The sequence below is a fragment of the Prunus mume genome, linkage group LG2 (assembly GCF_029339155.1).
Source record: "Prunus mume cultivar Tortuosa linkage group LG2, ASM2933915v1, whole genome shotgun sequence".
Lineage (NCBI taxonomy): Eukaryota > Viridiplantae > Streptophyta > Magnoliopsida > Rosales > Rosaceae > Prunus > Prunus mume.
Window position 1 is genome coordinate 32,878,594 of NC_142699.1, and position 72,089 is coordinate 32,950,682.

The 72,089-nt window shown below is 36.6% G+C and overlaps 4 protein-coding genes and 2 pseudogenes across 5 annotated transcripts; 4 read left to right on the top strand and 2 right to left on the bottom strand.

Annotated features, from left to right (window-relative positions):
* Positions 1-261: 261 nt before the first annotated feature.
* On the top strand, positions 262-3,768 carry LOC148920089 (glutamate receptor 2.8-like; annotated as a pseudogene). Its single transcript, XR_016124307.1, has 6 exons — positions 262-584; positions 705-1,957; positions 2,053-2,117; positions 2,265-2,503; positions 2,599-3,008; positions 3,139-3,768. The product of XR_016124307.1 is annotated as a glutamate receptor 2.8-like (transcript).
* A 19,523-nt stretch (positions 3,769-23,291) lies between these two features.
* LOC103323409 (glutamate receptor 2.8-like) lies at positions 23,292-26,677 on the top strand. Its single transcript, XM_089044700.1, has 5 exons — positions 23,292-23,612; positions 23,732-24,993; positions 25,088-25,400; positions 25,496-25,905; positions 26,037-26,677. Exons 1-5 carry the CDS (start codon positions 23,345-23,347, stop codon positions 26,592-26,594), a joined length of 2,811 nt encoding a protein of 936 aa, XP_088900826.1. The 5' UTR covers positions 23,292-23,344; the 3' UTR covers positions 26,595-26,677.
* A 7,155-nt stretch (positions 26,678-33,832) lies between these two features.
* Positions 33,833-37,450, top strand: LOC103323410 (glutamate receptor 2.8-like). Its single transcript, XM_008225406.2, has 5 exons — positions 33,833-34,326; positions 34,448-35,709; positions 35,835-36,147; positions 36,243-36,652; positions 36,784-37,450. Exons 1-5 carry the CDS (start codon positions 34,059-34,061, stop codon positions 37,339-37,341), a joined length of 2,811 nt encoding a protein of 936 aa, XP_008223628.2. The 5' UTR covers positions 33,833-34,058; the 3' UTR covers positions 37,342-37,450.
* Positions 37,451-40,923: 3,473 nt separating this feature from the next.
* Positions 40,924-43,893, top strand: LOC148920090 (glutamate receptor 2.2-like; annotated as a pseudogene).
* Positions 43,894-44,491: 598 nt separating this feature from the next.
* LOC103323326 (diacylglycerol kinase 4-like) lies at positions 44,492-52,874 on the bottom strand. Its single transcript, XM_008225314.3, has 12 exons — positions 52,377-52,874; positions 51,236-51,358; positions 50,977-51,114; positions 50,808-50,893; positions 49,918-50,005; positions 48,776-48,851; positions 48,497-48,579; positions 48,035-48,105; positions 47,525-47,602; positions 46,429-46,516; positions 45,923-46,039; positions 44,492-45,007 (listed from the first exon to the last, which is right to left on the bottom strand). Exons 1-12 carry the CDS (start codon positions 52,725-52,727, stop codon positions 44,843-44,845), a joined length of 1,464 nt encoding a protein of 487 aa, XP_008223536.2. The 5' UTR covers positions 52,728-52,874; the 3' UTR covers positions 44,492-44,842.
* Positions 52,875-62,381: 9,507 nt separating this feature from the next.
* LOC103323327 (tRNA-thr(GGU) m(6)t(6)A37 methyltransferase) lies at positions 62,382-68,838 on the bottom strand. The gene is made up of 9 exons (XM_008225315.3): positions 68,572-68,838; positions 68,372-68,493; positions 67,812-67,912; positions 66,669-66,864; positions 66,483-66,575; positions 64,969-65,028; positions 64,792-64,866; positions 64,192-64,272; positions 62,382-62,917 (listed from the first exon to the last, which is right to left on the bottom strand). The coding sequence occupies exons 1-9, from the start codon at positions 68,654-68,656 to the stop codon at positions 62,555-62,557; spliced, it is 1,176 nt and encodes a 391-aa protein (XP_008223537.2). The 5' UTR covers positions 68,657-68,838; the 3' UTR covers positions 62,382-62,554.
* Between the last annotated feature and the right edge of the window lie 3,251 nt (positions 68,839-72,089).

Sequence of the window (72,089 nt, forward strand, 5' to 3'; positions counted from 1 at the left end):
CATTAGTCAATTCATGTTCAGTTTGCTGGAAAGAAGGTATTCTGGTTCCTTTTTACTCCGTCAAAACAATCCTTGACTAGTACTCAGAAGGAGACTATTGACTTGTCTCGAGTTATCAATATGCGATGCAAATTGAATCGACATTTATGAGTGTTGACCAAATGCTTGCCCATTTTCTCAAACTCCTATTAAGGATGAGCTTGGAACACAAATCGTACATAAGGTTTAAAGCTAAAAAGAGTAGGCAAAACGAAAGAGAAAAACAGTAATTTAAATATACGTGAGAGTGCATGTGACAAACCCAGGTAGCTTAACAATGATGACAAACCAGAAGGACATTCTATCTTTCTTCTTCATTCTTTCGTTGGCCGGGCTTGGGAGTATCCAGCTTTCAATGGCGAAGGAGGTGATACGAATACCAGTCGGGGTAGTTCTTGACTTGAATTCGTCTGTTGGAGCGATTGCAGAGAGCTGTATGACCATGGCACTCTCAGATTTTTATGCTAAGCATGCTCATTATCGAACAAGGCTTGATCTTCGCACCCGCGATTCAGCGGATGATATTGTTACTGCAGCATCTGAAGGTGGATTATACACTACCTTCTTTCCAGCAAATTATTTTTCACCACACACACACACTCAGCCTTTTCGATCTTAGCTAATTAATTTTATTCATTCACCATTTGTCTGTTGAATACATGCAGCCTGGTATATGATGAAGAAAGAAAAAGTGCAGGCCATCATTGGACCTCAAAGGTCAGCAGAAGCGAAGTTTGTGATGGAGCTTGGCAGAAAGGCTAAGGTTCCCATCATTTCATTCTCTGCCACCAGTCCCTCTCTTTCTCCATCTCATGGCCCTTTGTCCGGACGGCCCGATGACACTGCTCAAGTAAAAGCCATATAGCTGCCGTCATTGAAGCTTATAGCTGGTTGGAAGTTGTTCTCGTCTATGAAGACACCGATTATGGCAATGATTTAATTCCATATCTGGTGGACGCTATACAGGAGGTTGGTGCTCGAGTACCTTACAGAAGTGTCATTCCTCCATCTTCTAATGACGCTGAAATTCTAAGGAAGCTTCGCAGGTTAAACTCAAATTCAACTAGAATATTTCTGGTGCATATGACTGCCTCCCTTGGGTCCAAATTCTTTATACTAGCAAATAAGGCAGGTATGATGAGTGAAGGGTATGCCTGGATTGTCACCGAAGGGTTATCAACTTTTTTAGATCCTGTGAATTCGACAACCATGGATTCAATGGAAGGTGTGTTGGGAGTAAGGCCATATATCCCAATGACAAAAGATCTTGAAGACTTTCAGTCAAGATGGAAACAACCAAACAAGATGACAGCAGGGCCTAAACCTCTTTGGATTATGGGCATATGATACAGTTTGGGCACTTGCAATGGCGTTGGAGAAAGTGGGAACAACAAGTTCTAGCTCTATGAAGCATAACACAAGTAGAGTCGTTAATCTTGCAAGCTTGGAAACCAGTAACATGGGTAAAAATCTTCTTGAAACAATCCAGTTCAAAATTTCAAAGCCTAAGTGAGAATTTCCAGTTGGTCAAGAGACAGTTAGAACTTTCAACCTTTGAGATATTCAATGTGATTGGCAATAAAGAAAGGATTATTGGATATTGGATTGACAAACAAAAAGGGCTGTCAAGGCAGCTCAAGTATGACAATAGTGAAGCAGAAAAATCTGATGTAAAGAAGACTCAAGCAACCAATTTGGCCAGGACACTACAGACCAACCTGCAACAAAGAAACTGACGATTGGAGTTCCAATTAAAGAAGGTTTTAATGAATTCCTAGAAATGGAAAACAAAAGTATATCGGGATTTGCTGCTGATGTCTTCTTTGCTGCACTGGCTAAACTACCATTTCCGCTTCCCCATGACTTCTTAAGCTTCAACGGGACATATGATGATCTTCTTTGCCAAATCAAAGAAGGGGTAAGTTTTATTTTACGGGGTAAATTAATGGTCGTCCTCTCTTTCTCCCTATCTCCTTCTCTAATGTACTTTTCAATTGGTGATTTAAAATGCAGAAGTATGATGCTGTGGTGGGAGACACAACAATTGTAGCTAACCGCTCATTGTATGTAGATTTTACATTGCCCTATTCAGAGTCAGGAGTGTCAATGGTAGTTTTGGTGGAAAATAATGAAAGAGACAATATTTGGATTTTCTTGAAGCCGTTAAGTTTGGATCTTTGGCTGACAACAATTGTAGCTAACCGCTCATTGTATGTAGATTTTACATTGCCCTATTCAGAGTCAGGAGTGTCAATGGTAGTTTTGGTGGAAAATAATGAAAGAGACAATATTTGGATTTTCTTGAAGCCGTTAAGTTTGGATCTTTGGCTGACAACTGGGGCAGCCTTCATATTTACAGGTTTTGTGATATGGGTTCTTGAACACCGGGTAAACTCCGAGTTTAGAGGTCCACCAACTGGCGTGATATTGTCGTTCTCCTTTTCAACTCTTGTCTTTGCTCATAGTAAATTCTCTTCTCCTTATACCAAAACATTTGTTTTCTTCAAAATTCTCAGTGAAGCTTGTGGTCTAATTAATAATTCTTTTGTAATGCTATAGGGGAGAAAGTAGTGAACAATTGGTCAAGATTAGTGCTCATCATTTGGGTTTTTGTGGTTCTTATCCTGACACAGAGTTACACTGCAAGTTTACCTTCAATGTTAACAGTGCAGAGATTGCAGCCTGTATTTACTGATATAAGAGAGATCAAAAGGATTGGTTATAATATAGGATATCAAAAGGATTCATTTATTAAAGGGTTTCTAATGGACAATTTAAGGTTTGAAGAGTCCAAGTTGAAAGCTTTGGTAACCATTGAGGACTATAAGCATGCACTATCCAAAGGAACCAAAAATGGTGGAGTTGCTGCAATTTTCGATGAAATCCCTTACCTTAAACTGTTCATTGCAAAGAATTGTTCCAAGTACACCATGGTTGGACCAACCTACAAAACTGACGGATTCGGCTTTGTGAGTTCTCTGTCTTAATTTTCTTTGATTGTATTGTTATCCATAAAAACCCGAGTGTACAATGCTGCAACAATTGTTCCATTTCCTATATCCATATGCTAAATTGTTTTTTTGCCTTCTAATACATCAGGCCTTCCCAAGAGGGTCTCCTCTAGTCTCCTACATGTCAAGGGCAATCTTGAATGTCACTCAAGATAAATCTAAGATGGATTCAATTGAGGAGAAGTCCTTTGGAAATAACCAAAGCATCTGTGATGATCAAAGTGCCAAAATTTTTTCAGACGGTCGAAGGTGTAGTCTCCATGTTTTCACTTTTGATGTACATGTACCGTTTCCTTTGCTCACAATGGCCTACTTTGAGGACCACGATTCATTCTGAGAACTCATTTCGGTGGAAAATGGTTGAATTGGCAAAGCATTTTGACAAGAAAGATCTCACTTCGCATCCTTTTACGCAAAGAACATCCAGAGTACATGCTATGGATACTCCTGATGAGACAGCTATAGGAGGTTTACATTATGCAAATGATATGCAACACAACTCAGCTGTGGAGAACAATATTGATGTGAATGAAAATCAATCAAATGGTGGAAATCTCTTATCAGGGCATACTGATTCATCTATCCATGTACCTAACTTGTCATCATAGGCTTCCTATATTTCCATTTTAAACCTCTAAGTTACAGTAAAACTATATGTGTAAACGTCATGATATATTGTTGTTCATTCATATATCTCACATCATTACTTTATTATTTATGTACAGAAATCTAAATACCCAAAATAATTAGAATTATCTCCAAATGAAATGCTGAAAGATCAACAATCACTGAGCCTCCATTGTTCGTCCCTCCTGAAGGTTTCTAGGTAATGTCCAAACAAAACAAAACAAAACAAACCCTTCTCAATCGGTACAACTATTAAGTCTAGCAGCACTAGATAAGGTTTCGAATCTAAATTCGTGGATGGGATTTTGTATATATTTGGAATATGTATAGAGCTTCATTTGTAAATTTCTTATCAATCCGAAGTCAAGTCAACTGAAAACTTGCAGCGAACTTGGTTGTGAGTTAATAGCCTAGCTAGAGCCCACTTGGTTGTAAGTTAATAGCCTAGAAGCTTCTTAATTCAATTCATAATACATCTTCATTTTGTTTCTAAGGAAGTCAGCAGAGGAAAAAGTTTCGTCGTTATTTGGAATCGCAGCACGATTTGTTTTGGTAATTTGATTTCAGGTTTGTGTTCGATGATTTGATTGAAGAATTTGATGTTGGTTTAGAGCAATGTTTTAAAAGGCGAGGCGTAGAGGCAACGCGTTTTTAGTCCGCTATGCGAGGCGTAGCCTTGAAGCATTGAGGCGTAAGCCTTTCGAACATTAATTTATTTTAATAAAAAAAATTATAAATAATAATACAAATTAATTTGATTGAAGAATTTGATGTTGGTTTAGAGACGACTTAAGATCGTCCACTCTACAGTAGTTGTGTGGTAACCATTTTCCTGAATGAGTCCAAAAAAGAATCGCCAAATTCCTTGGCAGGTCCAGAATTTCTTAATGAAGAAGATATCTTCATCTGTGTCGTCTTCCATGCAAACACAGATATCTTTGGTCGCCTTGTGTGCCGTGTGGAAAGTACGTACTCAAGATGTTGAAAATTCACACACACAACAAAAACGTGAGAAATATTACACCAAGGCATATGCATATTTGCATATTTGTTGGGAAAAAAAAAGCAGATTAGCCTAGTAATTTAAGGATGATTAACTATCTGTTACAAATAAATTAGGTTCAAAGTGAGGCCTTTTAAATAATTGGGACATAATTTGGTGAATAAAATACACTATACATGCTATACCAACATGGACATGATTCTTATAAACTAATTTACTTATGTGCAATTAAATACATACAACTTTGAGAATGCCAAACCAGAAAATTAAACTCCAATAATGTACGTACTGATAAAGTCTCTAATGAAAGTTGCAATTGATTATATTTATACTGATTTTGGTGAAGTCGTACACATCATGACGGTAATGTTGTTGATATTTATAGATGAACTCATTTCACTTTGTATTCTGTAAGGGTCCTTATGGTGTAATTAACCAGATGACTGCAAAATAAAACCAAGGAAAAATAGCTATATCTCAAACTAACCACACGATTGAATAATTGTGATTGATATTATATTTCTCTAAGAGGAGGAGATATATACAAGTACAAGTTAACTTTTCATACAAGGAAAAGTAATTAGCTAATTACAAGGAATCCTAACTAAGAAATTATTCTAATTAGGAAAGAATCATTCTTTGACTTGGACACACGTCAGCCAACTTGCATGCACGTTTTGGGGTCTTTTCACTTCCTAAAAACTTCTGGAAAACAAAAGAAGACAAATGTAGCTTGATCTCTAAGCTTTCCAAGCATATATCACCCACCACTAGAAAAAATCGGAAAAGTCTTCAAATCATCAATCTTCTACAACAGTGCAGTTCTGACGGGATTTCAAACTTAGGCTGTCTTGACTTGCAGGTCTGGAGCATTTGGCTTGGTAGAAAATTTTGAAACTTTGACACAATAATCTTCAATGTCTTAGCTTTCTTCTCCATTTGGCCTTGAACTAAAATTCATTTGAAAAGTCGATTTTCAGTCAGCCCTTCCAAGAGTGCAGAATAGCTGAAAATAAAGAAAGGTAATAATGCTATTTTTAATTAACTTTCCCTACAAAAAAACCAAGTATAAGAGATACACAAATATAGGAAATAATGCACTTATCAGTAAGAAACTAAAATCCTAACTGAATATGAACTCACCAACAGTTACTACTAGGTCAAGCTTAATAAATGGTCAAGCTCAATAAGAGGGATTCATTTTGGTGAGGTTGGAAAAGAATCGCATTGTTTGGAATTTCAAAAAGTGGTTCAATGATCTGAAATATCTAATTTGAGATCCGATTTATTATTTTACTTGTAATATAGAATTAATCAACAGACTCAAGACATTTTCTAATAAATAGTTCATTGTATAAAATAAAAAATTTGTTTATATATATGTAAGAATGACCTTCAATTGCAAGAGTCCTTAAACAAGTTTATTTGAGGGACAACCTTGTCAGGCTCACCTGCATTGTATTTCAATTATTCGAACTGTCTATTTTTTAAAATTCAAACATTCATTTCTTTGGTTGATTTTTCTTTTCTTGGGAAGTTTGTTTCTCGTGTAATTTTATATGAATGAATTTCTTACACATTGAGGCGACATTGAGGCAATCAAATTAAACTTCATGATGATTATGATGGTTTAATGTCGATAGTGATGCTTCTGGCTTTTTGATATATAAATAGATCGTGATCTTGTTTGTGTCTTGAAACCTCCAGTTTCAAGGGAAAGGGTGTTTTAAATCATCCTTGAAAAGTATGGTCCATATACAATTTTTTTAGATTTTAAATATGAAACTATTTTAAAAAAATAAATTTTTATTTAGATCCACATGTCATTATCTCATTGGATATGTAAGTACTGCGTACGTGCCATGTCATCATTTTAACATAAATTTTGACGGAACCTAACGGCAAGACCAAATTGATGTGCAATAGAGTAACATAAAGGACCAATAATGTCACAAAAAAAAATAAAGGACCAATAATGTCACAAAAAAATACAAGACCAAAGCTAATAATTTCACGAATCTCAAGAATCATTTGTGATAAAAAGCGACGATAATTTTATAGTACTTTGGAATGTCAAGATACAATTTTTGTTTGTTTTTGCTGCTTATTATATTATTTAGTCAACCATTACAAATTAATCAATTGATAAACTTATTAGTCATTTGCACTTATTTATAAAGAAGGGTAAATTATCAAATGGTCCTCAAATTTGTACCCGATTTACATTTTGGTCCATAAACTAAATTATTTGTTCAAATGGTCCACCAACTCCTTATTAATCGGTGCTTTGGTTCTACCGTTACATTTTCTATTAAATTTAGTCATGTGAGTAGCACATACTATTGGCGTGACTTATGGATATTGATTTACTTTCCGTATACACCAAAAATTCCTATTATAATTGTAATTGATTTACTTTAATTCATGATTTTCTACTGTAATTAGATTTAGGAATTTATTATTTGCTTGCCCATTCATGTTTCAATGTATTATAAATATGACCTCCTATAAGGAGAAGAATACACAAAATTCCCACAAACAAATATTCTCTCATAGTTTTCATATTTTAACATGGTATTAGAGCGGCGATCTTGGAATTGCTAACTCTAGTTTCAAACCCCAGCCGCCACTATGGAGGTTGATGATTTTTTCAACCCTCATGGAGATAGCACCACCGACTCCTTCTCTCCTTCTTAATCAACCATAGATGAGTTGAGTGCCCAAATGGCTCACTCCTACAGATGCAGACTTTGGCTCGAATTTGATCTGAATCGATCCTATTTTGATGACCCCAACCCGATCCGGAATCGATCCTATTTTGACGACCCCAACCCGACCCCGACTATGATGGCGGCAACCCCGACTCGAACTCCGAAGATGACCAGATCCCCACTCAATATGACCTCGACCCCGGGTGGTCTCTAATTCAAACCCGACCCGATTTCGACTCGACCGACCCCGACTCAGGGCTCAGATCCCGATCTGAAATTCCTACTCAATCTGTATCATATGCATCTTCTCGCTGCAGATTATGACTTCTCGACTAACGACCCCGACAAATGGACCAGATTGCGCATATTGTGGTGATCCGAGACACACTCGTGAGACTTGTTTTAAATTGCATGGCTACCCCGATTCGTGGGCTACTCTTAAAGATCAAAGACAATGCAATACGACCAGAATGCGGTTATGGATTCCATACTTCTGATGCGATTGATTCCAGGAGCTCGGATAATTGATTTGGTGCAACTGATCATATGACGTTTGATCCTAATGATTTTCTGAATACTACACAACCTCGACGAACCTGTATTGCAAATGCCAATGGCGTTACTTTATCTGTGACGGGCCGCAGCTGTTGCACTCTCATCCTCTCTCACACTTATCTAATACTTTACTTGTTCCATCTTTATCCACTAAATTGTTGTTAGTTAGTCAGCTTACTGAACAATTGAATTGTTGTGTACTCATTTACCCGAGTTTTTATTTGCTTTAAGATATTCACACTAAGGAGATTCTTGGTCGTGGTACTGAGAGAGGGGGGCTATATTATGTCGATGACTTCAGCCTCGGCGTAGCTAAAAGTGTGACGCATCCCTTTGATAGCAAACCAAAGCAAATATGGTTATGGCACAGTCGATTCGGACATCCGTCTTTTAGTTATATGAAGCATCTTATACCAGATTTATTCTCGGGTTTCAAGGACTCTAACTTCACATGTGATACTTGTATTTTGGCCAAGAGTTACCGTGTGCCCTTCTCGTTGAGTACGAACAAGTGTATTACTCCATTTACGTTAATTCACTCTGATGTCTGGGGACCTTCCCTATCACTTGCTCTTTCTGGAGTTCGATGGTTTGTCACATTCATAGATGATTGTACACGAATGACATGGCTTTATTTGCTAAAGAATAAAAACGAAGTGTTTTCCCGTTTTAGTCATTCCACAAACAGATGAAAACTTCAGTTTAATGCTCAAATCCAGATTCTTCGCTCAGACAATGGTGGAGAATTTGTCAATCATGACTTTCGACTTATTTCCAACAACATGGAATTATCCATGAGACGACTTGTCCTCGACACCTCAACAAAATGGTGTTGCTGAACGAAAGAATTGACATCTTCTTGAAACCGCCCGAGCACTTCTGATTGGCCCTCATGTTCGTCGCCATCACTGGGATGATGCTATTGTCACCGCAGAGTTCACTGATCAACAGCATGCCTTCTGGTGTATTGACCTTTAAAACTCCCTTACAGTGCTTGTGCAATACATGATCTTGTTTTGGTACTCACGCCCAAATCTTTGGATGTGTGGCTTGCGCTCATCTCCATAAAATCAACATAGCAAACTTGATCCCGTGACGCTGCTGTGTTTTTGTGGGTTATGCCACTCATCGTAAAGGCTACTGCTATCACCCTCCTACCCGACATACTTATATCACTTTGGATGTGACCTTTCTAGAATCTAAGTTGTTCTTCCATGACCCATTATCCAATTCCTCTACGTTTCATGGGGAGATACAAGTGAAGAGCAGAACTGGAGCAACTTGGAAAACGAAGAAATTCTCTCTGTACAGAAATGATCTATCGTCCCGAGTCCGGAGTATGAGATTACTCTCTGCCAAAAAGCGATCAATTGCCCATTCATAGCGATCAATTGCCTGACCCACTTGATCCATGTGAAGATATTTCTGATCTAAGTCTCACACCTACAGACAATACAGTAACAACAAGATGAAGACCCTTCTAACTCAACAGTACCATACAGACCAATCTCTTGAGAATATCCTTGAGGTAATTACTCCTACTAGACTTGTGCATTTAGAGGATAAAACTATTGGATATCAATTACCTTGCAGGAAAAATCGTGGGAAGCCACCAAACCGTTATTCACCTGATATTGGCAAGACATCCAAGTATCCAATTGCAAATCATGTATCTACTGAGAACCTATCAGAACCACTCAAGGCTTTTTTGCACCAGTTGTCTGCTATCCATATTCTAACCAAAGATCTCTAAAGCATTGAAATATCCTAAGTGGGTCCAAGCTATAAAAGAGGAGGTGAAAGCTCCTGAGAAAAATCAGACTTGGACATTGGAGACTATACCACGAGGAAAAAAGACTATCAGATGTAGATGAGTGTTTACTATAAAACACAATACAGATGGATCTATCGAGCGATACGAGGCAAGACTTGTGGCAAAAGGGTACACATGGACCTACAGTATAGACTATGAAGAAACATTTGCTCCAGTTGCAAAGTTAAACACCGTCAGAGTCTTATTGTCCCTTGCAGCTAATTTGGATTGGCCACTACACCAGTTTGATGTAAAGAATGCTTTTCTACATGGCGAACTCACAGAGGAGGTGTACATGGACATCCCTCCTGGATATAATACTACTCAGACTGGAACAGTTTGTAGGTTACGAAAAGCATTGTATGGATTGAAACAGTCACCACGTGCATAGTTTGGACAGTTCACAATGGCAATGAAGAACAATGGTTTCAAACAGTGCAACTCAGATCATACTCTATTCTTGAAACATCGGAAAGGGAAGGTAACAACATTAATAATCTATGTTGATGATATGATTATTATAAGGAATGATAAACTGGAAATATCACAGCTACAAGACTATTTGGCTACGGAGTTTGAGATGAAGGATCTAGGTGGACTCAAGTATTTCTTGGGAATTGAGGTGGCTCGATCGCAGCAAGGCATATTTCTCTCTCAAAGGAAATATGTCTTGGACTTGTTGACAGACACATGAATGCTAGATTGCAAACCTGCGGACACTCCTATTATTTAGAATCATCATCTTGGAGAATATCCGGATCAAGTTCCAACTAACAAAGAAAGATACCAAAGGTTAGTGAGAAGATTGATCTATTTGTCACATACTCGACCATACATTGCTTATGCGGTGAGCATTGTCAGTCAATTTATGCACTCTTCAAGTGAAGACCACATGAATGCAATTCTTCGAATACTTAGATATTTTAAGTCTTGCACTTGGAAAAGGACTTATGTTCTAAAGCATGGTCATCTAAATATTGATGGTTATTCAGATGCAGATTGGGCAGGTAATGTAACAGATAGAAAATCCACATCGGGTTACTTCACATTTGTGGGAGGTAATTTGGTGACATGGAGGAGTAAGAAACATAATGTAATAGCTTTATCCAGTGCAGAAGCCGAGTTCAGAGGCATGAGTAAAGGGATTTGTGAACTTCTTCGGTTAAGAAAGTTCCTTACTGAACTTGGGTATAAGCCTACATCTACAATGAATCTCTTTTGTGACAACAAGGCTGCTATAACCATTGCACAAAATCCGGTTCAGCATGATCGTACTAAACATGTTGAGGTGGATCGACACTTCATCAAACAGAAGCTTGAGGCTAAAGTGTTTCAGTTTTCATTTGTGAAATCCGAGGATCAATTGGCGGATATTTTGACAAAGGCGATTTCCAGTAAAGCATTTCACAATTCACTGGATCAGTTGGGCATTTGCGACAACTATGCACCAACGTGAGGGGGAGTGTTGGCGTGACTTGTGAATATTGACTTACTTTCCTTACGACAGAGTTGGTCGTCTGAGAACCTTTGCGCTACAAATTAATGTCTTCGTCGCACAAAGTATGGAACGGAAAACAAGGTTGATTTTTTTTTCGCCAAATATTTGCGCGAGGGCAATCGTCGCGAAAGACATCATTGTGCAACGATTTTACTTTCGTCACGCAAAGAAGGAGAGAAAATGGCGCCAAATACTTGCGCGACGGACGTTTGATTCGTCGCGCAAGGTTTGATGTCGGCATTATCTTGTGTGACGGAAAGTTTCGCTTGCGCGACACATTTGCGAGTTTGCGCGACGACACATTTTTTCCATCGCGCGAAAACCTGATTTCTTGCGCGACGAAAACGTTATTCGTCTCGCAAAATCCGTCTTCTACATATCTGCAATCTACCATTGCGGAGGCAGATTGCTCCATTTTTCTGCCATTCGATTTGTCCTCTGTGCTGGCTGCCTCTGCTGAGAATTCAATACGCTCATTGGGTAAGTATTATTTGTCATTTCTTTAAAAGTATTAATGTGAATTCGTACTAACGGTATTATTATTTTTTTTATTATACATATTTGTAAATTCCGATTGTGGAGAACGATTGATAAGGTATTTCATTCATTTTATATTAAATTTATTACATTATGTTGAACTTAGTTTGTTATATTTATATATTTTGTTGTTGAATTATATTTATATTATGTTGTTAAATTGTGCATGACGTAGCACAATATGTTGTGATGTACGAAGTTAATTGAAATTAACTTCGTACTTTTGTTATAATTTTTTAGTAACACTTAGTTTCCCGTTCGAGATTAGTTGGATTTCGTGCATGGATGCATAAAGCATGACTGCGATCCAATTAATTCTTGAATTGTCCCATTATTTGGACCGTTTGGTAATGCATAGTGTTGTCACGTAATCTACGGCTACAAGATTAGATTTCGATTGTAGAGATTTCAATGTCATCTCGCTACGTTCTTCGGGTGGTACGTAGGTATTTATACCTATGCCCACCTCAAGAACTGACGAGATGCTGCCAAATTTATCCACGTCGAAATCTAATCTCATGTAGCAGAGGTTACGTGACAGGACTATGCATTCCCGAATGGGATAGGGCCCTTACCGGAGGCATAAGATGACATTATAACTTCGTATGAAGTTGTTGTGATACAATGTTGTGATTGTGGTTTCAGGAATCATGAGCATAAGGTGGATACAGAGCCCGAATAGATGCACAGACGAATACTTGGATGGAATTGAGGATTTTATTGAGTTTGCACGTAGACACAACCCGGGTATAACTAGAATCATTTGTCCTTGTAGAATGTGTAATAACACGTTGTGGAAGACAATTGAAAATGTTGGCTTTCATTTAGTAAAGAATGGAATGATTGAGACATATAGCATTTAGAACCTTCACGGGGAACAATTAGACAATGCTTCATCTTCAAATGCCACAAGGGTAGACAATATTGAACCTATTATGGATCCTAATGAATAAGTCATGGATATTATAAATGATGCTTTTCCATTTGCATCGACCAACAATAATCAGAAAGGGGAAGATGACGTGCCTACCCCAATGGACAGTGCAGAGTTCGAACAATATGAACAACTGTTAAAAAGTGCCAACCAAGAGTTATACCCAGGGTGCGAGGGCTTTTCCGTTCTTACGGCCATTGTGGAGCTAATGCACGAAAAAATAAAGTATCGTATGTCGAACTTGTGTTTCGATTACTTTTTGAACGTTTTCAAGAGAATACTTCCGATGGACAATTGTTTGCCCAAAGACCATGGACAAGCGCAAAAAGTGTTGAATGGTCTTGGATTGGGTTATGAAAAAATTCATGCTTGCAAAAACAATTGCATGTTATTCTACAAAGAGTATGAAACATTGGATACATGCCCTATATGCAAAGAGTCGAGGTTCAAGATGATATCTCATAATATGACGACTAAGATCCCACAGAAAGTCATGCGTTATCTGCCCTTGAAACCTAGACTACATCAATTGTATATGTCGACTCATACTGCCACAGACATGAGATGGCATAAGGAGAAACGGGTAGACGACGATGTGATGTGGCATCCTGCAGATGGGGAAGCATGGAAAGAGTTCGATCGAACGTTCCCCGACTTTGCTGCTGATCCTCGAAATGTTAGATTGGGACTTGCCACTGACGGATTCAATCGGTACGGGGTTCTAAACCAACACCACAGCACTTGGCCAATTTTCATATTTCCATATAATTTGCCGCCTTGGAAATGCATGAAAAAAGAGTACATGATGATGACTGTTTTGATAACGAGGATCCTGGCAGGTCAATCGATGTTTACTTACGGCTGTTGGTTGATGAGCTCTAGGATTTATGGACAAACGATGTGCGCACATACGATAAAGCCATTGGGAAGATGTTCACTTTGCGGGCAGCAGTGATGTGGACTGTAAATGATTTTCCCGCATACGCAATGGTTTCTGAGTGGAGCACATATGGTTATATGGCATGCACTGTATGCAAGGAAAATGTAACTTCTGGTTAGCACGCGGGAAAAATTTGTTATCTTGGTCATCGAAGATGGTTGTCATGGGACCACGAGTGGCGGGAAAAGGATAAAAAATTTGACGAGAACACAGAGCATCGCCTCAGCACCTAGAGAATGGTCCGGTGATGAGATCTTGGAACAGCTAAACCGTTTGGATTTTTCTCCGTTTGGGAAAACGGTTACTCGGACCAGACCTTCTACACATTTGAACTGGACGCACAAGTCTATGTTTTTTGAGCTCCCATATTGGTCGAAACTAAAATTGAGGCACAATCTCGACGTTATGCATGTTGAGAAAAATGTCTTTGATACATTGCTGGGCACGATTCTAGATATCGAGGGTAAGACAAAGGACACGATCAAAGCTCGTCTTGATTTGGAAAGAATGGGCATACGAAGAGGTTTATGGATGAACAGGGGCGGTGATAAAGCTATAAGGGATCTGACATTTTTTGCCATGAAACCGAATGACAAAAAAGATTTTCTACAGTTTGTATCGTCAGTAAAGTTTCCCAATGGGTATGCTTCTAATATCGCACGCATATGCGTGAATGTTGACGGGGGTAAATTTACTGGATTGAAGAGCCATGACTGCCATGTGTTTATGCAACGCCTACTTCCTGTGGGTATTCGACACCTTTTGCCAGAAGATGTAGTGAAACCAATCATGTTGTTGTCTAGATTTTTTTCCCAACTGATGGCAAAAACATTGCGAAAGACAGACATTAATCAGTTGAGCCATGACATTGTCCAAGTCCTATGCAAGTTCGAGATGATATTCCCTCCAGCTTTCTTCACAAGTATGATCCACGTAATGGTTCATTTGCCAGAAGAGGCATTGCTCGCTGGTCCTGTAAACTATCGCTGGATGTATCCAATAGAAAGGTATATAATCCTCATAATTTGTTTCTGCATCCTTATCTCACGGTTGCTAATTTGTATCATTTGTTTTTATTTTGCCAGGCTTCTCGGAGAGTTGAAAAAAACTGACGCAACAGGGCGAAACCGAATGATCAATTATAGAGGCTTGTGTTCAATATGAGTTGCTTACTTTCTGTGGAATGTATTTAAAAGATATGGACATGGCTTTCAATTGTCCTCAGCGCAATAATGACGGAGGTCTGAGAAATGAGAATCTTTCGTTTTCCCCAAAGCGCACGACCCTTTGGAGATCCGGTACGAGGAGAGTTGTTTTCCAGAAATGAACATGGAGGTAGCTCATTGGTTCGTACTTAACAATTGTGATGAGATAATGTCATACTTAGATGAGCATGAAGAGATGATGAAGTGAGAACATCCATCACATTTGTATGCCAAGAAACATCGTGATTTGTTTCCAAAATGGTTTTTGGAATATGTAAGTTATAAGTGTTTTGTATTTGTTATATATATATATATATATATTATATTGTGTATTATTTAATGTTATCAAACTAACATGTGAATTCATTTGTATAATATTAGGTGAATAAGTTGAAATCATCGAATTCACCCTCTTACAGATGAAGAGTTATATAACTTAGCGTTCGGCCCGATTCGCACTGAATTATTCTCGTTGCCATGTTAATGGCGTAAAGTTTTGGGGACTGCACGAGATGACAAGTTGTGTACGCAAAACAGCGGTGTCCATGTCCCAGGTGGTGGCGAAAGTACTGACATTGATTTCTATGGCAAACTCACAACTGTCGTGCAATTGCTTTACAAAGACCGATACCAAGTGATCATGTTTAAGTGTCGATGGTTTGATACAAACCCAAATAGGCAGGGAAGTGTTAAAATAGACCATGGCTTACTATCAGTGAACATTAACAGAACTTGGTATGATGACAACCCTTACATTTTGGCAAACATGGCAAGACAGATTGTGTATCTAGATGACCCTAAAGCCGGAAGCGGTTGGAAGGTTGCTCAGTAGATGGATCAGAGGAACGTGTATGCTATACCAGAACTAGACCCAATCGATAACGACGTCGACAACGTCAGCTGACCAACGGTTGGAATCTTCCATGGAAACTGATGCAAAAACACTTTGAGATACAAATGTTATACAAGAACCCTTTCAGCTTCAAGGAGTGTCTTCACTCAAATACCGATTCAGTTAATTATAATTGACCTCGGTGATCTTCCGTACTACAAGTTCCAGTGGGCCCGAACAACAAAAGTGATGAGGAGGAGGATTGGGAGGCCGAAACTGATGATAGCGAGGATAACAAAAGTTACTATAGTTCAGATGATGAATAATGCAATTCATTAGCGACTACCCATGTAAAACATAGGAAATGAAATTTGTTGTAATTTAATTATGGTAGTGTAAATATGGCAATCACAAATTAAAATGAAGTTGCACACAAAATTTGCAATCACAAATTAAATTACAACATATAATTTATAAATTAAAATTTAGATATATACCTAAATTTGAAAACATATTTGAATATAACACATATATACCTATATTTGAATATACCTATATTTGAATATATCTATTTGATTTTCAATTGCCATTTATGAATATAAGAATTACGGTTTTCCCTTTTTTGTGTTTAAAATCTTCAAATTGAATGAATACCACATGTAGATGATTTTTTCATTTTTGGTTTTGTTTGAAGGATATTATAATATTAAACACTATTGTTATAAATTTATTGTAGAACCATGTATATATATATATATATATCCATATAATTTAATCACATAAATTATGTTAAATTTATTTTGTCATAATTGATGTTAACATTTTAATCTAACTTACACCTTTCACCCAAAGAAAATATATATTTTTTGCCAATAGTCTTAAATTAATATGCTCCTCTGTTAAAATTAATATATTGGAAAAATTTTGAGATTTTTGTAGAGAATAACATGTTAACATTTTCTTTTTCCTTTTTCAAATAGTCTTAAATTAATATACTCCTATATTTAGCATATGAATATAATGTAATTATAATTAAATTAAAACATATATAACACCTATAAACAAAAAATAATGTAGAGAATTCTGTCGCGCAATCTCATTCAGCCCTTTTACAAATAGGGAACATTTAGTATAAATTTTTGCGAGAGGTTTGCACAGAACAAAGACTTGCGCGACGAAACAGTGGTATATTCGTCGTGCAATCTCATTCAGCCCTTTTACAAATAGGAAACACTTAGCATAATTTTTTGGGAGAGGTTTGCACAGAACAAAGACTTGCGCGACGAATACTATGTTCGTCGCGCACTCTAAACCCTAAACCCTAAACCCCACGGTACACATGGTTGAGATTTATTATCTTTGCGCGACGAATACACTACCTCTTCGTCGCGCAAGATGCTGAGCTCAGCAGACTTGCTCGACGAAAACTTCAATATTTCGTCGCGCAATATCTTTCAATCCTTTTAAAATTGTGAAAAATGTGTATAAAGTGATCAAAATATAGTACCATGTTTAGTATCATGTTTGTTTCATTTAATTAGAGTCTTAGATGAGATTGCTAATACCGGGCCCACCAAATTATTACCATATTATTACTACATACACATGTACTATAATGTACATATATACACGTATATACACATATACATGTGTATATATATATAAACACATATATACATATATAATATATATATATATAAATACATATAGGTACATACACGTATATTATAATAATAGCATACATGTATATATGTAATATATATATATATATTATATATTATAATACATATATACGTATATATACATATATGTGTATATATATTATACCCATGTATGTATTATAATATACATATACACATGTATATACACATATATATTATATATTATAATATACATGTATATTATTATTATTATTATAACATACCCATATATGGAGTATGCGGCGATTACTGTTTCTTTAAATCGTGCAAGGTCTTCAAAATTTAGGGCGGAATGTAGTAAAAATTTGGGTGGAAAACAACCTTGCGCGACGGTTTTTAATATTCCTTCGTCGAGCAAGATCAGAAATTTTAGAAAAATCGCGACCTCCTTTCTTCCTCACTTCCTCTCTCTGCCTAAACACCCTCTCTCTCCGCCGTCACCCCAGGTGCTTCGCCGAAAAAGGACCGGGCCGCCACCATCGCCGAAGCCTGAGGTTCCCCGCCGTCACCGCGAAGATTCCTCCAAAAAGCTTTGTTTGGCGATTCTCATGCTGTTTTCTCTCTCCTCCAGCCACCAATTCCGACGCCTGAGGTATGGTTTCTGGACTACTTCTTGTGCTCTAGCTAATGGTTGATTAGGATTTGGATAATTGTGTGAGTAGGTGTCTTGAATTTAAACCCTAGGTTTTGGCCGGTTTTTGAATTTACATTCCGGCCACTTCCGCCATTTTTTGGGGTAGGTCCGAGAACAAAAGTGCCTCTAAATGATGTTTTGAACCTAGGGTAGGAACCTTGGCCCTTAGTTTTTAGAAATTTCCGGCGATTGTTATCACTTTGGACACCCACGCATTTGCGCATGTGGTGGCGCTGCGGGACTATGGCAAAGGTGGGCCATTGGGTCCCGAGCAATCCCCTTTTGTCACGAGCACGTAGGTGTGGTCGGATTTTGATTTGGTTACCGTTTCAGTCTCGAACGGATTTCGCTTATTGTGCGATTTCCAGGTTTGATATGTTCGGATCGTTGAATCGAACTCAAACTCATGTATGTTGTACCTTGTATTTCTAGATCGTGTAAGATTCGACGGATTGTGGATCGGAGTCCCGAATACTCCGAAATCGCAAACCCTAGGTTATTCTTGTAATTAATTATTTAAAATTGGTAATGAAATTTTATAACTTATATATTCTAAATTCTATTAATGTGTGTGTGTACCCTTTGGAAATTTTGCAGATGTCAGATTTGATTAGACGTCGTAGGTCGGTGGCGACTACACGAGTTCGAGACCCGACCCGGTCAGATTCGCCGCCACCGCTCCAACATCGATGGACCAACTACGCGAGGTGTCGAGCGCTGCGTCATCGGCTTCATCAATGGCGCAGCTGTTAGCGCTAAGCGGCAGACCGCCCGCAAGCACCACCGACACGACGTCGACCAAGATCGATCTTGTTGCCTCGGTCACAAATGTATAGATATCCTTCAATCGTAGTTCTTTTTAATTTTTTATATTTTGAATTTTATAGTTACATTTGTTATTTATTGAACATTATTGTCATATCTCATTGCAGCCAAGAAGAACACCCGAGGGCCGTGTCGGTGAAGACGCGAAGGTCACCGGGTGACCAACGATAGCATCGGATACGACGAGCGCCATCGGGCTGCATCGACAATGAGTTGCATAGCTCCTTTGCCTACACGACATTGCCCACGCCGTTCGGACCCATTGCCCGATGCACTCGGAAGTCTTGGAAGGTCATGCGGACGAGATCAAGATGGAGGTTCGCGGCGGGTAATAATAATATCATTTCTATTTAATTTTTAATATGTCATTATTATTAATTTATTTTGTTCATACTAATATTTTTCTTCTTTTATTCAATTTAGGGGGTCGAAATTCCCAGAGATCGACGTCTTTGGTGACGTTTATGTTCGACTCGGAATGAGTTGGCCGAGTCCCTTCATGTAAGTATTATTTTTTTAAAATTTTTATGTTACGCATTCAATTTATATACATGTTTTAATTTATATTTTATGTTATGTTAAACAGACGACGATGGTGGAGAGGAGCCGTTGGTTCTTCAGAGTCTGCCTCCTAACTTCCTCCCGAGACTCCGATCGAGTCTGTGGATCCTTCACGGATGCTGGATTTCATATCTTGATGGAGACATTGGATCGACTCTCGGGAGGAGGCCGGGAACATATTGTAGAGGGATGGGGAATGCCCGACAGAGGGAACCTCGACCCGGTCATCATCGCGAGTAAACAGGTGGCTGCTTTTGACATCGCGAGTTGCCGAGCTTGAGGGTCGGATGTCGGTGATTCTAGAGTCCTTCGCGCGGTCAGGCATTCCAATCCCGAATTTTGGTGCGTCGACATCCGAGACTGTCCACCCCGAGCATTCCTAGCAGACCACGGCAGACCCCAGATCCCCGAGCCACATATGCCTGACGACCATGCAGATTTTGGAACATTATTTGATTAGTTTATAATTTTCATAATTATTTTTTAAATATTTCTCTTGTAATCTACATTTATTTTATTTTATATAATAAATGTATTCTTTACAATTCATTTTTGGATTGCAATTTCATTTTATTACCAAAAAAACAAAACCAAGTTTATTTTTTTACAAAATAAAAAGAAACGTAATATTAAATTTAAATAATCATATAAATTTTGCGCGACGAAATGTTTCTCGTCGCGCAAACTCACGTAAAAAAACCGTGAAAATAATAATTTATACACTTCAATTTATTCTTGCACAACGAATGTTTTAAATCGCGCAAGATATGTATGCGCGACGTATTCTTTTCGTCGCGCAATACTTTCATCGCCCTAGGTTTGCACGATGAAGAACCTTCACCAATTTAGATCGACAAAGTACTTTCATCGCGCAAAATAGTGCGATACTAATCTTGCGCAACAAGTTTTCCATCCGTCGTGTAGTGTTTGGGCGACGAAAAGCCTTTCGTGATTAATGCCGACATCAAAATGATGCGGGTCCACTTACTAAAAATCCAAGACATCCTACCAAAATTTTGCCCAAACCCAACAATAATTAATTCACATCAATATATCCCAACGATGCTTTTAACATACAACAATCCAACATAAAATGGCCTTCAAGTAGTAGCCTAACATGGTGACACACAAGCTTGGAGCTCGTGACTTGCTCGAACGCATAAATCATGTGAAAACAGAAAATATGTTCACTTTAAATCAACATAGTAACCCCACCATGTAAAAATAATGCTCTAGCATGCAGTTTCACAATTCAGAAAACCACAACTCAAAACACAGTATCCCAGAGTCCAAAACAACTCAACAACTCAAATCCACACCCATTCCCAAAATACATGCAACTCTCAACAACCCGTAAATACCCATATATATATGTATATATAGCTAGGACTCTAATATAATATATACTCCACTCCAAACTAATGTACCGGGGAGACAATCCAACTGGGGATTGTTAGCGAACACTAACCCGCGTCCGGGATGAGTAGTCCAGGGACGGAACTCCATAGCTCACATGGTAGCTCACAAATCTCATATCAAGTCCTACGCAGATATCATCACCCCACCGCGTGTGATGATACTCAAACAATATACATATTTCCCATACACTGCCAACACACGATATGGAAAGTGTCTCACACACCGCATCGCCAACGACATGTGTGAGACTCTCATGGCCTTCCCACCCCACCGGCACTGCCAACGACGTGTGTGGGAAGCCTAGTAACTAGGGAATGGTACTCACCTACCATACTCATACATCTCACAACCATCCATCAAACTCATATCTTTCCACAATCTCACCACAACAACCTCTCATACTCTATACATAGACAATATAGATAGCCATCCCAAAATCCATATCAACATATTCATCATACTCAAATATATATATGTCTATACTCAAAATATATAGCCAAGATATATAAACATATTCAAATCCATCAGCCAAAGGCTTATTAAATCAAAGTCACCATCATTTAAAGTATATGCACAAAACTTTCATAAATAAAAACCATGCATATGCTTAAAACAAAGTCCACTCACAAGTAATCCCAAGCTGCCCGGCCCCGTGAGGGTCAGTGATCAACCAAGTACCTATTCCAAGATACAAATCCTTGATTAACATCACGTACTTCCAAAACGGAAATTCACGAAAGGAAATACTTAAATCCCCAAGTTCCCGGTGCGCTCACGTCCAAAGGAACATCCTAAGGTCCGCATTGAATTCGCTTCCCAATCGCACGGTGATCGCGATTTCCCTAAACTTCACATTATTGAATCGGAACATCCGGCTCCAATTCACGATCCGCGAATTCCTACAGATTTCTAAGAGTACCTAGATTAACATACTTCAATTTGGAAACGATCCAACGGTCAGAACTTATCGAACCCGAATAACGCACAATATGCGAAATCCGTTCGATAGTCAAACGATATCCAAATTGAGATCCACGAAATCCTACGACTCGTAACAACCTAAGGATCTCATCAGGACAAAAAACAACTTCACCCACCTTGCCCACGCTACGGAAAATCTCCAAACCAACGTTCACCCTTCCAATCCTAGATACTACTCGAAGAATGAAGCAACTTTTTCAACTACAGCAACGTCCAAATCGGACGGCAAGTGGCGGAATTTCAAATTGAAATCCGCCAAAACCTAAGTTTCCAATTTAAGAATTTAACGCAAATCTATCGAAACCTATCCCACAGCCAGCTAGAACACATAAAATGGATGAGAAACCTCACCTTACCCGTCGGAAATGGTGGCGGAGGAGAGAGATCGAGCGGGAAGTTCCATCAATTCCGCCACGGCATTTTCCGGGATTACGGGCGGGAGAGAGAGATGGTTCGACGGACCGTCTCGCGGACGGGTGGTCGGTGTGAGGAGGTTTCCGATCGGTGAATGTGACGGGAGGAGAATTGCAAGGAAGGGGAAGACGCGGGAGGAAGAGAGAGAAAAGTGAGGGGTAAATGTGAAAATCTGATTTTACCCCAAACTTACTGAAATAATTACAAACAAGTTCGATCGCCAAAGCCGTTAAATCTCCGATTTATTTCGTCTTAGTACGACCTACGCAACCACACCACTCACGGTCCCAAAATCTTCCCAGATACGAAAGTGACCAAAATTTACCCTTAACCCAAGAGTAAATTAATATTTTCCCTTAATTAAATTAAATTAGGAAAATAAATGGGTCGGGTGTTACATTTCGTCGCAAAAATTCGTGTGTCGCACCGTCGCTTTGTCCCTACAACTTTTCTGCCACGAAGGTGCTACGTCGCACCATTTTGCGTGACGAAGTCAATTATTTGGTCGTGCAAAGTCTTTCTTCACAATCTTTGCGCGACGAATATTCTGTCGCGATAATTATGTGCGACGAAAGTCCCTTCGTCGCGCAAAGTGTAAAATGTAGTAGTGTATGGACAGTTTTACCCTTACATTTGACGGCAACATTAATATAATGTAACAATAGGATCAACATAGCAATTAATATAGAGTTGATGGACATTTGAATAAATAATTTAATTGAGGGACCAAAATATAAATCGGGTATAAGTTTGAGTACCATTTGAGTAATTTACCCAAAAATTAGTGCACGATTACATTACATTAGTCAATTCATGTTCAGTTTACTCCGTCAAAACAAGGAAAATGGTGTTTTCTCATCCTTGAATGGTACTTAGAAGGAGACTATTGACTTGTCTCGAGTTATCAATATGCGATGCAAATTGAATCAACATTTATGAGTGTTGACCAAATGCTTGCCCATTTTCTCAAACTCCTATTAAGGATGAGCTTGGAACACAAATCGTACATAAGGTTTAAAGCTAAAAAGAGTAGGCAAAACGAAAGAGAAAGACAGTAATTTAAATATACGTGAGAGTGCATGTGACAAACCCAGGTAGCTTAACAATGATGACAAACCAGAAGGACATTCTATCTTTCTTCTTCATTCTTTCGTTGGCCGGGCTTGGGAGTATCCAGCTTTCAATGGCAAAGGAGGTGATACGAATACCAGTCGGGGTAGTTCTGGACTTGAATTCCTCTGTTGGAGCGACTGCAGAGAGCTGTATGACCATGGCAATCTCAGATTTTTATGCTAAGCATGCTCATTATCGAACAAGGCTTGATCTTCGCTCCCGCGATTCAGCGGATGATATTGTTACTGCAGCATCTGAAGGTGGATTATACACTACCTTCTTTCCAGCAAATTATTTTTCACCACACACACACACTCAGCCTTTCGATCTTAGCTAATTAATTTTATTCATTCACCATTTGTCTGTTGAATTCATGCAGCTTGGTATATGATGAAGAAAGAAAAAGTGCAGGCCATCATTGGACCTCAAAGGTCAGCAGAAGCGAAGTTTGTGATGGAGCTTGGCAGAAAGGCTAAGGTTCCCATCATTTCATTCTCTGCCACCAGTCCCTCTCTTTCTCCATCTCGTAGCCCTTTTTTTGTCCGGACGGCCTTCGATGACTCTGCTCAAGTAAAAGCCATAGCTGCCGTCATTGAAGCTTATAGCTGGTTGGAAGTTGTTCTCGTCTATGAAGACACCGATTATGGCAATGATTTAATTCCATATCTGGTGGACGCTATACAGGAGGTTGGTGCTCGAGTACCTTACAGAAGTGTCATTCCTCCATCTTCTAATGACGCTGAAATTCTAAGGGAGCTTCGCAGGTTAAACTCAAATTCAACTAGAATATTTCTGGTGCATATGACTGCCTCCCTTGGGTCCAAATTCTTTATACTAGCAAATAAGGCAGGTATGATGAGTGAAGGGTATGCCTGGATTGTCACCGAAGGGTTATCAACTTTTTTAGATCCTGTGAATTCGACAACCATGGATTCAATGGAAGGTGTGTTGGGAGTAAGGCCATATATCCCAATGACAAAAGATCTTGAAGACTTTCAGTCAAGATGGAAACAACCAAACAAGATGACAGCAGGCCTAAACCTCTTTGGATTATGGGCATATGATACAGTTTGGGCACTTGCAATGGCGGTGGAGAAAGTGGGAACAACAAGTTCTAGCTCTATGAAGCATAACACAAGTAGAGTCGTTAATCTTGCAAGCTTGGAAACCAGTAACATGGGTAAAGATCTTCTTGAAACAATCCCAAGTTCAAAATTTCAAAGCCTAACTGGGAATTTCCAGTTGGTCAAGAGACAGTTAGAACCTTCAACCTTTGAGATATTCAATGTGATTGGCAATAAAGAAAGGATTATTGGATATTGGATTGACAAACAAAAAGGGCTGTCAAGGCAGCTCAAGTATGACAATAGTGAAGCAGAAAAATCTGATGTAAAGAGAAGACTCAAGCAACCAATTTGGCCAGGGGACACTACAGACCAACCTGCAACAAAGAAACTGAGGATTGGAGTTCCAATTAAAGAAGGTTTTAATGAATTCCTAAAAATGCAAAACGAAAGTATATCGGGATTTGCTGCTGATGTCTTCTTTGCTGCACTGGCTAAACTACCATTTCCACTTCCCCATGACTTCTTAAGCTTCAACGGGACATATGATGATCTTCTTTGCCAAATCAAAGAAGGGGTAAGTTTTATTTTACGGGGTAAATTAATGGTCATCCTCTCTTTCTCCCTATCTCCTTCTCTAATGTACTTTTCAATTGGTGATTTAAATGCAGAAGTATGATGCTGTGGTGGGAGACACAACAATTGTAGCTAACCGCTCATTGTATGTAGATTTTACATTGCCCTATTCAGAGTCAGGAGTGTCAATGGTAGTTTTGGTGGAAAATAATGAAAGAGACAATATTTGGATTTTCTTGAAGCCGTTAAGTTTGGATCTTTGGCTGACAACTGGGGCAGCCTTCATATTTACAGGTTTTGTGATATGGGTTCTTGAACACCGGGTAAACTCCGAGTTTAGAGGTCCACCACAACAACAACTTGGCGTGATATTGTCGTTCTCCTTTTCAACTCTTGTCTTTGCTCATAGTAAGTTCTCTTCTCCTTATACCAAAGCATTTGTTTTCTTCAAAATTCTCAATGAAGCTTGTGGTCTAATTAATAATGCTTTTGTAATGCTATAGGGGAGAAAGTGGTGAACAATTTGTCAAGATTAGTGCTCGTCATTTGGGTTTTTGTGGTTCTTATCCTGACACAGAGTTACACTGCAAGTTTAGCCTCAATGTTAACAGTGCAGAGATTGCAGCCTGTATTTACTGATATAAGAGAGATCAAAAGGAATGGTTATAATATAGGATATCAAAAGAATTCATTTATTAAAGGGTTTCTAATGGAGAATTTAAGGTTTGAAGAGTCCAAGTTGAAAGCTTATGTAACCGTTGAGGACTATAACCTTGCACTATCCAAAGGAACCAACAATGGTGGAGTTGCTGCAATTTTCGATGAAATCCCTTACCTTAAACTGTTCATTGCAAAGAATTGTTCCAAGTACACCATGGTTGGACCAACCTACAAAACTGACGGATTCGGCTTTGTGAGTTCTCTGTCTTAATTTTCTTTGATTGTATTGTTATCCATAAAAACCAGAGTGTACAATACTGCAAACAATGGTTCCATTTCCTATATCCATATGCTAAATTGTTTTTTTGCCTTCTAATAAATCAGGCCTTCCCAAGAGGGTCTCCTCTAGTCTCCTACATGTCAAGGGCAATCTTGAATGTCACTCAAGATAAATCTAAGATGGATTCAATTGAGGAGAAGTACTTCGGAAACCAAACCATCTGTGATGATCAAAGTGCCAAAATTTCTTCAGACGGTCGAAGCCTTCATGTGTACAGCTTCGGGGGACTCTTCATCATCGCAGGTGTAGTCTCCATGTTTTCACTTTTGATGTACATGTACCGTTTCCTTTGCTCACAATGGCCTACTTTGAGGACCACGATTCATTCTGAGAACTCATTTCGGTGCAAAATGGTTGAATTGGCAAAGCATTTTGACAAGAAAGATCTCACTTCGCATCCTTTTAAGCAAAGAACATCCAGAGTACATGCTATGGATACTCCTGATGAGACAGCTATAGGAGGTTTACATGATGCAAATGATATGCAACACAACTCAGCAGTGGAGAACATTATTGATGTGAATGAAAATCAATCAAATGGTGGAAATCTCTTATCAGGGCATACTGATTCATCTATCCATGTACCTAACTTGTCATCATAGGCTTCCTATATTTCCATTTTAAACCTCTAAGTTACAGTAAAACTGTATGTGTAAACGTGATGATATATTGTTGTTCATTCATATGTCTCACATCATTACTTTATTATTTACGTACGGAAATCTAATAAACACCCACAAGAATGCAATCTTTGTCTTCGAATGAAAATTTTCCCAAAATAATTAGAATTATCTCGGAATGAAATGCTGAAAGATCCACAATCAGCTGAGCCTCCATCGTTCGTCTCTCCTGAAGGTTTCTAGGTAATGTCGGAAAAAATAAACACCCACAAGAATGCAATTTTTGTCTTCGAATGAAAATTTTCCCAAAATAATTAGAATTATCTCGGAATGAAATGCTGAAAGATCCACAATCAGCTGAGCCTCCATCGTTCGTCTCTCCTGAAGGTTTCTAGGTAATGTCGGAAAAAAAAAATATATTACCCTTCTCAATCAGTACAACTATTTAGTCTAGCAGCACTAGATAAGGTTTCGAATCTAAATTCACATGGATGGGATTTTGTATATATTTGGAATATGTACAGAGCTTCATTTGTAAATTTCTTATCGATCCGAAGTCAAGTCAACTGAAAACTTGCAACGAACTTGGTTGTGAGTTAATAGCCCAGAAGCTTCTTAATTCAATTCATATTACATATATATATATATATATATATTCATCATTTTGTTTCTGAGGAAGTCAGCAGAGGCAAAAGTTTCGTTGTTATTTGGCATCTCAGCGCGATTTGTGTGCCGTGTGGAAAGTACGTACTCAAGATGTTGAAAATTCACACACACAACAAAACGTGAGAAATATTACACCAAGGCATATGCATATATTTGCATATTTGCCCCCAAAAAAAAAGCAGATTAGCCTAGTAATTTAAGGATGATTAACTATCTGTTACAAATAAATTAGGTTCAAAGTGAGGCCTTTTAAATAATTGGGACATAATTTGGTGAATAAAATACACTATACATGCTATACCAACATAACCATGATTCATATAAACTAATTTACTTATGTGCAATTAAATACATACAACTTTGAGAATGCTAAACCAGAAAATTAAACTCCAATAATGTACTGATAAAGTCTCTAATGAAAGTTGCAATTGATTTCTTCTTCCCCTATTTCCCCATGACTACCTCCTGCAAGCTCCAACCCTCAAACCTATCCCACAGCCACCCTCTACCGTAGCCTGCAACCCCACTAAAAGGTAGGGCTATACATTATTGGACATTCTTGCCGACTGTGACTTGGTATCCCCACTAGGACTTGAGGGACAAAAAAAAAACGAGTTCAAACTTCAAACTTCAAAGAGACTTAGTTAGTGTGAAAAGTGTTTTTTTGGGTAGCTGAGCAATTGGCGCAACTGCATTTTTGCATACTTGTATTTGCTTTGACTCTGACTTTACCTAACAAGAATGAAATGAAATGAAGAACAAAACCCATATGAGTCCAAAAAAGAATCGCCAAATTCCTTGGCAGGGCCAGAATTTCTTAATGAAGAAGATATCTTCATCTGTGTCGTCTTCCAAGCAAACACAGATATCTTTGGTCGCCGTCATCTGAAGACATGTATCTTTGCATATTTAGTCATCTTGTGTGCCGTGTGGAATGCTCAAGATGTTGAAAATTCACACACACAACAAAAACGTGAGAAATATTACACCAAGGCATACGCATATGTGCTGGAGAAAAAAAAAAAAAAAAAAAAAAGGCAGATTAGCCTAGTAATTTAAGGATGATTAACTATCTGTTACAAATAAATTAGGTTCAAAGTGAGGCCTTTTAAATAAATGGGACGTAATCATGACGGTAATGTTGTTGATATTTATAGATGAACTCATTTCACTTTGTATTCTGTAAGGGTCCTTATGGTGTAATTAACCAGATGACTGCAAAGTAAAACCAAGGAAAAATAGATATACCTCAAACTAAACACACGATTTAATAATTGTGATTAATATTATATTTCTCCAAGAGGAGGATATACATACAAGTACAAATTAACTTTTCCTACAAGGAAAAGTAATTAGCTAATTACAAGGAATCCTAACTAGAAAAATATTCTAATTAGGAAAGAATCATTCTTTGACTTGGAAACACGACAACCAACTTGCATGCACGTTTTGGGGTCTTTTCACTTCCTAGAAACTTCTGAAAAAATATGAGAAATGTAGCTTGATCTCTAACTTTCCAAGCATTATCATCCACCACTAGAAAAAATCGGAAAATTCTTCAAATCATCAATCTTCCACAACAATACAGTTCTGACGGGATTTCAACTTAGACTGTCTTGACTTGCAGGTCTGGAGCATTTGGTATGGTAGAAAATTATGAAACTTTGACACAATGATCTTCAATGTCTTAGCTTTCCTTTCCAATTGGCTTTGAGCTAAAATTCATTCGAAAATTCAATTTTCAGTCAAAAACCTTGCAAGAGCGCATAATAGTTGAAAATAAGGAAAGTAAGGTAGTAATGCTATTTTTAATTAACTTTTTCTACAAAAACTAAATATAAGAGATACACAAATATAGGAAATAATGCACTTATCAGTAAGGAACTAAAATCTAACTAAATATGGACTCACCAAAAGTTACTATACTAGGTCAAGCTTGATAAATGGTCAAGCTCAATAAGAGGGATTCATTTTGGTGAGGGTGGAAAAGAATCGCATTGTTTGGAATTTCAAAAAGTGGTTCAATGATCTGAAATATCTAATTTGAGATCTGATTTATTATTTTACTTGTAATATAGAATTAATCAACAAACTTAGGACATTTTCTAATAAATAGTTCATTGTATTAAAAAAAAATTTGTTTATATATGTAAGTAAAATCTTCAATTGCAAGAGTCCTTAAACAAGTTTATTTGAGGGAAAACCTTGTCAGGCTCACCAACGTTGCATTTCAATTATTCGAACTGTCTATTTTTTAAAATTCCAACATTCATTTCTTTGGTTGATTTTTTCTTTTACTTGGGAAGTTTGTTTCTCGTGTAATTTTATATGAATGAATTTCGTACACATTAAGGCAATCAAATTAAACTTCATGATGATTATGATGGTTTTAATGTCGATAGTGATGCTTCTGGCTTCTTGATATATAAAACAGATCGCGATCTTGTTTGTGTCTTGAAACCTCCAGTTTAGATCCAAGTGTCATTATCTCATTGGATATGTGGGCACTGCATACGTGCCACGTCATCATTTTAATAGAAATTTTGACGGAACCTAACGGCAGGACCAAATTGATGTGTGAGGAGTACCATAAAGAACCAATAATGTCACAAAAAAACATAAAGGACCAATAATGTCACAAAAAAATACAAGACCAAAGCTAATAATTTCACGAACCTCAAGGACCATTTGTGATAAAAAGCCACGATAATTTTGCGTAAATTTAGGTTTTAGCACAAAAAAATTCACTTTTGAAAAAAGCCAAAGCTTTTTCAAAAAAGACAGAAAAACCTCTTAACTTTCAAATCAAAGACATGCAAATGTAAAGGATTCCTTAGGAAATCCAAAAATAAATAAGGGCAATTTTGTCCATTTTGACTTCTTTTAAAAAATTTCTCTCTCCTTTATAGTACTTTGGAATGTCAAGATACAGTTTTTGTTTGTTTTCGCTGCTTATTATATTATTCAGTCAACCATTACAAATTAGGGAGTTTCACTAAAACACCCAAAATGGGGGTTGAAATTATAAAAAAACCCAAGCACTATTTAAAGATATAAACACACCAAAACCCATCATTACACACACTCAAAACCCATTTATAAAAACACCCAAAAAGTTGACTTTGGGGTTGATTTTGGGTGTGTTTCTATGTTTAAATAGTGCTTGGGTTTTTTATAAATACATGTCTAGGATTGGGTTTATTTATAAATTTGTATACAAATTAATCAATTGATAAACTTATTTGTCAATTGCACTTATTTATAAAGAATTAGTGCACGATTACATTAGTCAATTCATGACCAGTTTGGTTTGATTGTCATAATCTTGACATGAACAAAGTATTCTGGTTCCCTTTAATCGGTCAAAACTAGGAAAAGGTTGTTTTCTCATCCTTGAATAGTAGGGGTGGGCATAAAAACCGATAAACCGAATGAACCGACCGAACCAAACCAAACCAAACCGAAAAAAGGTTTTTTTGACCAAACCGAAAAAGTCAACACGAACTCGACTCGAACGTTGACTTGGTTCAGGCTTCCGGTCTAAAAATTTTAAACCGGTGGACTGAACCGAACCGCATAATATTTAATTATATATGCATTTTCCATGTGTCATTGTCTGATTGGCTTAAAGAAGAGTTTATGCAGAGTCTGCTTGCACTGGATCATTACCCTCACAAAGTAACCTAACTTAACTCGTTCACTCTCATTCGTCTCTCTCTTTCAGCCCTAACTCACACTTGCCACCTCTCTCTCGATCTCACTGCTCCTGGTCGTCCTCACCAAATCGAAGGCGATGGCTACTGCTACGGTGTCATCGTTGTCATCGTCGCTCTCTTTATCTCTTGTCTCACTTACCCCCTCTACCTCTCTCTCTCACCTCACCCTCTCTCCTCTCGCGCTCTACACCTCTCTTTCTGACAAGGAGGAACCATAAGCACCTTGGCAGCAATCCCCATACCTGAAGACCCAGATCGAGCTTTCAGGTCTGATGCACTAAGTGATCTGATGGCTTTCAGTTCTTTTGCTTTCAGTTTCGTCAATTCTTCAACATTTTCAATGTAGTTTGATGGCTATCTGTGATTTGCTCACTAATTTGAAATTTCAGTTTAGCTTGAAGTATTTGACAAAAGTGAAGATAACTACTTGGTGATATCTTCACTTTTATCTTCAATATTCTTCACTTTGAGTACCCATTGGTTGATCTGTAGGGAAAAATTAAAAAAAGGGCATCTTTTTATTTAAACTTTGAAAAAGTATGGATATTTGACAAAAGTGAAGATTACTGCTCGGTGGGACTGATATTTGATGCATGCCTTTTAAAACACTATATAAACCCTATGCTATTTCTAATTTTTCTTCAATCCAAATAAATGGTATGTTGTTTTTTAACTTTATATGTGTGTCTTTGTGGTAAGGACTTGGATAAAAGTCTGTTGTGACTACAATGTGGTGTTGATTATGGATGAATCTGACTCAGTGCTAGCGGTGGTGAGTTCTGAAAATTTGCTTGCTTGATGTTCATGATATATTGGTTCTGAAATATGTTTGATGTTAATGAGATTTTGGTTCTGACATTTTTTTGTGGTTATAGATAGACCTGCTATTGTTTCAGTGGGATTGATATTTGATGCTTCATTTTGTATTTGGTTGATTAAATATTGATGGAAATAAAAATTTAACATCTTGAAGTATTGGGGTTGGGGGAAATTAAGGCATTCCCAGCTATTTGGTTTGCCTTGGCTGAAATAGATTTCTTAAGAAAACGAAACAACAAAGCTTATAAGATGTTTTGAATGATAACTGATTGAGGAGTGTTTTGATCTGTGTATTTGAGTTGATTGAGGTGCTATAACTTGTTTTGATATGTTTAAATGATTTGAGACAAAAACTGCAAACACTTTTCTTTTTTTTGGGTGAAATTAACTATCGAGTTGGAGTATGATTACGGTTGTTTGGTGAGTGATTTTTGACTGATACAAGTGTAATTTTTTTTTTTGCAGCTCCCTTAACTGATACAATCATACAAGTGAATGTGTTCGGTATTTAAAATCTAATTAGGTGTTTTACTTGTATTTTTTTTTATGGGTTGTAAAATATAGTTTGGTGTTTTACTTGTATTTTTTGTCATGGCTTGGGATGTAACTTGTAAGAAAGAACTAATTTACTAGTGTTGGGCTAAAGCCCAAAACCGACAAAAAAGCCAGAACCGAACCGGAGCTTATCGGGTTGGCCCATTTTCGGTTTTTTAAGTTTGGACCCGACCCAACCCGAGAATTGATATCCTATTCGGTTTGGCCCACCGGGTCACTCAAAATTGGACCCGACCCGAACCGTGCCCAGGCCTATTGAATAGTACTCAAAAGGAGACTGGTATTGACTTGTTGATGCAAATTGAATCAACATTTATGAGTGTTGACCAAATGCTTGCCCATTTTCTCAAACTCCTATTAAGACCATCTCCAACCATGTTGGGGCTAAACTCAAATTTTCACCCTCTAAAATACAACTATTCATGTATTTTTAGGACTCAAACTGTTTTTTCCTCCAATCTTGTGGACTCATAATTTGAGTCCGCAACTTTATTAAATTATTAAAGAATAATATAATCCTATTTTGTTTTTGTGGTTAATTTTTTAAAAATTAATTTTTGCATATTACTTCATGATTTATTTTTTTGAACATTTTGACATAAATTTTTTGAAATTTCACAAACATAATTTTATTAACAAATTGATGGGTATTTATAGAGTTTATGATATGTTTTGAGGTTGCATCCAACTTATAATAATATATTTACTTATTTTGACCGTTGGATTTAAATTTCAGCTGTTGGATTAATTTTTTTCCCTTTGATCCAGCCAAAATTTAATATCGACCGTTGATTTCTAGCCTTTAGGTTTGAAAAAAAAAATTGAAAGAAGCCCATTTTAAATGCAGCCACAGAAGTCCAATTTTTAAGTTGCCTAGGCTTTGACAAGTGGCCATCAACTTGGGGTAGTGGGCAACAACCCATCATTTGCTTCAAATGTGGACTCACGTGTCTTTTGGCTTTTGCGAAATGGACCCCACAAAAATTCTGCCTGGACTGGAATCTGAGGCGAAATTCCACCCTATTTTTCAGTCCACTCAAATTACCCCCTTCAAATACATGGGTTGGAGAAGGTTTTGGGCTAAAAATCTCAAATTTTTCAGTCCACTCAAATTACCCCCCTCCTATAGATAATGTAATCGTGTCATCACTTTATCACCTATTTGGGAACATAGGACAGTTATGGACAGTTTTACACTTACATTTGACGGCAACATTAACATAATGTAACGATAGGATCAACAGAGCAATTAATATAGAGTTGATGGACATTTGAACAAATAATTTAATTGATGGACCAAAATATAAATCGGGTATAAATTTGAGTACCATTTGAGTAATTTATCGAAAAATTAGTGCACGATTACATTACATTAGTCAATTCATGTTCAGTTTGCTGGAAAGAAGGTATTCTGGTTCCTTTTACTCCGTCAAAACTAGGAAAAGGTGTTTTCTCATCCTTGAATAGCACTCAGAAGGAGACTATTGACTTGTCTCGAGTTATCAATATGCGATGCAAATTGAATCAACATTTATGAGTGTTGACCAAATGCTTGCCCATTTTCTCAAACTCCTATTAAGGATGAGCTTGGAACACAAATCGTACATAAGGTTTAAAGCTAAAAAGAGTAGGCAAAACGAAAGAGAAAAACAGTAATTTACATATATGTGAGAGTGCAGGTAGCTTAACAATGATGACAAACCAGAAGCACCTTCTATCTCTCTTCTTCATTATTTCGTTGGCCAGGCTTGGGAGTATCCAGCTTTCAATGGCAAAGGAGGTGATACGAATACCAGTCGGGGTAGTTCTGGACTTGAATTCCTCTGTTGGTGCGATTGCAGAGAGCTGTATGACCATGGCACTCTCAGATTTTTATGCTAAGCATGCTCATTATCGAACAAGGCTTGATCTTCGTACCCGGGATTCAGAGGATGATATTGTTACTGCAGCATCTGAAGGTGGATTAGACACTACCTTCCAGCTATATATTTTTGGCCACACACACATACACTCAGCCTTTTGATCTTAGCCAGCTAATTAATTTAATTCATTCACCATTTGTCTGTCGAATTCATGCAGCCTGGTATATGATGAAGAAAGAAAAAGTGCAGGCCATCATTGGACCTCAAAGGTCAGCAGAAGCAAAGTTTGTGATGGAGCTTGGCAGAAAGGCTAAGGTTCCCATAATTTCATTCTCTGCCACCAGTCCCTCTCTTTCTCCATCTCGTAGCCCATTTTTTGTCCGGACAGCCTTCGATGACTCTGCTCAAGTAAAAGCCATAGCTGCCGTCATTGAAGCTTATAGCTGGTTGGAAGTTGTTCTCGTCTATGAAGACACCGATTATGGCAATGGTTTAATTCCGTATCTGGTGGACGCTTTCCAGGAGGTTGGTGCTCGAGTACCTTACAGAAGTGTCATTCCACCATCTTCTAATGATGCTGAAATTAAAAGGGAGCTTGGCAGGTTAAACTCAAATTCAACAAGAATATTTCTGGTGCATATGACTGCCTCCATTGGGTCCAAATTCTTTATACTAGCAAATAAGGCAGGTATGATGAGTGAAGGGTATGCATGGATTGTCACCGAAGGGTTATCAACCTTTTTAGATCCTGTGAATTCGACAACCATGGATTCAATGGAAGGTGTGTTGGGAGTAAGGCCATATATCCCAATGACAAAAGATCTTGAAGACTTCCATTCAAGATTGAAACAACCAAACAAGATGACTGCAGGCCTAAACCTCTTTGGATTATGGGCATATGACACAGTTTGGGCACTGGCAATGGCGGTGGAGAAAGTGGGAACAAGAAGTTCTAGCTCTATGAAACAAAACACAAGTAGAATCATTAATCTTGCAAACTTGGAAACCAGTGACATGGGTAAAAATATTCTTGAAACAATCACAAGTTCAAAATTTCAAAGCCTAAGTGGGAATTTCCAGTTGGTCAAGGGACAGTTAGAACCTTCAACCTTTGAGATATTCAATGTGATTGGCAATAAAGAAAGGATTATTGGATATTGGATTGACCAACAAAAAGGGCTGTCAAGGCAGCTCAAGTATGACAATAGTGAAGCAGAAAAATCTGATGTAAAGAGAAGACTCAAGCAACCAATTTGGCCAGGGGACACTACAGACCAACCTGCAACAAAGAAACTGAGGATTGGAGTTCCAACGACAGAAGGTTTTAAGGAATTCCTAAAAGTGGAAAACAAAAATATATCGGGATTTTCTGCTGATGTCTTCTTTGCTGCACTGGCTAAACTACCATTTCCGCTTCCCCATGACTTCTTTTGCTTCAATGGGACATATGATGATCTTCTTTACCAAATTAAAGCTGGGGTAAGTTATATTTTACAAATGAAAGCAGGGGTAAGTCTTATTTTAAATGTTAAATTAATGGGAATCCTCTCTCTCTCTCTATCTCCCTCTCTAATGTAATTTTCAGTTGGTGATTTAAAATGCAGAAGTATGATACTGTGGTGGCAGACACAACAATTGTAGCTAACCGCTCATTGTATGTAGATTTTACATTGCCCTATTCAGAATCAGGAGTGTCAATGGTAGTTTTGGTGCAAAATAATGAAAGAGACAATATTTGGATTTTTTTGAAGCCGTTAAGTTTGGATCTTTGGCTGACAACTGGGGCAGCCTTCATATTTACAGGTTTTGTGATATGGGTTCTTGAACACCGGGTAAACTCCGAGTTTAGAGGTCCACCACAACAACAACTTGGCGTGATATTTTGGTTCTCCTTTTCAACTCTTGTCTTTGCTCATAGTAAGTTCTCTTCTCCTTATACCAAAGCATTTGTTTTCTTCAAAATTCTCAATGAAGCATGTAGTCTAATTAATAATGCTTTTGTAATGCTATAGGGGAGAAAGTGGTGAACAATTGGTCAAGATTAGTGCTCATGATTTGGGTTTTTTTGGTTCTTATCCTGACACAGAGTTACACTGCAAGTTTAGCCTCAATGTTAACAGTGCAGAGATTGCAGCCTGTATTTACTGATATAAGAGAGATCAAAAGGAATGGTTATAATATAGGATATCAAAAGAATTCATTTATTAAAGGGTTTCTAATGGAGAATTTAAGGTTTGAAGAGTCCAAGTTGAAAGCTTATGTAACCGTTGAGGACTATAACCTTGCACTATCCAAAGGAACCAACAATGGTGGAGTTGCTGCAATTTTCGATGAAATCCCTTACCTTAAACTGTTCATTGCAAAGAATTGTTCCAAGTACACCATGGTTGGACCAACATACAAAACTGACGGATTCGGCTTTGTGAGTTCTCTGTCTTAATTTTCTTTGATTGTATTGTTATCCATAAAAACCAGTGTGTACAATACTGCAAACAATGGTTCCATTTCCTATATCCATATGCTAAATTGTTTTTTTGCCTTCTAATACATCAGGCCTTCCCAAGAGGGTCTCCTCTAGTCTCCTACATGTCAAGGGCAATCTTGAATGTCACTCAAGATAAATCTAAGATGGATTCAATTGAGGAGAAGTACTTCGGAAACCAAACCATCTGTGATGATCAAAGTGCCAAAATTTCTTCAGACGGTCGAAGCCTTCATGTGTACAGCTTCGGGGGACTCTTCATCATCGCAGGTGTAGTCTCCATGTTTTCACTTTTGATGTACATGTACCGTTTCCTTTGCTCACAATGGCCTACTTTGAGGACCACGATTCATTCTGAGAACTCATTTCGGTGCAAAATGGTTGAATTGGCAAAGCATTTTGACAAGAAAGATCTCACTTCGCATCCTTTTACGCAAAGAACATCCAGAGTACATGCTATGGATACTCCTGATGAGACAGCTATAGGAGGTTTACATTATGCAAATGATATGCAACACAACTCAGCAGTGGAGAACATTATTGATGTGAATGAAAATCAATCAAATGGTGGAAATCTCTTATCAGGGCATACTGATTCATCTATCCATGTACCTAACTTGTCATCATAGGCTTCCTATATTTCCATTTTAAACCTCTAAGTTACAGTAAAACTATATGTGTAAACGTCATGATATATTGTTGTTCATTCATATATCTCACATCATTACTTTATTATTTATGTACAGAAATCTAAATACCCAAAATAATTAGAAGTCAAGTCAACTGAAAACTTGCAGCGAACTTGGTTGTGAGTTAATAGCCTAGCTAGAGCCCACTTGGTTGTAAGTTAATAGCCTAGACGCTTCTTAATTCAATTCATAATACATCTTCATTTTGTTTCTAAGGAAGTCAGCAGAGGAAAAAGTTTCGTCGTTATTTGGAATCGCAGCACGATTTGTTTTGGTAATTTGATTTCAGGTTTGTGTTCGATGATTTGATTGAAGAATTTGATGTTGGTTTAGAGACGACTTAAGATCGTCCACTCTACAGTAGTTGTGCGGTAACCATTTTCCTGAATGAGTCCAAAAAAGAATCGCCAAATTCCTTGGCAGGTCCAGAATTTCTTAACGAAGAAGATATCTTCATCTGTGTCGTCTTCCATGCAAACACAGATATCTTTGGTCGCCTTGTGTGCCGTGTGGAAAGTACGTACTCAAGATGTTGAAAATTCACACACACAACAAAAACGTGAGAAATATTACACCAAGGCATATTGCATATTTGTTGGGAAAAAAAAGCAGATTAGCCTAGTAATTTAAGGATGATTAACTATCTGTCACAAATAAATTAGGTTCAAAGTGAGGCCTTTTAAATAATTGGGACATAATTTGGTGAATAAAATACACTATACATGCTATACCAACATAACCATGATTCATATAAACTAATTATGTGCAATTAAATACATACAACTTTGAGAATGCTAAACCAGAAAATTAAACTCCAATAATGTACTGATAAAGTCTCTAATGAAAGTTGCAATTGATTTCTTCTTCCCCTATTTCCCCATGACTACCTCCTGCAAGCTCCAACCCTCAAACCTATCCCACAGCCACCCTCTACAGCCTGCAACCCCACTAAAAGGTAGGGCTATACATTATTGGACATTCTTGCCGATGTGACTTGGTATCCCCACAAGGACTTGAGGGACAAAAAAAAACTAGTTCAAACTTCAAAGAGACTCAGTTAGTGTGAAAAGTGTTTTTTTGGGTAGCTGAGCAATTGGCGCAACTGCATTTTTGCATACTTGTATTTTGCTTTGACTCTGACTTTACCGAACAAGAATGAAATGAAATGAAGAACAAAACCCATATCGCAGTTTCTTGTACTGGTTTTTGCTTCCCTGGTCAAAAGCTCATGCTTTTCAAGTTGACTTGCCCATTGGCCCATCCTCATTAGTAGAGAGAGAGAGAGAGATTTGATTTAGTGTGACCCATGCCAAGTAACTTGTCATTTTCCTGAGATAATGAGTTTCCAAAAAAGAATCGCCAATTTTGCCTATATATTTATATATCTTCATTTTGTTTCTAAGGAAGTCAGCAGAGGCAAAAGTTTCGTTGTTATTTGGCATCTCAGCACAATTTGTTTATGTGGTATATGTTTCGTTAATATGATTTCAGGTTTGTGTTTGATGTTGGTTTAGAAACGACTTAGGATCGTCTACTCTACCATGTTAAAATTAAAATATGAATGTTTCGATTACAGGGTTATTCCTATTAATTACAAATAATTGTCCTCTACTTATTTAGTCTAGCAACATTAGTTTGGAATTTAAAGCTTCATTTATAAAATAATTAACTGGGCACCACTACAGTAGTGGTGATTAAACCTGGTAACCATTTTCCTGAATGAGTCCAAAAAAGAATCGCCAAATTCCTTGGCAGGGCCAGAATTTCTTAATGAAGAAGATGTCTTCATCTGTGTCGTCTTCCAAGCAAACACAGATATCTTTGGTCGCCGTCATCTGAAGACGTATCTTTGCATATTTAGTCATCTTGTGTGCCGTGTGGAATGTACGTACTCAAGATGTTGAAAATTCACACACACAACAAAAACGTGAGAAATATTACACCAAGGCATACGCATATGTGCTGAAGAGAAAAAAAAAAAAAAAAAAGGCAGATTAGCCTAGTAATTTAAGGATGATTAACTATCTGTTACAAATAAATTAGGTTCAAAGTGAGGCCTTTTAAATAAATGGGACGTAATCATGACGGTAATGTTGTTGATATTTATAGATGAACTCATTTCACTTTGTATTCTGTAAGGGTCCTTATGGTGTAATTAACCAGATGACTGCAAAGTAAAACCAAGGAAAAATAGATATACCTCAAACTAAACACACGATTTAATAATTGTGATTAATATTATATTTCTCCAAGAGGAGGATATACATACAAGTACAAATTAACTTTTCCTACAAGGAAAAGTAATTAGCTAATTACAAGGAATCCTAACTAGAAAAATATTCTAATTAGGAAAGAATCATTCTTTGACTTGGAAACACGACAACCAACTTGCATGCACGTTTTGGGGTCTTTTCACTTCCTAGAAACTTTGAAAAAATATGAGAAATGTAGCTTGATCTCTAACTTTCCAAGCATTATCATCCACCACTAGAAAAAATCGGAAAAGTCTTCAAATCATCAATCTTCCACAACAATGCAGTTCTGACGGAATTATCAACGCAATTACTAATGAAACCTTAATCTGTCTGATCCCCAAAAGGAAAGATTATGCCAAGCTTAGGGACTTTAGGCCTATAAGTTTGGTGACGAGCTTATATAAGGTGATTTCTAAAGTTCTAGCTTCGCGTTTGAGAGAGGTGCTGGAGGAAACTATCTCTGCTTCTCAAGGTGCCTTCGTGAGAAATAGGCAGATTTTGGACACTTTTTAGTTGCAAATGAGGTTGTTCAGGAAGCTGTGAAGCGGAATAAGGTGGGCTCGGTTTTTAAGATTGATTTTGATCATGCTTATGATCGTGTAGAATGGAGAATGGTTGATGAGGTTTTGGAAAGGAAGGGTTCCGGTGGATGATGGAGTAGCTGGATTAGGGGCTGTTTACACTCTGTCAATTTTTATGTCATGATCAATGGCCGGCCAAGGGGCAAATTTTCGGCTACTAGAGGGGTGAGACAAAGGGATCCGTTATCCCCCTTCTTATTCACTTTAGTTATTGACGTTTTGAGTAGGCTAATGGAGAAGGCTCGAGTGTAATTTGATTCATGGCATGTTCACTGGGAGGGACAATGTGGAGGTTTCTCACCTCCAGTTCGCAGATGATACTATTTTTCTAATTGGGGATAAAGAGGAATACTGGTTTAATCTGTTGGATTTATTGAATTTTTTCTGCCTTATTTCCGGCATGAAAATCAACAAATCTAAATGTTCTCTTGTGGGGTTTGGGTATAGCCCTTCTTTCCTCAATAGTCTAGCTAGTGGTTGAGGGTGTGCTGTGGGGGACTGGCCTATGATGTACTTGGGTCTCCCTCTCGGTGGTAATCCTAGATATTGGTTTTTGGGATCCGGTGTTTGAGAAGGTTCAAAGGAGACTTCAAAAGTGGAAAAGAGCGTTTCTCTCTAGAGGGGGAAGGTTAACGTTGATTCAAGTTGTGTTGAGTAGCATCCCTACCTATTATATGTCGTTTAAAATGCCGGTCAGTGTTATTAATAAATTGGAGAAGCTTATAAGATCCTTTCTTTGGGAAGGAGTGGAGGAAGGAAAGAGGGACCATTTGGTTAAATGGGAGAGGGTGGCCAATTCTAAGGAGGAAGGTGGGCTTGGTGTGGGTTCTTTAAGGGAAAAGAACGAAGCTTTGCAAGCTAAATGGTTATGGCGCCTTCCTAGGGAACCTAATTCCCTATGGGCTAGGGGGTTAAAAGCAAGTATGGGTCAGCTTCTAATGGGTGGGATGCTATTCCCGCCACTTCGGTTACTTCTCTCAACCCTTGGAAGGATATTTCGGCAGGTTATCAATCCTTTTTACAATGCTGCAGATTTGAGGTGGGACATGGGAATAGGGTAAGGTTTTGGGAGGATAGTTGGGTGAATGAGGGGTTGTAGAAGGACTCTTTTCCGCGCTTGTTTGCGTTGTCTTCAAAGTAGTCCTTAAGCATTGACCGTTTTGTTGATTCTCACCTTTTTCCTCATAATTGGGACTTTGGGTTTAGGAGAAATCTGAATGATAGGGAGACTGCTGAGGTGATTAAATTGTTGGAAGTTATGGAAGGTTTCAGATTGTGTGCTTCTAAAAGGGATAGGAGAAGGTGGGATCTTGAGGTGTCTAGTTTTTTCACCTGCAAGTCCTTTCAATCCTTTTTACGCAACAAGGGGAGTGTTGTGACCTTTCTTCCTTTCTCTAGTGTGTGGAAGGCCAAGTCCCCCCCTAAGGTCAAAGTTTTTGTTTGGTTGGTGGCGCTTGGGAAAGTTAACACTTCGGATCTTGTCCAAAGGAAAAGACCTTTCATGTATTTGTCTCCTCAGTGGTGTGTGTTATGTAAGCTTGGTGAGGAGAGTGTGGACCACCTTTTCTTACATTGCCCCTTTTCCTTAAGTCTTTGGGGGCTTTTGTGGAGGGAGGTTGGGACCGTTTGGGTGATTCCGAAAGGGTGCGCTGATTTCCTTTGTTCTGATTTTGAGGTGTGGGGTTTGGGGAAGCGCACCTCAACCTTGTGGGGCTGTCTGGTTCACTCTGTTTTCTAGAACATTTGGATGAAGCGTAATAGGAGAATTTTTGAAGACTACAAGGGGTGGGAGTGAGTGATTTGTGGGATAGAGTTAAGTACTAGGCAGCTTTGTGGGCTTCTGTTACTGAAGATTTTAAAGATTATTCTGTTTCTACTATTTTGAGGGATATGGCAGCAGTGGTTATGTGAGGGTTGGGGGGTGTGTTGTTTCAGTGGTTTTTTGGCTTTGTTCCTCCCTGTTAGTTTGGGAGGGGTTGGTGTTGTTTGTTTCTTTGTGTGTTGGTGTTGTTCTCCGGTTGTGGTTGTCTTATCCACCTCTGTGTTCTTTTGCTTTATAAATTTCATTTCTTCTCAAAAAAATAATAAAATAAAATAAAAAATTAGTAGATTTAATTTTACAATTCCTTGAAACAATGATGTATCATATTTTTATAATTCGCAATGAAATTTTTACTTATCTAATCAATTCAACAACTTTTTATCATGAGATTTGAACTCTAGATCTTCTCCACGACCAAAGGGCCATTAACAATTCCCAACGAATTTTGGTCTACAAATTGCTATTAATTTTTTTATATATATGATTTTTGCAGCTTTAGAATTGATGAACAACGAACAAGTGCAAGCTATTATAGGGCCCCAAAACTCAAACCAAGCCAAGTTTGTGATAAATCTTGGGGATAAAGCTCAAATTCCCATTATTTCATTTTCAGCTACAAGTCCTCTATCTCAAACCCAAAGTCGTTTCTTCATTAGGACGGCCCTAGATTGACAGTTCTCAGGTAAAAGCCATCACATCCATTGTTAAGGCATACGGGTGGCGCGAAGTTGTCTAATCTACGAAGACACCGAATACGGCAATGGTTTGATTCCCTACATAACAGATGCTTTTGAACAGATCGATACAAGGGTACTTACAGAAGTGTCATGTCTCCATCATCGAGTCCCTATCAAATTTTGAAAGAGCTTACCAAGTTAATGGGAATGGAGACAAGGGTATTCTTGGTCCACATGACTGCTTCACTTGGATCAAAAGTCTTTTGTTCATGCAAAAGAAGCTGGCATCATGAGTAAAGGGTATGCATGGATCACAACTGCTGGATTATCGACATTATTGCATCCAAAGATGGAGGAGGCAAAAGTCACTGGTTCAATGGAAGGTGTGCTGGGTGTGAGGCCCTATGTACCAACCTCGAAAGATCTTGAAGATTTCAAGCTGAGGTGGAAAAGGAGGAAATTGCCCAATATTGGCAAGACAATGCAAAGCACTTCTGAGATTAACCTCTTTGGTTTATGGGCTTATGAGACAATCTGGGCTTTAGCTAAGGCTGTAGAATTGGTTGGACTGGAGGTGAATTATTCTAGTGATGTTTTAAAGCACAAGACTAACAGCAAAAACACAGATGAAATGTCTGGCATCTGTCTCTAAAGCAGGTCCAATTGATTATTGGACACTTGCAACCTGCGGCCTATGAAATAATCAATGTGATTCGTAAAAACGAGACAGTTATTCGATATTGTTGGGATCCGAACAAAGAAGCATTTCATGATTTAGTTCAAATTTCTAATGCAGCACCTATCTGGCCTGGAAACACAAGTACTCCACCAAAGGGTTGGGTTATACCTGTTACTGGCAAAAAGTTGAGGATTGGGGTACCTGTCACGTCTTTCAAAGATTTTGTGAACGTAGACTGGTCTCGTCATAACAATGAGCCTAAGATCTCAGGGTTCTCAATCGATGTCTTTGGGGAGGTCTTAAAACGGATACCATTTGCAGTTTTATATGAATATTTATTCCGTACATGAATAGTTCAACAGAAGAAGCTGCTGGGACTTATGATGAGCTTCTTTACCAGATTAAGCGGAAGGTACGTTGTTGTCTAATCTTTCAACTCTCTTTTATTTTTTAGTTTTCAATATACAAATCTTTTTAAACACAAAAAGAACCAAAACTTGGTTGCATTATACCATGTATATGCACCAAACCAACGCCTACACCCCAAAGCGAAAGCCACAGTATATATCCCAAAAGCAAAATGTCAAATGAATATTTTATTATCTTTTAAAGACAGCTGGTTGTAACTGTCATTTATTATTTTCCTTTTTTATTTTTTTTCTTCTTTATCTTAAATGATTTGACTGTTACAAGAATTATTTATTTGATAGATTGGGTGGAGTATAAAACTGTGTAAATGTCAAATTGTCACATCAGCCATCAAATTTAAATTTGATGTTTGGTATTTGACATTTCCCTTGGAGATGCTCTAAGTAATCATTCTTTTGTAAGTAGTTCAGATCAAATTAATTCCCTGCTTCCAAAATTTCAACCTTATTTTGGAGAACAAATAAGTAGAAAGGGCATATTCTCAATAAATTAAATAAATTTAAAAAATAACAATAAAATTGTGGTATGGGATCCTTGTACCAAGTCATAGAGTAAAAGGTTGAGAATTAGCACGATTAGAATTATAAAGAACCTGCAATTAGAAAGAAAATATTTATATTTAAGACCATTCAATTAATCAGCATATATTTATATTTAAGACCATTCAATTAATCAGCATAGCTAATAATATTATCATCATTCGAACTCTACATATGAGACTTTTTCAGCTTAATTGCTAATAAATCTGGAAAGCGGTACCTCACTAATGTAAGCTAGTTGTTACAGATCAAAAGGAGAAAATCATGGAGATTTTGACCGACACTGACTTGAATAAATTGCCAAATACAAACAAGTATAGGCACATAATTACAATTTACAAGCCTTCGGGTGATAGCGCACTTTACATACTTCACAGCCGTAAGGAAAGACAGCAATAAAGGAGGAATCAAACCAGAGTAGGAAGGCCAACTTAGTAATGTTAATCTTCATTCATCATCTCAGTGATTGTCTCCATGGATCATCAATGATTGAAACGGAACCCTCTTAATTTCCACTAGCGTGGAAAACTCCTCGTGCATTGGCTGCTTCCATGGTTCCCCATCCATCTGCATATATGCATTTCTCCACTCCCCACCTCTAACTTCCAACCGAATTGCAGCAGCCTGATACCAGTGTAACTTGTTCAATACATGAGCACTAAATTTCCAGCATATCAAATAACAATGCATGCACAGACCTTAAAAAATCAACAATGGCAAGCTCTCTAGACAAACGAACAGGCAATACGAATACACAAAAATCCTATTTTCAGACTGAACTGACAAAAAATTGAAGCCATACATGTTTTGGGCCCAACTTCTAAGTCCTTTACAACACACTGCATCTCAGCATTCAGTGTTGCTACAATGTCTAAACAATCATACCCTAAACAACATGAACCTAAAAGGAAATTTCTAATTCTTTTAAAAACGTGTGACTAGCAATACTGATTTAGCCCAGGCCCAGAGGGAACAGAACATTCCAAAATGAACACTCAGAAATTCTTTTCTTTTGTAAGCAGTCCATATGTATGTACAAGATGAGATAGACAGCTTTCTTCTGAATCATGTTTTAGGAAAGTTTACGAGACCATATCAAAATTGTCCAGCAGCAGAGGGGTATATTCTACTAAATTTTCATGTCTCACCTATGAATACTTCAGGTATAAGAAAATTTAATTATTAAAAAATATTATTGAGTGAGTCTAGGACAAGCAGGCCGGGGGCAGACTCTGAGGAATTGGATATTATCAATATTCTAAAAAGCATTACATTTTCTGTAATTTTATTAGGTTGGGGAGCTGCTGTAGGATAGTTTTTAGACTTGTATTAAACTGTAAGAGATGCATTTTGATTTGTTCTTTCGGGTTGTTTCTTTTTTATGGTGGACTTCTGGTTCACTAAGTTTTGAATTGAGATTTTGGCTCTTAAATAAAATTTTGGCTCTCATAAAAAATATATTCTAAAAAACCCTTACTTTTGCATGCCAAGTTAAAACTTGACCTAATAATAGCATGGAGATAGACACTGTTGCGGTACCTGAGCAATATGTTTGGCAGAGATGAGTTCAACCATAACAAAAGAAGCATGCCATCCTTGTTTAAGGCCAAAAATTTCTAAAAGACCATCATCAGCATGGGCCTCCACAAAGCCTCTCTGAAACAATAAAATTTAAGTTACCCATTATTAGCTTCTCCGTTAAGCATGATTTAAATGAGCATTGCATAATCATCAAAACTTTGAACTCTACTAAAGAACTTTGGCGTAGAGTTGTACGTGAGAAAAAAAATCTAACAAAGACAAAACGAGTCATATATAAATATCAACTAAAACTTCAGGACCTACTTCCAGGCATAAACAAAAGGAAACAAGGCAACTCGAACTTGCAAAAGTAAACTTCCTATCCTTGAAGAATCGTAAAAATATTAAATAAATAAATATGTTTGAGGCAGCACCTCTCTGTCACCTAAAAACATAACACAAAACTTATCCTTCAAAATACTGATAGGCAACACCACATTATTTCAGTAAAAACTATATAATACCTTTTCCAAGTACTCTGGTTTCAGATTACCCCATGGATTTCTTCCACTCCCATAGCTATGAAGATTTAGAACAACAATAGCCCTTACGCTGAAAGAAGATGAAATAACAATATAAGCTATTATGAAACAAACAAATACAACCAAAGGGAAAATCTTGTGCTTTACAAGTACTCCATGTCTTGCAGCATTGTAGTGTAAATTATTTTACGTTCAGAAAAATAAAAATAAAAATCAAAGGAACGGATATACCCATGTAGTCAGAAATAGATGACAAGAATATGATACATAGTTTATACTTGACTGGCTAAGTGATAAACTTGTATTAAAAAGAACAAGAAAGTAAGAGAGAAGCAAATTTTTTATTAAATAAAAAAAACCACCAAAAGCTAAGCATGCAAATAAAAAATTCACCTTTCGTCCCTAGCGTTTTTTTGTGACACTAATGGTCCTCAAGGTTAGCCTCCACACATCAAAATGGTCCCTACCATTAGCGTCCGTCAAATTTTCTGTTAAATTGCTGGCGTGACACGTGTGGAGCCCAATATCCAATGGTATAAAGCCACGTGGCTTTAAATATAATATAATATATTTTTAAAACTTAAAATTCATTTAAAAAATGAATTCAAAGCAACTTAAATATTTTTAAATATCTTTCTCTCTCCTTCTCCCTGTGTTCTCTTTCCCTCCCCCTCTTGCAGACCCACTCCTCTCTCTCCCTCCCTCTCTCTCTCTCACATTCGATTTGAACAGAGCATGAAAGATGTTTAAAAATATATATATAAAAATTTAGCTTTTAATTTATTTTTTTATGGATTTTAAGTTTTAAAAATATTTAAAATATATTATATTCTATTTAAAGCCACATGGCTTTATATCATTGGATGTGTGAGCTCCACACATGTGCCACGTCATCAATTTGACGAAAGCTAACAGCAGGGACCATTTTGATGTGTGGCGGGTAACCTTAAGGACCATTAGTATCACAAAAAAAATGTTAGGGACGAAAGATGATAATTTTGTAAACCTCAAGGACCATTTGTGATAAAAAGCCTAAAAAATAATGTTGCCAAAATTGTACCCCAAAACAAAAGTGTACCTTGATGGCACCGGAATCTGCTCCCATTCTGAACAATTAACCTTTTTGACATGCATCCTTAGGATGTTCGTTAGTCCCCTGCAACCAGATAAATTATTGGATACACATTAGCAAAGGGACGAAGAGACGGGGAATATTACAAGTCTTTGCCAATTTTACATATGTAACAATTACCCTCCCAATATAAATGTAAAACTTGTCTAGAATCACTGAGTCACGTAACACACAACTCTCATTTGGCCATAAAAACTTGAAGGGTACATTAGAAAGCGTGAGTTATAGATCAAGCAAAACCATTAAGAGGCCATTTCGCTTCTACTCCTACACAAACTCAAGGGGGAATTCTTCTCAACCAAGGACAACTTCTAGAATGGAAGTTTTGTATTCTTAAAAGTCCAATTTTCCTAATTCATATTAGAAAATCTTAAAACAATTACAGTCAAATCAAATTAACATGGAGAGCCGCCATCACAATAATTAGAACACTGCTTCAGTTGGGAGATATCAAACCTTAAACCTGGATCACTTGTGCAAGGTGTGAAGAACCAACCTTGAGTGCAACTATAACCAGAGTAAACCAACTGCAAGAAAGATGGATCAGCCACAATTAAAGTTAGTTCTTTATCACCTAAAGCCATTACATTTCATTAACAGAAAATAGCTTAGATTTTATGGTTCATCATTGTATATGAAACATAATGAAAATGTGTGATAAAATTTATAGGATTTCCAGTGCTTGTATAAATGCAGAAATTAAAATAAAAAATAATATCATACAAGTGTTTAAAATATGTTCTCTTCTTTATAAAATTTTAGTGGTCAAGAAGGAAAAATATTTATTGAATGCGCTTAAATGGACAGTGTTCTCTACTCCAATATCTGAACAATACTGTGCAAATGAAATCACTGATAAAACCATGCCCCAAAGGAAAATCCAATCATATATAAAGGTAAAAAGAGATTCAATCAGACCTTATTTGAAATTGGACCTTGTGCAAGATAGGGTTTTTCGTTTCGTAAATGGTGGAATCCATAAGCAACTTGCGCATCCATTCCTGTATGACCAAATAACAAAAACAGCTCGCGTAAAGGGCAATTCCTCATAAAAAAAGAACCTATTAAACATAATTTTCCAGTATAGAAGCTTGTAAGACAAACCATGACCATGTACCACTATTCTACCATCTAACACCATGTAAAAACCATAGGTGCATCAATAAATAGAGCAATCTACCAATGATGTCAACATACCTATACTAAAATAATTGTAAAATACTCCTTCATGACAAATTGCTTTCTCAGGCAAATCCCCTTGAATTTCCAAACCCTGCAGTGAGTAAAAAGTGCCAAACATAACATATACAATTATGATAAACTTAAGGCCATATGAAAAAGGGATCTCAATACGCACACACACACACACACAAAAAAAACCAAACCAAACTTTCGTTCACAGTAAAAAAGCAAATAAACTTTATCAGCAATATAATGCAATCAATGATTCCTTAAATATTTCATCTATTTTCCCAAACCACTCTTTTTCGTCACTTTTTGAGCTCTAACTCACTAGCCACTGAATAGTTCATTCTCGAAGGACACACTACAAGTATCCAAAAAGAATGTCAAAATTATCAGAACTACCTTTTATAGATACAGAAAACAGTAGGGAGAAAGGCATTGCATATGATTTGAAATTGGAAAAAAGAAAGCCCCTTCATAGAAAATTAAAGAAAATATATTAAAGCAAGACAATACATACAAAAGTCCTTCAACATATATGTAAGGAAAATCTAAATGCAATTCTAGCCAAATACAGGACAGGATTTAGGGGCTGGGCTTCCAATGCTCACATAATAAGTGGAAAAATGCAAATGCAATCTTGTCCAGACATGTCATGTGGGTGATTCTGATAGGCTATCAATGTCAGAAATTAAGTAACTAGAATAACTTTGGGGAGTACAAAAAGGGTTGTGGTAATTGCAGAGAATTATTTTTTGATGGAATAACTGCAGAGAATTATAACTTATGTATTAAATGAGGAAAAGAAAGGAAATGCGTAGACCAAGATATCAAGGAAACAAACCTGTCAGCAACATGTAATATTCATTCATCAAAAAAGTCACTAGTGCTTTACAATACAAGATATAGTTTTATTTAGTTTTCAAGAGATTGTCTTATTTACCAGAGATAACACCATCAGATCCAGAGAGTTGAGCAATATAAACATTAATTTTTACCCAGAAGAGTAACTCACAAACCAGAATATTAATTGCACAGTATATGACACCTGAATGAAAACTCATATTTCTAGAAATTTAACATTCAGAAGGTAAACCCAGTAAGAGTAGCTAAGCAATGCAAATGTTAGAATGCAAAGTAGCCAGATTTACAACCTCATCAAGAGTGCACTCTTCGGTAGCCTTCAAAGAATGAGGTGGATCCATAACTGTACCAGCTGGCATGGACAACACAATATGCCAACTGCACCATAAATAAATAAAAACAAATATTAATGTCACTGTTAGTTGAACCAAAACCATATATAAGTAGTGTTACTGCTACTACAAACAGAGTTGTTTATATCACAATGGGGCCTCATCCCAAATTATTTGTATAAAAGAAACCCACAAAACTATAGGCTACATAGCATATAAACTGGTAAGGGTGAGAACTCAACATTAAGCTTGCCTATAACATGCCGAAAAACCAGACCAACCACCAAATAATACCAAATCTCCGTTTGCCAAAAGGTTTGTTATGTAAGACATTTTTCTTTCAGGAGGGTGGGGGGAAGTAAACAGTAAAAAAAAAAATTAGTAGGACAAATCCATGAAACCAAACAGGCTGAATTGGAACCACAACATTGTTTTCAAGGGATAAAAATAAAAAATAAAAAAGGAACCCACATCTCAAATGCAATCAATTTGCTAACAAAACTGACCCTGGAAATGAGAGTGACACACATGCACAAAGGTGAATGCAGAGTTGAGTGAACTAAAATTTCAAGAACATATTGAGGAGTTGTAAATTTTTTCAAAAAGGGAAAAAGATTCACAGTGCAAGAATAAAGGTACTAAATCTCCAATAGGAAAAAAATAGGTACTGAATCTCCTATAGGGGAAAAAAGGACCTGAATCATACTAAATTTCAGTACATTAGCTGCACGCAATTTCTAAAGTAGCTAGCTAGGCACAATCATTAATTAGAAAAGATTAGAGAAAGGCCTTAACTCTACAAGCCTTCTACTTGAAAACATATACAAACTGTTATCCAATAGGCTTACCTATCCAAACGGCATATTGGACCTGTAGTAGCCCTGAATAGAGTTTTTTTAATGGCTGATTTCCAGGCAAAAGGGAATGAACCACCCTGGTGAGAACATACATACCCATTGCTCAATAATGCAAGAAAATCTCCACAAACTCAAAATACATTGCAAAAGGACAGCTTACCCAACCAAAACTCCTAGACAGATCATTTCCCGTGCCAAGTGGAATAATTCCTACTGGAGGAACTGGTTCCCGACCCTGCCTGTTTAGTTCAGATAGGCAACCTAATACCCAACCGACTGTACCATCACCCCCCGCAACCTGCACAATCATTCCAATATATTGCTTATCAAATGTAAATACTGTAGGGATCCCACTAGATGCCAAAATTCAGAGTAATTATGAGATATGGGCTTTAAATAAATGTGCCGCAATGTCATACCAGAACCCTGATCTTTTGACGACACTCTTTCGCACAAATGTCACCAAGATCAGCCAATAACTCTAGACAACCCAATCCATACTGAACAAATTCATGAGGCTTCACATCTGAGAGGTCAAAAACCTGCATAACAAATTATTTCCAATTCAAACAAACCACCCCTTATACAAATTAAAGAAATATGAAGAAAACCTGTATAGAAAACAAAGAAAAAGGACTAAAAAACAGATATGAAAGGGAAAAAAAATTAAAAAACACTAATTCAGATGAAAAAGGTCAGCCTACTTCAAAATGCACAAGCTAAACATACATTTGACTAGATGGTCTTAATTCCACGTGTGTTTTTGCAGCACATGCTCACACAAAAGCTTCATAACAGGCATGATCTTTTACTACTCCAGGACTTTTAGCTTATATTTGTTTGGCGGAATGGGATTCTAGGAATCTTAAACCTATTCCTTGCAATGGGACTTTACAAGCCCATGAACCCAGCATTCTCATTTCAATGTTTCCTTTTTTCTTTTTTCTTTGCCAGTACCATTTCAGTGTTTAAAAATGCTGATAATGGAAATGTGTATAAGGACAGCTACGATTGCCTAACAGTGCCAGACCACTTCGTTCCCCTGCCTCCTCTGTTTTCATTTTCGTTTTTTTTTCCTTTCTTTGTAAATCCCTTGCTGCCTTATAACAACACAATACATCCATACATTATGTAAAATCCCGAAGTTTAAACTCACCCATTAAAACCCAAAAGGAAAAGTTCTCCACATAAAAAAATAATAATAACACAAAAATAAAAGGAAAAAAAGCACCAATAATTATTCTACGTAAACGAAAACCCCTAAACCGTACTTAAGCTGCAAGCAAGAAAAAATACACAAAAATGTAAGTTCATGCAGACATAAATTATAGAAAGAAAGAAAAAACCTTTTTTCCCACTATTGGTTTCTCAGAAAATTAAATTCTTTATAATGGTTCACTACAAACAAAAAACAAAAAAAACAAAAAAAAAAACTATCAAATAGGTCACCAGAAAAACCAAAAAAATTCAATTGGGTCGGCAGAAAACCAAAGAATAAAACACACATCCAAAGGGTCAGTCAAAGTCAATTTAATAAACTTGAGAAGAAAAAAAAAATACCTGTTCTTCACCCATCAACATTTGGAGCCTCTCCTTGAGCATAGGCCCATGCCTGCCGCCGCTCCGCGGATTTATAAACACAACCATGGGTGACTCCGGCGGCGTCTGGTCGTCATTTTCAGCGGTGGCGGTGGCGACGAGGTCTCGGCTTCCCGGAAGGCGGCTCTCTCCGGCGCTTGGGTCCTTTAACCGTATGGAATCGCGCATGGCGAACCGGAGGTACTGCGGCATCAAGAGCTTCTTCTTCAGCTCCTCCTTATCAATCGTCATCCCCGATAGGGTGCAGCTCTTGAACGAATCGATCATCGACGATCGCGCGCTGATCCGCGTCGTCGACGACGGCGAATCCATGTCGCCCTCTATTTTTCTCTCTCTTCTCTTTCTCTCTCCTCTCTCTCTGAAAAGCGCGTTTATAATTGAAATTTCAAAAGCCAATGGGGGAGAGAAGAATGATGCGGTCGAGCTCTGGACTTTATTGTGCAAAAATATTTTAAATTTAAAATACAGTTTCTATTATTAGCCGCCTATTCTATAGTTAGGAAATCTTATCTCCAAACTTTAAGACATTTTTTAAAATTTACTTCGATCAATTGGCGTAATTACATTTTTTTTAAAAAAAATTTTGAATAAATACACACGGAGATTCCGCGTCCAATTTAGTCAAAGTCACTTTCATCAAAAAAATTTAGTCAAAGTCACCAGTAAAAGTTATAGTAGGGTGATGTGTAAAAGATAAATAAAATGTTCACCAATAAAAAAAGATAAAATAAAATTATGGGACTTGACGAAGGTTTTTGACATAAGTTTTTTTTTTTTTTCTTCCCGAGAAATACTAGATAGATTATATTTATAGATCACTTCGTGCGTTAGTTCGCCATTATTTGAGTTGTGCGTCATTATCTTCATATCAATTCAAAATGTTATTGTGTTTGAATCACTGAAGATTTACTCATATTATTAGACACCAAGGGCAGAGCTACGTGTAGGCTCTATTAGGCTCCAGTCCCAGTTCTGTTTTTCTATTTTCCGCATATAAGATTAGTTTTACAAGCCAAACTAGGGTAAATCAAATATTAGCCCACCACTTTAGGTAGAAATAAGCCCATCAATGCAACCAATCTATACACCACAGACACACCTTTGCAAACAAACTCTATAAACACATTGGTTCATGATTTAATGGGAAAGCATTTTATGATTTGTGCCAACGTTTCCAGCACAAAAGAAACCAAATTATAATTTTAAAAACTCTTAACATCTATCAAGCTTATATAATAAATAAATAAAACTCTAACACTTTCCTCTTTTCTTTCACCCTTTTTTTTAAATGTTTCTCCTTTTTTCTCTTAACTTTTCTTCATCTCCTCAACCCTCTCTCCGATTATTTCCTTCTCTTTCAGTTTCTCTCTCTGTTAATTTTTTTTTCTCCTTTTTCTCTTTCTATGTACACTATCAGCAGCACGGAAGGTCTTTGGGCATGGATAGCCATTACATAATGTAATTTACATCATAGGTTTGATTATTTATTTATTCAAATAAACTTTGTTGAAAACTATCAGTACGTGAGTCTTTGAGCTGTCATGAATTCGCAGGTGTTGACAAAAAAAATCATGGGAAATCAGTTCTTTTGGGGTCGATTTCATCTTGGTCTAGATTGTGGGTATTGAGGTTTTACGATCAAGCTAAGATGAGTGATGGCGAGGCAGATCTGCCGCCATGACCAAAAAACAGTTTAACCCACCCCTACAAAAATTCCTAGTTCCACCATTGTTAGACACCAAAGTTGTTTTCACTCGTATTTTTTCATTAATAACTACTAATCGTTTATTCTAATATATATATATATATATATACATATATACATGTACACTAAATTAGAGATCATTCTTTTTTTATATTTGATAACATTTAGATGACCAAACGATTTTTTATTTGGTTAATTTGATTCAAAAGAGAGATGGAAATGGAGAAGAAATAAGGTACAAGGAAGAATGAATCTAGCAAGTATTCATCTCTCTATATTAGTTTGTCAATTGTTTTATGACTTTTTTTTCTACAAAAATTGACAAAATTATTCTCTCTTTTTTTTCTTTTTATGATAAGCGATTAGACTATTATTGATGTAGAAAATGTAATACAAGAAGTTTGAACTCGTATCAAGGGCAAAGGAAAGTCCTTGGTCACAAATTGCAATCTTTGTACAGTACATCAGAAATAAAATCAAGAGGTTCCTCGAACCAGTATAGAGAACCCTTGCTATGCTAAGGCAAAATGCGCTAAACGATGAGCCACATCATTAGCAGTACGACGAATATAGGTAATAGAACAAGGTTATTTATTAAAAATTAGGATGATAATACCTTGGAGAGCAACTCGTTTATATAATATAGCTTGGCAACACTTATTAGATCTTAATATTCCAGAGTTTTTCATGACCTTAATTTTTTTTTTAATACAAGTGATACTCTAAATTATAAGGGGATGGCGGTTCTCACACACATAAACTACCAAGGTGCTATGAAGTTCAAACGTGAGACTATTGGTCTGCAAGTCAAGCCTTTTTCATTACCTTAAATAAGATAAGATTGATTCCCCACACTAGTAGGTATGCATTTTAATATGATAGGAGTTAAAAAGAAAGTCGGGTGTGTTAATTTGTTTTTATTTCTTCTTTTTTTTTTTTTTTTGGTCAAGGAATTTGTTAATTTGAAATTTTTTTTGGGGGGTCAAATGATGTGTTAATTTGGTTTTCTTTCGTTAAAGGATGTGTTTTTTTTATTTATAAAGTAATATTTTAAACTACTCTAATGTATATGGGATCAAATTCGAGTGCAAGGAGGTATACACACTGCCTTAACCAACTAGACTAATCCACATATGCAAAGGATGTGTTAATTTGGTTGACAGCAGTTGATTTATAATAAGGTATTTTAGGTTTTAGACATATATTTGAAGCCTTTGATATAAAAGCTTTTTCCAAAAAAAAGTATATTTGAAGCCTTTGTATAATATATTTGAAGCTTAAATGTAATGGTTGATAAAAATATTCTCTTAATAATATAATAGATAGGTGTATATCAAATATTCACACATTATGATTAATTATATTCTTTTATTAATAATGATTAAATTATATACAAATTTATAAATAAACTCAATATGTATTTATAATCCAAGCACTATTTAAATAGAAACACACCCAAAATCAACCCCAAAGTCAATTTTTTGGGTGTGTTTATAAATGGGTTTTGATGCTTGGCAACTTCCATTTTGTGTTTTAGTGGATTAAATTATATTTGGGAGATTATAAATTATAATTAACAATTAAGTAATACTCGAAGAGCACGAGACAAACAAGAGCGATGGGTTAGAACTTCTGAGAGTTCAGTTTTAAATTTCTGTTCGCTTGCGTGTGATTAATTAATTTTTGTTTTATTTACTTTTTATGCTAATGCCCTTTCATGTTTCAGTTATTTACCGAAATTGGTTAAGAGCAATTTTCAATGAGATCTTAGTTTATTTATTTATTTATTATTATTAAGGAAAATGAACTCATGAGGCAAGTTTATCTACGTGTAAGACATTAGTTTCTTTCTCTGTTTAAAGTCTTCGCGCTGCCAATAGAGTACAGCTCAGTGAAAAAGGATCTTGACTTGTAGACCAGAGAACTCAAGTTCAAATTCCCACGACATCATAATTATGTGTGTGTGAGAAATCTCCCTCCTCTATACTAAAATATAAAATAGAGTCTTCATGACTTTTTCAATAGAAGGAACTAATTTTTACAACTTTGGAGACTTATTACTAACTAACTGAAGTTTAAAAAGATATAAAATTTCCTTGTATTTATTTCTAATGGCTCTCTATAGTATGCTCTTTAGCTAGCTTGACATATTTATATTGCTTTGAAAGAGAATTAGGATATTCCTTTTGTCAATGTTGTTTTAGTTTTTTAGTCTTGGTCTAGTTTGTTCAATAAAGTTCAAAAACTCTATGAATTTTCTAAGTTATTTTTATCTTATAATTCCAGAAACTTAGTTGAGTTTGTTGGGTGTTTGTAGTCTCTTTAGGAGAATCAAGCTGGTTAGCGGCCGATTTTGTCCTTGATGTAAAAAGATTCAGGGAAACTATGGTAGTAGAAACGGGTTATAGAAAAGTTATTTTTTATAGTGATTCTCTCTAGATCATTTTAGTTCTTCTGCTAGCTAAGGTCAGTTGGGAAGTTTTATCCATATCCGCCATACTACCATTGGGATGACTACTTTTACATTCTCTATCATTTGTACAATTTTTTTTCTTGTTAATCTAATAAAAATGTGTCGAGTATTATTGGGTTATTGAGACTTGGAGAGAGATCCATGTTTCATAGTAAACCTAGCATTCGTGTCGTGTTTGTAGTGTTCATGTCGTGTTCATTTCATCTCGCTTTTCTTAATAGTTTGCCATGACACAACACGATAAGCAAACGAGTTGGAAATGTCACACACGAACACGGCCCGTTACACTTCGCAAATCACACAACACAACATGATAACCCGTTAAGAATTAAAAAAATAAAAATAAAAATAAAAACATAAATAGTAAACAATTAAAAAAATCAAACAGTTCAAAAAAAAATTCAAACAATTACAGTGTCTGGATTTGGAAGAGGATGAGAGTGAACGAGAGAGAGAGAGAGAGATGGAATAAGGGTATCAGCGCGCTACCACCCTATTAATGAGTTTGAATCTTTCTTTGAGAGCTTGGGTTTGAAACCTCCCGAGTATGTTCCTCTTCTTCCTCATAAATTGGTGCTCTTGATTGATGACAATTTGCTGCTTCATAATTATGGTGGAGGAAAAGACGAAAGAGAAGAAGAAAGAGAAGAAAGAGAAAAGCAAAGAAAATCGGGGGAATTGGGGAGAAAGAGATAAATGTACAAAAAGCCTCTAAACTTAACGGGTTAACGGGTATTCGCGAATTGACATGACATGACACATAGCTTAACGGATTAACACGATATCAACATGACACGATAACTCAGACCGAATACTGAATTTTTGGTGCGAATTCGTGTCATGTTAACAAGTCATATACAATATTGCCACCTTTATTTCAAAGGCATAACAACTTTCTGTCTCCTTACCTCCCTACTTATTTCTCCCATTTTCTCATCTATTGGATCTAGGGTTATAATTGTGGGAGGTTATTTGTGTCTAGATTTGTTTTGGATATTGGTTTCTTTTACCCATATCTGCTTGGATCTGTGGTTTTGTTGGTTGTTTTTGTTGTAGGGTGACGAGTTGTAATCTTAGTGGTGTTCTCTATCTCCAACGCCGTGACGACAATTGTTATGGCTGAGGCAGCATCGATGGTGGTGGCTTTGTTGATTTTTGGTTATTGTTTGTTTGCAATTTTATTATTGTGTAAAAATTGCATTAACTCTTTGTGAGTTGGGTGTTTGATTGTTTTCTAGTCTCTACTTGTATTTTGAACTTGTGAGAAATTTAAAAGTTGGAGTTGTATTGGTAGATTTGGGCGCTTGTGATTTATATTTGATTTGTTCAGGCATGTGGCTTTTATGCAGAAATTTCTTTGGTCTTTTGTAGCATGTGTGTGGATTAACCATGTGTAAATATTATACTTCAATATTTGTATTACCCATTAGTAGGTAGTTGTATTTGCCCTTATAATTGATGATCTTTGTGCTTAATTTTTTAGTACAATTATTATTTTTTCTCGATTAAATATATATATATATATATATTGAATTGGGTAGTTGTGTAATATAGGTGTTAATAATTTATCAAACAATCTTGCACTTTGTATATCATATTTGTATTGGATCTCTTGTGGCCCTCTGGTCCATGCTTCACATGGGATGCTAGGGATGAGATTCTTTTCTTTCACCAATACCATTCTTTTCTTTAATACTAAATAAAGAACTCTATAAGTATACACGATTCAGATTGAAAGCTAAGCAACACCTTTCTGGGAAAAAAAAGAGGAAAGAAAGCCAACGGAATACCAAAACAAGGGTGTCTTTTGCTTTTATTCCAATAGGCCTCGTTTGGCACGCATGATGAATAGTATTTTAATCCAATTCTATGTTTGGTAATAAAAAATGAAATTTGAATTGGATGAAAAATAATACAGTCATAATCACATAATTTATATTTTTGCAAATGATGTTTTATTTTGTGCAAGGGCATCCCTTTTTTTTTGGGATCATTTTTTATTATCATACAAGAGATAATGAGAGGAGGGAAAATCGAATTTAAGACCTCAAGTGTAGGGTAAATATTTTTGACTACTTGAGTTACAAATTATTTACTTTTTGAGACCAATTTTAATCACTTTGCATCCGTGTATTGGAGAAGATGATGATAATTGCGTTTTGTTTTTTTTTTTTTCATCTTTTGGGCTAAATGCCTTATTATTTTTAAGCTTTTAGTTTATGCAACTTCCTTATCGCTTTTGGTAAACTACGCACAAAACAAAAAAAGAATATCTCAAGTCTGATTTAGTAACATTCAATTTTTACTTTTGGTGAAGAAATATGAGTTTTTTTATATATATAAAAAAAGAATTGAGTTAATTATTGAAATACCCCCAACTAGGACTCCAATTGGACGTAATGCATGAACTAAAAAATCAGCCAACTTAGCACCCGAAATAATTAAATGATCAATTTCACACATGTCGTTAGATTTGAAATAATTTCATCCAATTCTCCATTAATACTAAAGGTATATTTGTATTTTCGAATAAAATAAAAGTTAAATCAATAAAATCAATATAATTTTTTTTATTTTATAAAATTTATAATTAAACAAAAAAACCAGCCCCATCCTCTTTAGCACAACCCCATCCCACCCCCTACCACACCCCTTCGTCCTCCACCGGCAATTTCAGCCCCACCCACTTCCACAACCTTCATGACTTGTCATCTTTAAGCCAACTAACTTTCTTGTCGCACTCGAAAATCTTACCCAGTTTATTTCTTGGGCCTTGGTAACTACCCATTTGAGGCAATCTGATTTCGTACTGATGGTGTAAAGCTTGACAACCTTCATTGGCTTTACCTCACAAATTGCAGCATTGGACAAATTCCCTTTCATGGAACCCGATTCAAATATGTGCCATACCCAACAAAAACAACCCCAGATTCAGATATGGGGTGTTAGTTGGTGGCTGTTGTGGCTTTTCCATCTGGACTCTGGGGGTGGGAAGGTTTTGGCAGGGGTGGGTGTTGGGTGGGAGCGGCTGGCGGGTTTCTTTTTTTTCTTTTCATTTTTCTATTTTCTAAATATTTTAGTCATTAATAATAATATTTAAAAAATCAAATAGTGATTTTTTGAATAAAAAATGATGAAATTTGAAAAATTTAACGGTAAACATTAAATTGGTTGTTTTAATAAATTCAAATGCTAAATTGGCTGACTTTTTAGTTCAACGAATTATTCGACGAAGGTCGAAAAACGACTGAAAATTCGACGAAGGTCGAAAATTGCTAAATATAAGAAAGAAATAAATAAATAAGAGAGAGTTGCATGGACATCACATGGCATTAAGTGAGTGGCAATTTAGTAGTTGTTGGGCAAACTAAGGGCAGTTATGAAAGTCAGTTACATAATGCAGAAAAAGGCATTTAGTAATTAGTACGACTGATGAGCAGTTGAATCTCTTTGTTGGACCCACCACACCAATAAACAAGCAAAGCGGAAAACGGCCGACAACACGTCAATTGTTGCATCCGTGCTGATGTGTTTCTTGTTTCATTCGTTCAATTCAATTTCAAAGTCGCAGTCTGACTGCTGCTGTTGTTTTGCTCATAATAGTCGTGTAAACAAGACAAGCAATAACAACAAACAAATTAAAACAATACAAATTTATAAATAAACTCAATCTTAGATATGTATTTATAAAAAAATTTAGATACTGTAACATTATTCATTACTATTTAATTATTAGGAAACTTTGCAATAAATAATATCTGAATTTTTAGACTTGCACCCGATTACCATCTGAATGTTTTATTTTTATTATTAATCACTTGAATTTTATAAAGTGGTACAATTTACGTATCACGAAATCTTCATGTGAATGAATAACTTAATAATCATTGCATCTAAGTGTAAGAATGATTGGCTAGGTATGAGTACAGCGGGAAATCAATATCAACAAGCCAGATGAACTAAATATCACTCTACATGAGAGGCACATGATACATTTAAACGAAAAAGTGAACGAAACTTGATCTAAGTGGTAAATTGCAACATTTACAATATCCAAGTAGTTAATATTAAAAATTACAAAATTATGTGGTAATAGAAGTTCAAGAGACAAACAATTGCAACAAATCATAAAAAAATTCAATTGAAAATTCTAATTTTTGCTTCAAGTATACAACTAATAATTAAAAAGGAAACAACAACGCATTCATCACCATCCGCCAACCGTTTTTGAATTAAAAAGTCTGAATTATTAATCCAATATATCTCAACAACCATCATAGCAACTCAATTTAATTCCATTTGATTTTCCTTCTCTACATAATTTGCCTTCCAAGTGAAAGTAACAACCAGAAGCACCGTCATTATGACGGTAGTGGCGCACTGATGAGTAGATTCCTTATTCCCTGCCTACACTGTACCAACCACAAACTGTCCCGTCCACCCAACCTCATTATGCAAAAATAACTTTATTGTAAAGTGATAACACTGTTTTACTGTTCCGGTCAATAACACTTATATGTGAACAAGTTATCTCATATATCGTTGCATTATTTATTTGGGGAAGCAAAAAATGTTATCCGCGTTGCATGAGAGTTTTTCTCCTCGTTATGATTGCATTATGCATATAGTAGCATTTCCTCATTGTAAATAAATCACAATTTAACATGTGTTAGTAGTAGTACTCATAATTCATTTTTTGTGAAATCTTAACAATAATGATATGTTTACTTACCAATAATGAGTATGAAAAGACAGGGAATGATTCTAATTTTTGACTATGCCATGTTTACTAACACATAAGGAATGACAAAACTATGTGAGTGCCATCTTCAAACTCGTAATCCCATACCCCAGAAATCATGAATCATATCAACTAAAGAAGGGTAATTAATCCGATTCCCATTAATATTATCCCTTACGACCCTCTAATAATAACCTTTTTTTTAATGCTAAAAATAAAATTACAAAGCAAAACCTCTTAGGCACACAAGCCTAAAGAAGTCTAAAAATAACCTTACAACTCTATAATTCCTATTTCTATGCTAATTCCATATGGTTAGTAAACAAATGATTTCTTCTCATGTCAATTGCTTATTTTCTCATTCCTAAATTCCCCGATTTATTACGTCCCTCATAATCATGATAAGTAAATATATCATAAAAAAGTCCGTACAATGTAATAATGTTGGTCTTTTCTCATGTAAAGTAGGACAACACATTGTTCTTCCCTCTAGAAAAAGAGGAATTAAACATGTGTTGGCCTATGGAGGTGAAAGACTTTTGATGACGGATGCTCTCATTCTAGCACACGTCTGCAAAAGGGTATAATTTAAGGGACGACGGATGCTCTCATTCTAGAAAACTGCATATAATATGTTTTCTTTTCGATGTTGTCCCTTAACCAACTTAGCAAATGGTAAATTTGTAATTAAATGAACTATTAAATGGGTAGGTAAAATAGAATGTTGTAGTACTCGTTCTCAATTTATCATTTTATATGCATTTTTTAATTTCTAACTTTTTGTGAGCCTTATCAACATAGGCTTGGCTCCTCTTCAAATTCATTGGTCAAAATAAAGATGTTGATTTTCCCATTTGTCTTTTACCTTCAAAAGCAAAAGAATCAAGACCCAAATCAACACTCATGGTGGTGGCCACAACGTCCACAACCATAGTGCCATTCTTGCCTTTACTGAATTTCTTTCAAGACCACAAAATGCATATCCCCACCAGGCACTAGGTATATGATAATTGAAGTTTCCATGAAAGAGGTCTATGGCCAGCAATGTAACTTAAACCGAGTTTCAAATCCGTGTTCTATTTAACTCCACTACAAAATGATATAGGAGTCAGCCTATGAGGTTGTCCCCAAAAAAGAAAAAGAAAAAAAGAATTGGAATTTGAACAATACAAACAATCCAAAATTTTGAAACAGCAACATCAGGTCTCAAAGAACACAAATCAGACCCTCCACATAGAGTAATTACATCGCTTTTGACGACTGTTCGTGATGTTTGATACTTCTTTTACTTTCTCTACAACCACACTGAAGTCAGAATTGAGTCTGTACGAAACTTCCAATCCTTCTAGGGTTAGGTGATACATTATGTCCCCAGAAGAACTTGGGGGCTGCTCATTTCCAGGGCTCGAATCTTCTTCATCGTGGTCATTGTCTGAACTATCATTCAACTGTTTACCATTTTCTGAGTTAATGAAGGAATCATGAGGTCGATTTCGTTGAGCCAATGATCTAATATCCCATGAAAGCACCTGCTTTATCAAGTTTTGGAACTCGTCTGGTGAAGCATAGAGTGAATTATTTCCCTGCAACAAACCAAATACAGATAGAATGAAAGCTAAGCATAGGAATTGGTGCTTCATACTTCCGAGATTCTGGAAAGCCTTTGTAAGGACCGGCACAACTCGCCTTTCTACTCTTGTCCCAGTTAATGTCGTTAATTTTTGAACTGTTTTGAAGACAAAGGAATAACATTTCTAAACAGAAGATTTTCATGGCTAATTATTTAGAGTAGAAAAGAGCATGCTCTCTTTCCTTTCCCCCTCTTCCCGGGCAAGTTATTTTCTCTTCATAAGCAACAATAAACCTTATACTATCAATGAACTTTTAGTTATACACACTCCGCATTCAACAAAAGTATGTGTTTAATAGAGATCTTCCCTGACGAAGAATAAGATGACTAAGGATAACGCAACCAATCTATCAAATTTGTAAAATTACAATAGACAAGATTAACAATCATTAAATCTTGAGTTGACAAACCTTTCACAACCGTGCAGGGAGTGAAAAAAGGAAGTGGACATCTACTGACCCAGATATGCATGATCTGCTAAGAACTCCCACAGGGATTTTGAACAAATGCAAGTTAAGAACCTAGATTGATGGAAGACAAAATATAGCAGTCTTATTGATTATCCCCAGGTAGGATGAGGATCTCACAGGATGATGAGTTGTTGGATCTTCTAGAGTTTGATTATTGTGGTCTTATCCTCCATTAGATTCAGCGCCTAGACCTCGAGTTCTACCAATAATAAAAATGAAGGGAGAACTATATAGTTCTTTTGATAGGAAAGATAAACATGTATAGTTGTCGTGAAATTGCACACAAGGTAGAAAAATTTACAGCAACACAACCAATCCAATGATGGGGCACAAATTTGACATCAGCAGTAGTCAGTTTCTCTCTTAGATCTCCAAATTATTCAGGGTCGAAATTTGACATTCAGGTTTCTCTTTCTTAATTTTCTTGGATTATCTTCAGGTGTTCAATTAAATCCTGTTGGTTCCTGCTCTCTTTTCTTTTCCCTCGGCCTTTTATTTTCCTCTTGACAAGTACTTATGGGTTTAATTCATTGTATTTGTACTATCATTCACACTGTAGCTGAGTCCGTTTCTTAGGCTTGTTTTTATCTCTTTCCAGTGTCGTGAAGAGTTTGGATTTTACTAGTGAAGTGCTAGTAAGCAAGCTATTGGCGCAATTTGTAAAAAGAACTGAACAATTAGTCAAAGAATATAAAGGGACATTCCCTTTAAAATATGGTAAAGGTGTGATATTTTTAGTAAAGATTAGAGTACTCACTGCCATTTCCCAGCAATCAGCAAGTGTGGAAGTGAACACCTCAGAGAAACTAACAGAAGCTACTGCTAATATACTGTCTGCCTGCAGAATACATGGATTATTAACTTAAAACAAGGAGGGAATTGATGACATAAGTTACCAGAAGAGTACAGACAAGTTAAATTGGCATAGGAAGATGCCTCAGAGGTAGGTATGTTTAGTTTAAAATCACAATACACAGTTGTACACCAATATTTCACAATCTTAAAAAAAGGCAATTATATAGGAAAACTGAAATATCTACAACTACTATACATGTATAGTTCTCCCTAAATAGATATTTGAAGGTTTTGGTTATCTATTTTCAATGAACAGTTAAACCCCGACACGAATCCATGCTGCAAATCTAGTCTCCACTGAAGTGGAGTCTTTATTCAGCACATATGCACTATAGTGTATGAACATCTTTTACCAACAAACTATGTGTTCAACCTCCAAGATTAATAGCTGAAAATACACATGACCATAATGGAAGATAGTTCTCTAATCATGCAAATGGTAAATCTCGTATGTCATGAAACTATAAAATTTACAATTTCATGAGAGACATGGAAATAATACCGCTAACCACTTTGGCACTCTTGCTCCTTGGATGCTGTCGCAGTAGGGAATATAAGGTTTGACATCGAGTACAGGCTGTTGGTAAAAGTAAACCAAATAAGTTTGATTTCTAAACTAAAAAAATCAGAACCAAAGAAAATGGATATGGCCAGTAGAGAGGAAAAATGTAAAACTTACTGTCCCATCAACCAAATCCACACCAGAGAGTAGAAGCATATGCCCTTGTACAGCCTCCACCTAGAGTATACAGTGTAAATTTATAAGATTCAATACTTTCCCTCTTCCATAAGCATATTTTCATTCTTTTTTATGTGACGTCAAAATTTAATTTATGATAGGAACTCATATCAAATGGTACTAAATTTAATTAGTGATGAGAAATAATTAAGAATGGTTATGATAATTGATGAGAAAAAGTACAACCATGTTAATATCATATGAATGATCAACGTTAAATTATATGCGTCATACTTTACACTACTTCTCTAAGTGTCATAGTTACAAAGTAACTTAGAGAGTTAAGAATAAGGTTAAATAAACTTTTAGTCCTTGAAGATGGTCAGGTTCCAATTCCTTCCTTGGTCAATTTTGTCCTTCAGTAATTGCGTGCTTTCCACTGAGGTATTTTATTGACTATGCCGCACATGCCATGTAACCACCCTAACTAATTTTCTTTGTCATCTTATCGTACTATTGAGAGAGAGAGAGAGAGAGAGTCATGGTCAATATACTTTTTCTTCACATTAAGCACCATGCCACCATTAGCTTCCAGTCAAATGCTGTCGTTGCCACAATAATGGCCTACCTCATCACTATTTCCTCACCATAGTTCAAATCACCATGACTGGTTCAGCAAACTATCTCTTAGGGACAAAAAAGCATTTTGACCAAAGAATAAAATATATGAAATTCTGGAAACAATACATGCAGAAACATATAGCCTGCCTGAGTAAATTAGTTAAGGCAGATTAAGAGGGCCGGAAGCTCATGCTCCCTTCAAAAGCTATATAACCTGCCAGTGTAAATTGGACTTTCTGAATCCATCTTTTATTAGAAGTCAAATTGTTTGAGACTGTAAATCAGACTGGAACAAACTACATATAGTTTGTTAGAATCTAGCATCCCACCCAGAACTAATTGGAAATGGGTGGAGAGGCACAACACAAGACATATATCATAATGAAAAGTTTTACATTCCTCATGTGGGATATCTCTCAACACACCCCCTCACATGTGGCATGACATGAGTCAAACACATGGACAACTTAAAAAGGGTGACGTGGGAGACCGTGTGGTTGTTGGGCCTAACATGACCTAAAACGTGGATAGCCTACTCAAAGATGTTGGAGAACTAGTAGACCCATAAGCTTAAGCTGTTAGGGAATGAGCGAACAATGTATATCAAGCTTACACCGTTATAGAGGGAGAGAGAGAAACATATAGGTGAAATCCTACTTTGCACATTGCAACCCCACAAGAAGTGGGGAATGGGGACCGGAGGTTTCAAACTGGAAACCAACGTTCTGATGGGTGGAGAGAAAGAAACTACTAGACGGGCTTGGATTGCATGAGATTAGTAAGCTGATAGTTCTCGAAAAAAGTACCTGAGATTAGTCTAATGCAGAATGTAGATAAATCTTCTTTCAAGCTACTTTAAAAGATGCATATCTTCTGCAGCAGTTTAACCTTACCTTGGCAACACTGAGTCCAATGGGGGATGGCCTGTGTGGAGATCTTGTTGCAAAGAGTCCCTTCCTTTCACCGTTTAGTGTTGGCACTCTTACCTATCCATCCAGTCAACCTTTATATAGAGTTAAAAAGAATAATTAATAACTGAAATCACAGAAAGCAGTATACCAGTATTCAGAGGCACACACCTTGGCCTTGAACTTTGACTTAGTTGGATCTTTCCAAAGCTTCTCTAGATTTGTATTTTGATGGAAAACATATATAACCCAGCAGTGAGAATATTCTCCAAGACCCTCAAGTGATGCTGGAGGAACACGAGCTGTATTAAAGATCAAACAGGCCCTCGAGAGAGGCACAAGTACAGGTTGCCTGGGCGTCCCATTCCTGCCCAATTGAGAAGTGAAAGTCATCAATGGGACTTCAAAGAAACAAATTTGCATGCACAACAAATATGCAAATTTTGTCTTGGCGACATCAAACATGCACTTTTTGAATTCCTTTTATGTTAACAAGGGAAGAAACAAATCTCAGGGAATCGGAGTTGACACTGGTAAACCCAGGAGAACTAAAACCCTGCAAAACTAAGCATGCACAAGCATGAGGTGCAACTGCAAAATAAAGGTTTCCTAGTATGCTATTCATGCACCAATATAAACTGCATGTTTGGGTATAGAAGTGCGGCATATCACTCTAACTCTATGATAAAACTAAGCTTCAATATTTAATTTATCTATATGATTCCTTTTTCTTTGGCAAATGACAGGAATACATCCCACATACCCACTGGGGATTGAACCCCTGAACTCAACCTCAACCCTTATTTTCTAGAGGGAGAAAGGTGCCATTAAACCCAAAGACTGTTGGCTATCAATATGAATGTTTTAAAAAAATTTATGGGAAGACAATCTAACTTTTCCAAGCACTATTGACAGTTTTCACCATAATTTGATTTTGCTACACATAGAAACATGTACAAAAGCATGAATGGCAGAGCATTTGCAAAAAAATTCACAACTCAAAAGAAAATAAAAATGATTCCAATTAACTCATTTCTCGATTTGGAAAGTAATATTCTTTGGATATCTTTATCCAGTCAGTCTGTCTGATCTTTATATTTTAAGTCCTTGAGTATCATAAGATTTCTTCAACAAATTCATGAAGAGTAAACACTTCTAGTGATCCGATCTGGCTATTCCTCACTCACCTAATTACTCTGGGTGCAATAAATTATTTACTTATCATTTTGATAAATGTGTGACATAAAAATGCAGTCAAGGAATGAGAAACAAAGATCTCTAATTTGGAATACCAAACGCCGCCCACCCAAATACCTGGTAGAGAAGCATGACTGGATGACACCAATAGGTGCCATGGGGTAAGAAGTCAGCTCCACATTATCCAACTTAGGTTGCGTTAGTGCTTTCCTCAAAGCCTCCAATACAAAATGAAAAGATCTTAGCAAGTAGAATAGAAATGTGTGATGACATATGAAGGGCCAATGATAAGAATCAATATACTTTCAGCTCATTGACAGTGAGATCCTCATATAATATGAAATGAACACAATTATGATCTAGGCAATGCCTAAGCATTTACAAAATGAACATAGACAAATAATTAGGGGACTTGGATACCAAGCAATCAAATTTCCAGTTACACAGGTATATATTCAATAAACCAATTCAATTAAATACAGAAACACTGCCCTCTACTCTCAGTTAGATCTCTGAGAAAGTGCAAAGATAATTATTTTCAAGTAAGATTCTTTTTTTTCTTCTTCAAAGAGGCAAAATAAGACCATTACTAACGGTCAGCTTGTTAAAGAGGCAAAAGGGTCAGTATCTTTTGGTTTTTTTTTTTGGTGGGGGAGGAGGTGGGAAGAAAAGGGTACCTGCTGAGCCCGAATTCGGCCTTGCCTTTCAGCAGCACAATTGTCTAAGGAGGCCTTGAGAGATTTCTCGAGCTCTCCAATCTTGGAATCCAAATCCCTCGATTTTCTTTTCCAAAAATACACTGTTACAGACCAAAAGAACAATAAACTACAAGAACCCAATGCAACACAAAAGGAGAAAACAAAATTTGTATACATACAAGAAAAGGCAGTGGAGGCGGAGAGAGCTGCGAGCGCAAAGGTTATGGTGGCTGTTAACCATTTTGATTCTGTGCTGTAGCCCATCGATTCTCACTGCTAAAACTTCTTTTGGGTTTGAAAATGCATTCGCTAAACCAGAGTTGTAGGTTGAAATTATGGAACTCTCTCAGCTGCTGAGCGCTGGCTGCTGCCAACTCTGTTTGATTAGCCGAAGGAGAGAAATGTTTTGAGTGCCTTAATTAGTTAGCACCCGCCAAGACCTATTAAACTACCTCTCCCCCGATTTTTCTAACCCTAAGTATTAGAGGTATAGTTAATTACGATTTGAGAGGATTTTGAAATACTTTTGTCATATTTTTTAAGTGACTTACAGATTCTACGTTTGAATTAGCAGGGATGTATCCAATCCATATTTAAGGAGAGTGTATTCAATTTAGATTTTAAATGATTTTAGAAGAGTTATAAACTTGATGGAGTTTAATTGAATTTAATTGAGTATGATTGAAATCTACAAACTCCAAATATATTTTGATTAGATTCGTATATAGATTTTAACTGAGTTTGTTAGAATTTTATTATTGATTTTAATGGAGTTTATAGAGATATTGGTGGTGGTGGTGTTGGCAGTGGCGATGATGGTTTGTGGAGGAGGTGGGGGTGGTGGCAGAAGTGAGGTGGTGGAGGAGGTGGGGGTGGTAGTGATGGTGGTGATGGTGATGGTGGTGGCGGTGGCAATGATGGTGTTGATATTGGTAGTGGCTGTGGTGGTGGTGACGGTGGGGCTGCTAATGGGGTGGTAGTGGTGGTGGAGATGGGGGTAAGGGTGGTGGCGGTAGGGGTGGTGGTGACAGTGTGGGTGATGGTGGTGGTGGTGTTGGGGGGTGGCGGCGATGGTTGTGGTGGTGGTGGCGACGACGATGACTGTCGTGGTAGTGGTGGCGACGACGTCAATGGTGATAGTCATGACAAGATGGTGGTAATAGAAGTGGCGAAATCATATCTTGAGAATAAAAATAATATATCTATCAAAATCTTTGGAGGGAAGCAAAGATTTGTCATGGCCTAAAATTAGTCTAATATCAAACAAAATCCACCACTTTTTGTATTTCCTTTAAAATCAATGAGTTTTTCAATACACCAAAACTTTAATGAAGTCTTTTAAAATTGTGAGTGAATACATCTAAATTTGAAATGGAGTTTAAAAATTCTAAATTTAATAAACCTATAATTGAATAGACTTCTATAAAATCGTGATTGAATACACTTAAATTTTTAAACTTTTTTAAAATCTTTTAAAATCTAAATTGAATACACCCCCCTAAAGGGTGTATCAAATTTTTACAATGGGTTAGGGTTCTTGAGATTTTGATAAAAGTCAGAATTTCTATATTGATATAAACTAATTTCCGTGTTTGGATTTTTTTTAAAAAAAAGAAATTTTGTATGGGAAAAAACATGGAATTTGGAGGTCATAAATACCAACTTTAAATTATATATAAAAAGTTGTCATTTCTAAAATTCAAAAAGAGATTGAATTTTTTTTCTTTCATAAAGATAACTTTACAGATAGAGGTTAAATTCCGTATTTAAATCCATTACCCAAACAATAAACTTTACAAATACTAGAACTTTAATTTCCATCATTTTAAATTCCATTATTTATGAATTCATTTGTACTTTTAAATTTCTTCATCCACTTTTTATTATTTTATATATAGAGTTTAAGAGTCTGGAGATATTCAATTTAGATTTTTAAAGAGTTTATAAAAGTCTTGTGGAATTCAATTGTGACATTTAAAAGTAGTTAAAAATATTTAAAAGTTTAGTGGTATCCAGTTATGACTTTTAAAAAGTCTTTAAAAGTTTGGCAATATCCAAAAAGTTAATGACTTTTAAAAAGCTTATTTTAAGGCTAATTGTTAAGAGCAAAAGTCTTGCCAATTTACTAGTGACTTTTATCAACTCTATAAAAGTATTTACGAATTTGTCAATTCTATGAAAGTCACTCACTTCAAAAAAATTCTTTATAAGTATGGATTAGATACACCCCCTTAATGGCTTATATGATTTTATTTATGGATTTCTATGATTAAGATTTTATACTTATGAATTTTAAAAGATTTATAACTTTTGCTATTAACAATTAGCCTTAAAAATATACAAAAGTCATACTTTTAATAAGTTTTTATTTTATTTTTAAAGACTTTTTAAAAATCACAACTGGATATCACTAAACTTTTAAATACATTTAAATAGTTTTTAAAAGTCACAATTAAATACCACATGGCTTTAATAAACTTTTTAAATTTCTAAATTGAATACCTCCGAAATTTTTATCAAAGTCTTTAAAAGTGTGAATTGAATACACCCCCTAATATCTTCAACATACTCTATTTGTTCTTAGATCTAAATGACTGAAGTTTTGCTCAAGAAAGAAAGTTGCTCTTAAAAAATGCACATAAAAGCTCCCAATACATAAATCTTCAACATGAATTTTCTACTTCGACAAGTCATTCAATGCTGCAATACATCTCACCTAGGATTCCTAAAAGCAATGATAACTAAATCCCCAAGGAGAAATATCTTGCTGATGAATACGTCCCTGTTAATCGATTGGGCTTTTTTGCTTTCATTTTCAAGTCTTTGGCACCTCAGTCCACATCTCCCTACTTAGTAACCATTATCTAGTAAAAATCTGATTTTGCAATATAACCAAGGTCAAGTTTTCATTCAAGAGCTCAAGCCTAAAAAATATTAGTCATAAAAAGAAAACCAAATTAAAGGCCTAATAACAACTTAGAATCTAGAAGCAACGTGTACAACTCAGAATATGTTAAGCATTGTGCCCGACTCAGAATCAGTTATAACAAGAACTAAAAACTCCAATATGCTTAACTAAAGTCGTAGCATGATGTTTCCCTCTTTTCTGAGGTGCCAGATGGAAGCACCTCTGGGCTTTCTTCTTTTAGATTGTCTAGACGTGCTACTACAAAGCCATTGAATGACAAGTTTGGATTGTTGTGTTTGTGCTTCTCACTTCTAACTAGTCGATTGATAAGCCAAGTAAGGAACCTTCTCTTGACCTAGGTCCTTTAACATCCTCGTGGTCAAGGATTTCTAGGATTTCTATCAACTTCTTGGTTGACATCAACTTCATTGATTACTTTTCTTCTAGGATTTCTATCATGTGCAAATAAGCCTTCGGAAGTTTTGAGTACAACTTCATGGGTTGGGCTTGGACGTCCGAGTGTGGATACTTGGTCTAGGAACATCGCACTCTTAGAGCTTCAGACTTGATGGAAAATCCAACAGGGTGGATGGCATGATGACCTCTAGGTTAGTGTTAGAAATATGCCTTAAAGTCAAATATGTGATATTGCTTTCTCGATAGTTCATCATCACTAATAGGCATGATCGTTGTTTTTAACCATGATATTTGGTCTGTTATCATAACAGTAAAACAACAAGTCCATGGAATATGAAATAGTATGAGAGCTATGCAATGAGATTGGATATA

What these genes read in the sequence shown, in the direction of transcription:
- LOC103323409 (XM_089044700.1), top strand. Translation starts at nt 23,345, where the DNA reads ATGATGACAAACCAGAAGGACATTCTATCTTTCTTCTTCATTCTTTCG. An exon ending in TTTGCCAAATCAAAGAAGGG is followed by an intron (nt 24,994 to 25,087) that starts GTAAGTTTTATT and finishes ATTTAAATGCAG; the next exon opens with AAGTATGATGCTGTGGTGGG. An exon ending in AAACTGACGGATTCGGCTTT is followed by an intron (nt 25,906 to 26,036) that starts GTGAGTTCTCTG and finishes CTAATAAATCAG; the next exon opens with GCCTTCCCAAGAGGGTCTCC.
- LOC103323410 (XM_008225406.2), top strand. Translation starts at nt 34,059, where the DNA reads ATGATGACAAACCAGAAGCACCTTCTATCTCTCTTCTTCATTATTTCG. An exon ending in TGTTACTGCAGCATCTGAAG is followed by an intron (nt 34,327 to 34,447) that starts GTGGATTAGACA and finishes GAATTCATGCAG; the next exon opens with CCTGGTATATGATGAAGAAA. An exon ending in AACTCTTGTCTTTGCTCATA is followed by an intron (nt 36,148 to 36,242) that starts GTAAGTTCTCTT and finishes GTAATGCTATAG; the next exon opens with GGGAGAAAGTGGTGAACAAT.
- LOC103323326 (XM_008225314.3), bottom strand. Translation starts at nt 52,727, where the DNA reads ATGGATTCGCCGTCGTCGACGACGCGGATCAGCGCGCGATCGTCGATG. An exon ending in AAGAGTGCACTCTTGATGAG is followed by an intron (nt 48,852 to 49,917) that starts GTTGTAAATCTG and finishes TACTCACTGCAG; the next exon opens with GGTTTGGAAATTCAAGGGGA. An exon ending in CTGCCAAACATATTGCTCAG is followed by an intron (nt 45,008 to 45,922) that starts GTACCGCAACAG and finishes CACTGGTATCAG; the next exon opens with GCTGCTGCAATTCGGTTGGA.
- LOC103323327 (XM_008225315.3), bottom strand. Translation starts at nt 68,656, where the DNA reads ATGGGCTACAGCACAGAATCAAAATGGTTAACAGCCACCATAACCTTT. An exon ending in GCCGAATTCGGGCTCAGCAG is followed by an intron (nt 67,913 to 68,371) that starts GTACCCTTTTCT and finishes TTTGTATTGGAG; the next exon opens with GCTTTGAGGAAAGCACTAAC. An exon ending in GAGTGCCAAAGTGGTTAGCG is followed by an intron (nt 64,273 to 64,791) that starts GTATTATTTCCA and finishes TGTATTCTGCAG; the next exon opens with GCAGACAGTATATTAGCAGT.